The sequence below is a fragment of the Gossypium hirsutum genome, chromosome A09, assembly GCF_007990345.1.
Source record: "Gossypium hirsutum isolate 1008001.06 chromosome A09, Gossypium_hirsutum_v2.1, whole genome shotgun sequence".
Classification (NCBI taxonomy): Eukaryota; Viridiplantae; Streptophyta; class Magnoliopsida; order Malvales; family Malvaceae; genus Gossypium; species Gossypium hirsutum.
The window spans coordinates 51,912,419-51,984,507 of NC_053432.1; positions in this window are offsets into that span (position 1 = coordinate 51,912,419).

A 72,089-nucleotide genomic window follows, 5' to 3' on the forward strand; every position below is an offset into this window, starting at 1 on the left:
TGTTAGTAGGAGGAGAAACAAAAAAAAATGTGTGTGGTTGTCCCCATTGTGCCGTACCTAGAAGGAAAAAAAAAAGAAAAAAAAAGCTCTCATGTTGTTCTTGGCCGAATAGAAGAAAGAAAAGAAGGAAATGGAGCTTTGAGAAAAATCGGCTATGGTGGGTTGCTAGACTAAGGTATGTTTAATGTTGCTTTGAAAGTTCATACATCCCTTGGATGATTAGTCTAAATTCTAACTATCTCATGGATGGATTTGGGGTTATTAGAGAGTTAGTATTCAACTAAGAGGCTTCAAAAGTTTCGGTTGAAGCCTTGATACTATTAGCATGTTAGCTATATGGATGTGTTATGATGCTTGAGGTGTTAGATAAATTTGAACTCATCACCAAGTTCTTTAAGCAACCCAAGTTAAAAGTTTCGATATTGAGGTATCTTGAGCATTCGGCCATGGTAGGAAGTAGAAGAAAAATATGGTTGTTGTTAGATGAAGTAGAGTCTAACAAATGAGCACATATGTGCATTAGTTGCTAGATGGAGAAGAATCGGCTAGCAAGTTGTGTGCCAAGGCCGAATATAATTTTGAACATTATTGAGTAATGTATGTGTTTTGGAATTGATGGAATGGAGAGTATGCTTAAATTGTGTTATGAACAATTATATGTTAAATCAAGGTTTGCTAAGCTAGCTATTAAGGTCAAGTGCAAATGTTAGTATTTGATTTCTAGTGTATATATGTGTATTAGCCGAGTTTTGAACTTGAAACAAGATGATATATAATCAATACAAGTAACCATACTTGTAGGAAGTATTAAGCATATAATCGACCTCAACATAGACATGCATATTCGGCCATAGGAAGAAGATTGGTGTTGCATGTATTCGGTTAGAGGCAAGCATATTGATGCTTTTATCTTGGCTTAGACAATCGGCTAAAAGGGAGTGTGGGTTAATATGTTGAGTTGATTCATGATTTCATATGTATGTGACTTTAATGTCTAATGTATATATATATATGGGCTAAGTACCTTGAGTTCCTCTTTTCGATGCTCAAATGATTAAATCAATTTATTTGTTTAATTAAGCTCAAGAGCAAAGGGGAACTAAATCCGATAAAGGGAAGGAAAAAGTGGTCGAATAGCCATCGAAATCGTTCGACAACATCCGAGGTAAGTTTTCGAGTAACGAGACTTATTTACGATTTGATTAAGTCATGACGTATGAGCATAACAAATATACGGTGATATGATGATTCTACTTGAATTATATGTTGAGTTAATTAGTCTATACGTATGATGGGTAGCCGTATGTGCATAGAGATCGTGTCATAAAGCAAACTAAACCATGCTGTTTGTATGTGGCTAGTGAGCCGAAAATGGGATTGCTTAATACGTGACTTGTGTTTGAACTCTAATTATGAAAATGAAATATGGATGTGTCATGATTTATTGATATGTGCATGAATATTTGGATGATAACCGGGCTAAGTCCCGAAGGCATTTGCGCTAGTGACTAGTTCCGGGCTAAGTTTCGAAAGCATTTGTGCGAGTTACTATATCCGGGCTAATTCCAAAGGCATTTGTGTGAGTTACTATATCCGGGCTAAGTCCCGAAGGCATTTGTGCGAGTTACTATATCCGGGCTAAGTCCCGAAGGCATTGGTGCGAGTTACTATATCCGGGCTATGACCCGAAGGCATTCGAGCAAGTAGCTATATCCGGTTAAATCCCGAAGGTACTTGGCTTGGGAATGAGCGACCTTGCTGTAATAGTTTCAATTAATATGCTCGTAAAATCCTAGCAATGAGGTATGTCTCGTATATGCATTGATTTAGTTGATCCCTTACAATTATTATTCGCTCAGTCGATAAATGAGCTGCCATCCTTTGGCTAAGTTGATCTTTTGTGTATGAATATAAGGGTTGGTAATGTGAAGTAAGTATGATATTGAGAATTTGTGCATATGAAATTATCCGTTTAGCCATATGAATGCTACACTTTAGTTGTGTCTAATTTCATGGCTCAAAACTTACTAAGCATTTAATGCTTACTCCGTTTCTTTGAATCTCTGTTTTATAGATTTTGGTTCGTCAGCTATCGGGCTCGGGATTGTTGAAGTCGAAGTCGTCCACACTATCAAAGCCCCTTTTGGTACACTTTTGGTTGAACTTTGAAATGGCATGTATAGGACTACCCTTTTTGATGTTGGTCATGTACCTTTCGGTATTGTACAAATTTGGATAGCTATGCGAAAATGGCTTATATACATATTTCGAGTATAATGTTATAATCATCTTGTATGTATATGGTTATTGAGAGGTGTGGATATGCTTGGCAATGATTGGCCATTGGAATGGTTAATCATGATCATACTTTTTGCTATATATGCTAAAGGGCTAGTTGAATCATGGAAACTATGAAATAGGTAAAGTCTACCTTAAAGGCAGATGCTGACAGCAGCAGTGGCGTAATTTTGAAAAATCACTAAAAATAGTGGGAATAGAATTAAATGGTGAATAAATTATGTAACCGAACCTTGATGAATCTACTTTCATACGGAAGTAACGAAACGATCATATGAGTTTTATTTTAAGGGATATTTAAGTTTCCGTGGAACAGGGCCAGAGCAATTTCTGGATCACCTGATCTAATTTTGGAAATTCATTATAAATTAACCAGAGATAATTAGAAGTCATGCCCTAAATTTATAGATTACTTTTTGAGTCTAGTTTCAATAGAAACAAACGGCATAAGTATTGAAGCCCTGTACAGGGAGATATATAAGTCGTAATGCAAGAAGGTCAGAGCAGTCGAATCCTGTAACAGGGGAGACTTTAACTAGTAAACTGTACTAATTGGCCTGACCAAAAATTCTAGAAAAAAAATTGTATATGGATATATGAGTCTAGTTTCGGAGAAAATTTATGGAATAAGTTTTCGAGCTTCGAAACTCGAGATATGATTTTTAAAGTGGCTGTGATGCAGTTAGCCAGCATGTCTGGAAATTTAAAATGGACTGTGCAAATAAGTGAATTAAGTCTGTTAACCCCTCGTGTCCGACTTCGGCAACGGTCTCGGGTACGGGGTGTTACAATTTTATTGGTATCAGAGCTACGGTTTAGTTGATTCTAGGACTACCGTAATACGCTCGGGTCTAGCTATACATGCCATTTTGTGATTATTTGATAGTGTGGTGATTTCTGACATTTGCAAATGTGTTTATTTATAGTAATGGATCCCAATCCCGACCGAGCTGTGGCTGATGATCTTGAGAGTGTAGCGCCTGCTCCCGCACAAGGGACAGCGCCGGCGGACTCTCAACCTATTGCTAGTAATCCGAATGATGAGGCTAGACAAACTTTTTATAGCGTGATGAATGATTGGTTCAACCAATACATTCGAACTAATACGGCTGTTCCACAACCTCCATTCCCGACTAATACCACCCCCGCACCTACAATACCTTCGGCAACTAACCAAATAAGGTCAAATAAGCCCCCAGTTGACAGAATCCGAAAACACGGGGCTACCGAATTTAAAGCTACGGACAGCGATGATGCCGAGCAAGCTGAATTTTGGTTGGACAACACTATTTGGGTACTCGATGAGCTATCTTGCACACCCGATGAGTGCCTAAAGTGTACTATCTCCTTGCTACGTGATTCTGCCTACTATTGGTGGAATACGTTGACTTCTGTTGTGCCCAGAGAGCAAGTAACTTGGGAGTTCTTCCAAACCGAGTTTCGGAAAAAGTATATCAGTCAGAGATTCATGGATCAAAAACGGAAGGAATTTCTTGAACTTAAACAAGGTTCCATGTCAGTTACCGACTATGAACGAAAATTTGTAAGGCTTAGCCGGTACGCTCGAGAATGCATTTCCTCAGAAGTCGTAATGTGTAAACGTTTCGAGGATGGACTGAACGATGATATAAAGCTGTATGTTGGCATTTTAGAAATCCGAGAATTTGTGGTACTTGTCGAGCGAGCTTGCAAAGCCGAGGAGCTTAGCAAGGAGAAAAGGAAAGCTGATGTGGGAGCAAAGGAGTTTCGCAAGAGATCTTCGGGAAAGCCCTTTCAACAGTCATCGAAGAAATTTAAAGATGACCTAGGCCGATCAAGAGACACTTCGGGTTTTTCTAGACGAGATCGCGATCGACCCCCTGTGAGTGCACGAGTCACTTCGGTTGCTAGTGTTGGAAATGATCGTCGAGACAGAACGGAGTGTCAATATTGTGGTAAATGGCATTCGGGGAGTTGTAGATTCCATGACCGTTCCTGTTACAAGTGCGGATCAGCTGACCACTTTATTAAAGATTGCCCGAGATTGTCTGAACAGAACGTGAATCAGAGTTGGAAACCTGGTGCTACTACTGCTCGGGGTAGACCATCTAGAAATACGGGCAATGCTAGTGGCGGTCAGAGAGGATCTAGAGATGCTACAACCAGATCTGAGGCTCGTGCTCCTGCTAGAGCTTACGCTATACGCGCGCGCGAGGATGCCTCCTCACCAGATGTTATTACCGGTACTTTTACTCTCTTTGATACTAATGTGATTGCTTTGATTAACCCTGGTTCTACTCATTCTTATATATGTGAAACCTTAGCATCCAGTAAGACTCTACCTGTTGAGTCTACTGAGTTTGTAATTCGGGTGTCAAATCCTTTAGGTCGTTACGTGCTTGTCGACAAAGTGTGCAAGAAATGTCCCTTAGTAATCCGAGGTTCCTGTTTTCCGGCCGATTTGATGCTTTTACCATTTGACGAATTTGATGTTATCCTCGGTATGGATTGGTTGGCCGTACATGATGCAATTGTAAATTGCAAAAGAAAAACCATCGATTTGAGGTGTGTAAATAACGAGATAATCCGAGTCGAGTCTACTGACTTAAATAGGTTGCCAGTTGTAATATCATCGATGCTGGCTCAGGAATGTGTAAGAAAGGGGTGTGAAGCATACCTTGCGTATGTACTTGATGACAAAGAGTTAGAAAAGAAGCCTGAATCTGTGCCAGTGGTTTGTGAATACCCGGATGTTTTTCCCGAAGAATTACCGGGTTTACCACCTGTTCGGGAGGTAGAGTTTGGCATCGAGCTTGTACTCGGGACTACACTGATTTCGATAACTCCGTATCGTATGGCACTAACGGAATTAAAGGAATTGAAAGCTCAGTTGCAAGAGTTGACGGATAGAGGTTTCACTCGACCAAGTTTCTCACCTTGGGGTGCACCAGTATTGTTTGTGAAAAAGAAGGACGGAACCATGAGGTTGTGCATTGACTATCGTCAGCTGAATAAAGTGACGATAAAGAATAAATATCTGTTACCACGTATTGATGATTTGTTTGATCAACTGAAGGGAGCCTCGGTGTTTTCAAAGATAGATTTGAGATCGGGTTATTATCAGTTGTGAATTCGAGATTCAGATGTACCCAAAACTGCTTTCAGAACGAGATACGGCCACTACGAGTTCTTAGTGATGCCGTTTGGGCTCACTAATGCCCCTGCGGTATTTATGGATTTGATGAATCAGATATTCAGACAGTATTTGGACCGGTTCGTAGTTGTGTTCATTGATGACATCTTGGTCTATTCAAGAAATGAGACCGAACATGTTGAGCACCTGAGATTAGTGTTGCGAATTTTACGGGATAAGCAGTTATATGCTAAGTTCAGTAAGTGAGAGTTCTGGTTAAGAGAGGTTAGCTTCTTGGGTCATGTGGTATCCGCATCGGGTATTCGAGTTGATCCGAGCAAAATTTCAGCCATACTTAACTGGAAGCCTCCGAGAAATATTACTGAGGTTCGGAGCTTTTTGGGACTTGCCGGTTACTACCGACGGTTTGTAAAAGGTTTCTCGATGATAGCCACACCAATGACGAAACTACTTCAGAAAGATGTTAAGTTTGAATGGACGGAAAAGTGTCAGAAAAGTTTCGATCAATTGAAAACTCATTTGACGGAAGCTCCAGTACTAGTGCAGCCCGAATCTGGCAATGAGTTCGTCATTTACAGTGATGCATCCTTACTTGGGTTGGGTTGTGTATTGATGCAAGAAGGTCGAGTTGTAGCTTATGCGTCAAGGCAACTGAAGCCACATGAAAAAAATTATCCAACCCATGATCTCGAACTGGCTGCCATCGTATTCGCTTTGAAAATATGGCGACATTACTTATTTGGTGAGAAGTGCCATGTATATTCGGATCAAAAAAGTCTCAAATATTTGATGACTCAAAGAGACTTGAATCTGCGACAAAGACGTTGGCTCGAGTTGTTGAAAGATTATGAGCTTGTCATTGACTATCACCCGGGAAAGGCTAATGTGGTTGCGGACGCCTTAAGCCGAAAATCACTGTTTGCTTTAAGAGCGATGAATGTACACTTGTCTGTTCTACCCGACAATGTGTTAGTAGTTGAGTTAAAGGCCAAACCATTGTTGATTCATCAAATTCGTGAAGCTCAGAAAGTCGATGATGAATTGGTTGCAAAACGGGCTGAATATGTTTCGAATATGGAACCAGAGTTTCAAATTGATGATGACGATTGTTTGAGGTTCAGAAATCGTTTGTGTGTTCCAAGAAGTTCAGAACTTATTTCGATGATTCTGAACGAAGCTCATTGTAGCCGAATGTCAATTCACCCGGGGAGTACGAAAATGTACAATGATCTGAGACGTCAATTTTGGTGGCATGGTATGAAACGAGACATTTTCGATTTTGTTTTGATGTGCTTAGTATGTCAGCAAGTGAAGGCGGAACATCAAGTGCCTACGGGTTTACTTCAGCCGATCATGATACCCGAATGGAAACGGGATCAAAATGGGATCGAGTCACGATGGATTTTGTGTCTGGGTTGCCATTGTCGACAAGTAAGAAAGATGCGATTTGGGTTGTTGTTGATAGACTGACCAAGTCGGCCCATTTTATTCCCGTACGCATGGATTATTCACTGGAAAAACTAGCTGAATTGTATGTTTCTCAGATTGTGAGATTACACGGGGTACCCATTTCTATTATGTCGGATAGAGATCCGAGATTCACCTCGCGATTTTGGAAGAAATTACAAGAAGCTTTGGGTACCAAGTTGCATTTTAGCACCGCTTTTCACCCCTAAACCGATGGTCAATCCGAGCGGATAATTCAGATACTCGAGGATATGTTGAGATGCTGCATCCTTGAGTTTAGTGGTTCATGGGAACGGTATCTACCTTTGATTGAGTTCGCTTACAGCAATAGTTTTCAGTCAAGCATTAAGATGGCGCCTTATAATGCGTTGTACGGCCGAAAATGCCGTACACCATTGTTTTGGACCGAGCTTGGTGAAACTAAAATTTTCAGAGTTGATTTGATTAAAGATTCTGAGCAGAAAGTAAAAATAATTCGTGAAAGTCTGAAGGCAGCATCAGATTGTCAGAAGTCGTATGCGGATTTGAAACGCAAGGACATTGAGTATCTGGTGGGAGACAAAGTGTTTCTTAAAGTTTCACATTGGAAAAAGATACTCAGATTTGGCCGTAAGGGCAAACTGAGTCCGAGATTCATTGGGCCATATGAAATATCCGAACGAGTTGGTCCAGTTGCGTAGAGATTGATTTTACCCCCTGAACTTGAAAAGATTCACGATGTCTTTCATGTTTCGATGCTTCAACGTTATAGATCTGATCCATCGCACATAATTAATCCATCAGAGGTTGAAATTCAATCCGATATGAGCTATGAAGAAGAACCGATTCGTATCCTAGCTCGTGAAGTGAAAGAGTTGCGAAACAAAAGGGTTCCATTAGTAAAAGTGTTATGGCTCAAACATGGGATGGAAGAAGCTACTTGGGAACCCGAGAACTCTATGAAAAAGCGATACCCAAACCTATTTACCGGTAAGATTTTCGGGGACGAAAATTTCTTAAGTGGGGGAGAGTTGTGACAGCCCTAAAGTGACCCTAGTCGGAAAGCGATTTCGGGACCGCTAAACAGAGTCACCAAATTATTTGAATATGATATTTATTGTCTAAAGTATGTGATTATGAATGTGTGAAAGTTTTAAGCTCCGATTTAGTAAATTGCATGTGAATTTAGTCAATAGGACTTAGGTGTGACACTTTTGAAATGTGATAGGTTAATCTATAAGGATCAATTAGTGCATGAAATCAAAGGGTGGACTTGCATGTCAATTTCCCCCCTAATTAGTAGTGGCCGGCCATGAGCATGAGGATGGACAAATTGTTATGGCTAAAACATGTCATAAACATGTTGGGTTTATGCTTTATGTTAGGAATAATAAAATAAAGAACATGGGCAATAAAATATTAGTGTTAGTAGGAGGAGAAACAAAAAAAACTGTGTGTGGTTGTCCCCATTGTGCCGTACCTAGAAGAAAAAAAAAGAAAAAAAAGCTCTCATGTTGTTCTTGGCCGAATAGAAGAAAGAAAAGAAGGAAATGGAGCTTTGAGAAAAATCGGCTATGGTGGGTTGCTAGACTAAGGTATGTTTAATGTTTCTTTGAAAGTTCATACATCCCTTGGATGATTAGTCTAAATTCTAACTATCTCATGGATGGATTTGGGGTTATTAGAGAGTTAGTATTCAAGTAAGAGGCTTCAAAAGTTTCGGTTGAAGCCTTGATACTATTAGCATGTTAGCTATATGGATGTGTTATGATGCTTGAGGTGTTAGATAAATTTGAACTCATCACCAAGTTCTTTAAGCAACCCAAGTTAAAAGTTTCGGTATTGAGGTATCTTGAGCATTCGGCCATGGTAGGAAGTAGAAGAAAAATATGGTTGTTGTTAGATGAAGTAGAGTCTAACAAATGAGCACATATGTGCATTAGTTGCTAGATGGAGAAGAATCGGCTAGCAAGTTGTGTGCCAAGGCCGAATATAATTTTGAACATTATTGAGTAATGTATGTGTTTTGGAATTGATGGAATGGAGAGTATGCTTAAATTGTGTTATGAACAATTATATCTTAAATCAAGGTTTGCTAAGCTAGCTATTAAGGTCAAGTGCAAATGTTAGTATTTGATTTCTAGTGTATATAGTGTATTAGCCGAGTTTTGAACTTGAAACAAGATGATATATAATCAATACAAGTAACCATACTTGTAGGAAGTATTAAGCATATAATCGACCTCAACATAGACATGCATATTCGGCCATAGGAAGAAGATTGGTGTTGCATGTATTCGGTTAGAGGCAAGCATATTGATTCTTTTATCTTGGCTTAGACAATCGGCTAAAAGGGGTGTGGGTTAATATGTTGAGTTGATTCATGATTTCATATGTATGTGACTTTAATGTCTAATGTATATATATATGGGCTAAGTACCTTGAGTTCCTCTTTTCGATGCTCAAATGATTAAATCAATTTATTTGTTTAATTAAGCTTAAGAGCAAAGGGGAACTAAATCCGATAAAGGGAAGGAAAAAGTGGTCGAATAGCCATCGAAATCGTTCGACAACATCCGAGGTAAGTTTTCGAGTAACGAGACTTAGTTTACGATTTGATTAAGTCATGACGTATGAGCATAACAAATATACGGTGATATGATGATTCTACTTGAATTATATGTTGAGTTAATTAGTCTATACGTATGACGGGTAGCCGTATGTGCATAGAGATTGTGTCATAAAGCAAACTAAACCATGCTGTTTGTATGTGGCTAGTGAGCCGAAAATGGGATTGCTTAATACGTGACTTGTGTTTGAACTCTAATTATGAAAATGAAATATGGATGTGTCATGATTTATTGATATGTGCATGAATATTTGGATGATAACCGGGCTAAGTCCCGAAGGCATTTGCGCTAGTGACTAGTTCCGGGCTAAGTCCCGAAGGCATTTGTGCGAGTTACTATATTCGGGCTAAGTCCCGAAGGCATTGGTTCGAGTTACTATATCCGGGCTATGTCCCGAAGGCATTCGAGCAAGTAGCTATATCCGGTTAAATCCCAAAGGTACTTGGCTTGGGAATGAGCGACCTTGCTGTAATAGTTTCAATTACTACGCTCGTAAAATCCCAGCGATGAGGTATGTTTCGTATATGCATTGAATTAGTTGATCCCTTACAAATAGTATTCGCTCAGTCGATAAATGAGCTACCGGCCTTTTGGCTAAGTTGATCTTTTGTGTATGAATATAAGGGTTGGTAATGTGAAGTAAGTATGATATTGAGAATTTGTGCATATGAAATTATCCGTTTAGCCATATGAATGCTACACTTTGGTTGTGTCTAATTTCATGGCTCAAAACTTACTAAGCATTTAATGCTTACTCCGTTTCTTTGAATCTCTGTTTTATAGATTTTGGTTCGTCAGCTATCGGGCTCGGGATTGTTGAAGTCGAAGTCGTCCACACTATCAAAGCCCCTTTTGGTACACTTTTGGTTGAACTTTGAAATGGCATGTATAGGACTACCCTTTTTGATGTTGGTCATGTACCTTTCGGTATTGTACAAATTTGGATAGCCATGCGAAAATGGCTTATATACATATTTCGAGTATAATGTTATAATCATCTAGTATGTATATGGTTATTGAGAGGTGTGGATATGCTTGGCAATGATTGGCCATTGGAATGGTTAATCATGATCATAATTTTTGCTATATATGCTAAAGGGCTAGTTGAATCATGGAAACTATGAAATAGGTAAAGTCTACCTTAAAGGCCGATGCTGACAGCAGCAGTGGCGTAAGTTTGAAAAATCACTAAAAATAGTGAGAATGGAATTAAATGGTGAATAAATTATGTAACCGAACCTTGATGAATCTACTTTTATACGGAAGAAACGAAATGATCATATGAGTTGTATTTTAAGGGATATTTAAGTTTCCGTGGAATAGGGCCAGAGCGATTTCTGGATCCCCTGATCTGACTTTGGAAATTCATTATAAATTAACCAGAGATAATTAGAAGTCATGCCATATATGTATAGATTCCTTTATGAGTATAGTTTCAATATAAACAAACGGCATAAGTATTGAATCCCTGTACAGGGAGATATATAAGTCGAAATGCAAGAAGGTCAGAGCAGTCGAACCCTGTAACAGGGGAGACTTTAACTAATAAAATATACTAATTGGCCCGACCAAAAATTCTAGAAAAAAATTTTTATATGGATATATGAGTCTAGTTTCAGGGAAATTTTACGGAATAAGTTTTCAAGTTTCAGAACTCGAGATATGATTTTTATAGTTGCTGTGATGCAGTTAGCCAGCATGCCTGGAATTTTAAAAAGGACAGTGCAAATAAGTGAATTAAGTCTGTTAACCCCTCGTGTCCGACTCCGGCAACGGTCTCGGGTAAGGGGTGTTAAATTGTTGGTATGATTTTATTTTCGCATATATATATAATGATCTTGCATATTCGGTTACTTAGGTAATATGTGTATATAAATTTTATCTTGATTTAAAAGCTTATTTATACAAAGGTATGTATATTAGGTTTTATATTAATAATTTGGCTTTTGAAAATTGAACAATGATGTGATGACTTAATCTTGAGAACATTCGGCTAAGGTAATGGATATATGTGTTCAGGTATATTATTATTGAAGTTGAAAGTTGAGAATAAGCTTGATATTGATATTGTAATTTGGTTGGTTAAAATAAGTTGTTTATGTTATTGGTTTGTTTGTTTGTTTATGACTTACTAAGTCTAAATAGCTTATTGTGTGTATATTTGTCTTTGTTTTATAGATTTTGGATTCAAGTTACAAGCTCGACGATCGTCAGCAAAGTCTATCACACTATCTACAGCTTCGGTATTTAAATAATCAATCTCGTATTATGGCATGTATAGGCTAGATTTTGTTTTGAAATAATGAACCTTGGTTTTGTATTAAGGTCGTGCGAAAATGGATTAATTTCTAAGATTTACTTTGGTTATGCTTGGTTGTGGTTTGAGTTCGTTTTGGTAATAGTGTTATGTGCTATGAAGAAATGATGTTCATGATAGGTGTATCACGTTATGGAAATGATCAATGATTTTTGGTTGGTTATATGGATGATTCAGCTAAGGTAAACATAGAATAAGGTATATGTGTATGTGAAGGGCGTATTTGTTCATTGTAATATGTGAAATTCAGCAATACATGTTGGCCGAGTCTTAACCTAACATGAGTAGATTTGGTTTGGTTGTTACACGACAGTAAAATTCATGATGGTCAATGCCTTATTCTTGCAAAGTATAAATTGAAATATGAGTTAGTTGAAAATTATATGCTAATGTATTATAAATTCATACAAAAGATAAAGGTATATAGGATGGTTATGACTAACTTGTGATTTTTCATATGTTTATATAAATATTTATGCATATGATATTTTGACTTACTTTGTTTCCACATGAAATGTAACATTTATGTTTGAGTGTGTTTATATGTGATTTGTGCCTTGTAATGATAAACATAATCTCCTTAGTTGACAAGTGTATTCGGTCAAACTTAGTAGAGTGTGGGTCCATGCTTAATTTTAGATATCATGAATGTGTTAAATAAGTTTGGTCTCAAACGCCAATAAATAAACCCAAGTTTGAGTTTTTCGAATGGTAACCATAATTCGGTTATTAAGTGTGTGCTCTTAGACATGTTGGTTGGCATAGGTAATAGGAGTACTTTTAGGTGATGTGTATTTATGAAATGATTAAATTACTAAGACCAAATGTATATGATTTAATGATTTAAAATAAATATGTAAAGTCATTAATGTTTAATATTTTAAATGAAGTATGTGATAACGTGTGGTTTGTGCCGAATGAATATACTAATTTGAACATAAGTGCAAAACATGCAAGTTTCAAAATTGATCTAACTTAAGTTGCATATGATAATAATTTTATTTATATGTATTATGGCTTATTAAATTACATGAATATGCGTATGATAATTAGTGGTGTTTGCATTATTTCATAAGTGATTTAATATTATGTTTGACCATGTTGTCAACGATTATCGCTGTATAAACATATTAATATACGCATTATATGTAGTAAGTGTCAGTTTGGAATTGATATGATATCTATTTTCAATGTCCTAAATAGTATATGTACGGAAATGTAAGTTAACTATATTATCTTTATCTTTTTGTATACATAATGAGTTGGACTTGGGTAAAGTTTTATTAATATTTGTATTTGTACATTTGTTCGGTAATGCCTCAATCCCTATTCTGACAACGAATATGGGTTACGGGTGTTACATTTTATTGGTATCAGAGCTACGGTTTAGTCGATTCTAGGACTAAGTAGCGTGTGCGACTCTCGGTATACATGCCATATTATATACTACGATAGTGTGATGACTTCTGACATCTGAAAATGTGTTTTCATATTGTAAATGGATCCTAACAGAACTGTAGCTGATGATGTCAAGAGTGTAGCGCCTACTCCCACGCAAGGGACAGTGCCGGTTGATTCTCGACCGATTTTTAGTAACTAGGAAGGAGAGGCTAGACAAGCCTTTTACCAAATGATGAACAATTGGTTTACTCAATATATTCAGACTAATCCGGCTGCACAACAACCTCCACCCTCGATTGATCCATCTTCGATGCATGATGTTCCTCAAGTAAGTGCTCCGTTGAGATTGTATAAGCCACCTGTTGAAAAAAGTAGAAAACATGGGGCTGAAGAGCTTAAAGCTACTTATGGTGATGCTGAGCGGGCTGAGTTCGACTTGATAATACTATCCGTGTGTTTGATGAGCTGTACTGTACCCCAGATGAATGTTTGAAGTGTGCCATATCTTTGCTTCAAGACACAGCATATCACTGGTGGAATACCCTAGTATCAGTGGTTCCGAGAGAGCAGGTGACCTGGGAATTCTTTCAGGCAGAGTTCCATAAGAAGTATATCAGCTAGAGATTTATCGATCAGAAGTGAAAGGAATTTCTAGAGCTAAAACAGGGTCGGATGACCATGATAGAGTATGAGCGAAAATTTATGAGACTCAGTCGGTATGCCCGAGAGTGTATTTCCACTGAAGCCATAAATGTATAAAAGATTCGAAGATGGACTGAATGAAGACATTAAACTGTTAGTTGGCATACTTGAGATAAAAGAGTTCATAGTACTGGTTGAGCGAGCTTGCAAAGCTGAAGAGCTTGGAAAAGAGAAGAGAAAAGCTAATTTTGAAGCTAAAAACTCGTGTGAGAGATCATTCAATAAATAAAACTATTCGGCACCAAAGAAGTTCCGAGATGATTTTAGCCGTTTAAAATCCACTTTTGGTTATTCCCAATGAGACCAGACCAGACCACCGGTGAGTTCGAGAGCTACCTCAGTAGCCAGTGTGGGGAATGTCAGATCAAATCAACCTAAGTGTAAACACTATGGTAAACGACATCCTGATAGTTGCAGATTACATGATCGGGCCTATTTTAAATGTGGATCGACAGATCATTATATTCGAGATTGCATAGGATTAGCTGAAGAAAATCCAGTGCAGAACACGATATCGGGTAATACTGCGACTCGAGGTAGACCACCGAGAAATGCGGTTAATGCGAGTGGCAGTCAGAGAGGAAATAAAGATACAACAATCAGATCTGAGGCTCGTGCACCTGCCAGAGCCTATGCTATTCGCGTGCGAGAGGAGGCTTCATCCCCAGATGTTATTACTGGTACATTCACTCTTTATGATACTAATGTAATTGCATTGATTGATCCTAGTTCTACCCATTCTTATGTCTGAGAGACTTTAGTATTCAGCAAGACTCTGCCTGTTGAGTCTATTGAGTTTGTGATTAGAGTGTCAAACCCCTTGGGCCGGTGTGTTATGGTTGATAAACTGTGTAAGAATTGTCCTTTGATGGTTCGAGGTTCGTGTTTTTCGACTGATTTGATGCTGTTGCCATTTGATGAGTTCGACATAATTTTGGGTATGGATTGGTTAACATTACATGATGCTGTTGTGAACTACAAGAAAAAGACCATTGATCTACAGAGTCAGAATAATGAGGTTATTCATATTGAATCTAGTGATTGGAAAGGGTTAGCAGTAATGATTTCTTCGATGTTAGCTAAGAAATATGTAAGAAAGGGATGCGAAGCTTACTTTGCATATGTGCTTGATAGTAAAGTGGCTAAAAGAAACATTGAATCAGTACCTATTGTATCTGAGTATCCAGATGTGTTTCCTAAAGAATTACTAAGTTTTTCACCTATTCGGGAGGTAGAGTTGGGTATTGAGTTAATGCCTAGGACGACTCTGATATCCATAGCTCCGTACAAAATGACACCTACAAAATTAAAAGAATTGAAAGCTCAGTTGTAAGAATTGATAGATAGAGGTTTTGCACGACCGAGTTTCTCTCCGTGGGGTGCACCTATTTTGTTTGTGAAAAAGAAAGACGAAACTATGAGAATGTGCTTCAATTATAGACAACTTAATAAGGTGACTATAAAGAATAAGTATCCGTTGCCACATATTGACAAACTGTTTAACCAACTGAAAGGGGCTACGGTATTTTCAAAGATAGATCTGAGGTTAAGCTACTATCAGTTGCGACTTTAAGACTCCGATGTACCAAAGACAACTTTTCGAATGAGGTACGGACACTACGATTTTTTGGTTATGCCATTCAGACTCACTAATACACCTGTTATTTTCATGGATTTGATGAATCGAATTTTTAGATAGTATCTAGACTGATTCGTGGTTATGTTTATATATGATATTTTGATCTACTCTCGTGATGAAGCTGAACATGCCAAACATTTGAGACTTGTGTTGCAAACTTTGTGAGATAAGCAGTTGTATGCAAAATTCAGTAAATGTGAGTTCTAGTTAAGTGAAGTTAGTTTTCTGGGTCATGTGGTATCAACATCGGGTATTTGAGTTGATCCGAGCAAAATTTCAGCTATACTTGATTGGAAACCTCCGAAGAATGTTTCTGAAGTTCAAAGCTTTCTGAGACTTGCTGATTATTATAAACGGTTCGTGAAAGGTTTCTCTATGATTGCAGCTCCGATGACAAAACTATTGCAGAAAGATGTTAAATTCGAGTGGTCAGAAAAGTGCCAGAAAAGTTTTGATCAGTTGAAAGCCCTTTTGACTGAAGTTCTAGTACTAGTTCAGCCAGAATTAGTAAAGAATTTTTTATTTATAGTGATGCATCTTTAAATAGTTTGGGCTGTGTTTTGATGCAAGAAGGTAGAGTGATAGCTTATGCCTCGAGATAGTTTAAGCCATATGAAAGAAACTATCCAACACACGTGTTTGCATTAAAGATATGGCACCACTATTTATTAGGTGAGAAATGTCATGTTTATTCTGATCATAAAAGTCTAAAATATTAGATGACTCAGAAAGATCTGAATTTGAGGCAACGTCGATGGTTGAAATTGCTAAAAGACTATGAGCTTGTGATTGACTATCACCAAGGAAAGGCTAATGTTGTTGCTGATGCTTTAAGCCGAAAATCACTGTTTGCCTTGCGTGCAATGAATGCGCATATGGCTATGTCTGATGATGGTTCGATAGTAGTTGAATTGAAAGCAAGACCGTTATTTATTCAACATATTTGTGATGCCCAGAAGGTTGATAATGAGTTGATCGCAAAACGAGCTCAGTCTGAGTCGGATACGAATTTAGAATTTAGAGTTGATGCTGATGATTGTTTGAGATTCAGAGACCAAATATGCGTTCCGAGGAATTCAGAGTTGATTCAGATGATTTTGAATAAAGCTCATAACAGTCGGGTATCTATTCATACAGGTAGTACAATAATGTATAATAATCTGAAACAGCTTTATTGGTGGCATGGTATGAAACGAGACATTTCTGATTTTGTTGCAAGATGTTTAGTCTGTCAGCAAGTAAAGGCCGAGAATCAGATACCTTACGGATTCCTACAGTTGATTATGATACTAGAGTGGAAGTGGGACAGAGTTACTATGGATTTCATATCTGGTTTACCGTTGACACCGAGCAAGAAAGATACAATCTGGGTTATTGTGGACAGATTGACTAAATAGGCTCATTTCGTTCCAATACGTACAGACTATTAACTAGATAAACTGGTTGAATTGTATGTTTCCCAGATTTTGAGATTACATGTTGTGCCTATATCTATTGTTTCGAATAGAGATACGAGGTTTACATTGCAGTTTTGGAAGAAACTGCAAGATGCACTAGGTACGAAATTACATTTCAGTACAGCTTTTCATCCACAAACAAATGGCCAGTCTGAGCGAATTATTCAGATACTTGAGGATATGTTGAGATGTTGCATTCTCGAGTTTGATGGTACGTGGGAATGATGCCTACCTCTAATTAAATTTTATGTATAATAATAGCTTTCAATCGAGTATCAAAATGGCACCTTATGAGGCTTTGTATGGTCGTAAATGTCATACACCATTATATTGGATTGAGCTCAGTGAAAATAAGATATACGGAGTCGACTTGATTAGAGAAACTGAACAAAAAGTGAAAGTAATCTGTGAAAGTCTGAAAGCAGCATCGGATTGTCAGAAATCTTATGCGAACTTGAAACGCAAGGACATAGAGTTTCACATCAGAAATAAAGTTTTCTTGAAATCTTATGCAGATCACTTGTCCAGATTGGAGCCGCAAGAAGGGAATTCTACTATTATACCAATTCTGGAAACATTTCCAGCTGAACACATACTGAAGGTAAGTCATGTCCATAATACCCCTTGGTTTGCTGATATCGCTAACTATTTAGCTTGTGGTTGATGCCAATTGATAAGACATATCAACAAAGGAGAAAGTTTCTTCACGATGTGAAGTACTATTTTTGAAAAGAGCCATAATTGTTTAAAAAGTGTGCAGATTAGATGATTAAGAGATGCGTGGCAGAAGATGAAGTACAAAAAATTTTATACCATTGTCACTTAGATTCTAGTGCGGGACATTTCGGAGGTACTCGTATGGTGTCTAAAGTATTGCAAGTCGGATTCTTTTGGCCAACACTATTCAAGGATGAATATGCCTACATGAAGAGCTGTGACCGACGTCAAAGGGTTAGAAATGTCACCAATAGAAATGAGATACCTCGAACAAATATCATTGAGGTAGAATTGTTCGATGTATGGAGTATTGAATTTCTTGGTCCTTTCCCTCCGTCTTTTGGTCACAAGTATATATTGGTAGCAGTAGACAATGTGTTTAGTGGGTCGAGGCTGAAGCTTATCCGATAAACGATGCGAAGGTTGTAATGAAGTTCTTGCAGAAACACGTGTTCACAAGGTTTGGAACCCCAAGAGCTATCATTAGTGATGAAGGGTCTCACTTTATGAACAAGTGGTTAAAATGGTTATTAGACAAGCATGGAGTGAAACACAAGGTTGCAATAGCTTACCATCTGCAGATGAATGGGCAGGCTGAACTAGCAAATAAGGAGATCAAAGGTATACTTGAGAAGGTAGTTTGCCCGAACCAACGAGATTGGTCCAAAAGGCTGGATGATGCTTTGTGGGCTTACAGAACAACATACAAGACACCTTTAGGGATGTCACCTTATAGGTTAGTCTTTGGGAAAGCATGTCATCTACCCTTGGAGTTAGAGCACAAAGCTTACTGGGCTCTTCAACAGCTTAATTTGGGTCCTAAGCTCACAAAAGAGAAACAGATGTTCCAACTTAATGAGTTAAAAAAGTTTCGAATGTTCTCATATGAAAATGCCAAATTACATAAAGAAAGACTTAAGAAATGGCATGACAAACACATTCAAGTTCGAGAATTTGAAGCAAGTCAGCAAGTCTTGTTGTTCAATTCCAGACTAAGGTTCTTTCCAGGTAATTTAAAATCACGTTGGTCCTGTCCATTTACGATTCATCAAGTCTATCCATATGGAGTTGTTGAACTCCAAGGTAAAGGAGGTAATTTTCGAGTTAATGCTCAGCGCCTGAAACATTATTGGGGAGATAAAATTGAACAGGATAAAATCTCGTTCATTTTATCAGATACTTAATTTCTCATTTTTATTTTTGAATAAATGATTTAGAGTATATTTTCGGGTATAGTTTGTTTAAATAAATTTTGTCTAGGAGATTGGAACTTAAGCCAGACCGCTCGTGACCCCTCCAATCTTTATTGGGAATTTATTTTGACATAATTACCTAAGAAATTATTCCCTAAATGAAAAAATAAATTTTTAATTTTTCAAATAAACGGGTCGATTTTGATCCACATTTTAATTTGCAACTACTCAATTTTAAATTTTCATTAAGCCTAGGAACTTAATTGAATTATTTCTAAAATTTGATTTCTCTTTTTGTAAATAATAAAAACTAGGTGATTCTCCTTATAAATATTTTCAAAAAGAATCTAGAGTAAGTATTTTTAATATTATTTATTAATTTGATAAACCTTAATATATAATTATATTTATTATAATTTATATATTATTTTTTTCAACTTCGCTTAGAATTAGGATTAATTGTATTTTAATTATATTTTATGGTTATCATAATAAATTAATGGCAATTAATAATTTAATATACATATCTTTAATTATTAATTGTTGTTAAATTTTGAGTATAATTAGAACTTAGGTTTTTTTTTTCATTCAATTTTCTAAGAATTCTACTACAAATCTTATTTTTCCATCTATAAATACCATCAACCTTTCTCCCTCCGTTCATGCATCTTCAAAACCCCAAAACACCAAATCCCTAAGTGCTGCAAGCTTAGCCCAGCTGGCTGACCAGCATACACCCAGCAGATTGCCACACGTCCAGCTCCATCGCGTGCATATTCCTCCAGCCTCAGCTCGTGCCAAGCGCTTATTCGCGTACGCCTGCTGCTCCTGCCCAACAGCTGTCCAGGCCGAGTCCTACACTAGGCTTCCATCTGCGCATGCCTACTGCTCCAGGCCACAACGTACGAGCGCCCAGCGCCTTAGTACCCACGCCAGGCCTGTTGCCGAAGTCTCCTTACTGCATTTCTGCTCCCACACGCACCATCCGTCTAAGCACCTAGCCACCTTGCACACCAAGCCCTTTAGCCAAGCCTTCCAACCCTTCTTTTAAATTGCCATTTTTTCTTCATAATTATTATTATTATTATTAAGAGTTCTTATATTTTTACAAAAAAGGGGTGTAAGACCTAATTTCCTCTTAATTTTTAATTTCTTTCAATTAGTTAATTTTTCAATTCATTGAATTATTAATAATTTTAATTAAATTTTTGAGAAAATAAATTTTCCATCTTATGATTAGGTTAAACATGCCTCGCTAGAGAACTCGTGCTTCCGCTCAAATTGATAAACACAAAACAAGTTCCACTGTGAAGAAGCCAAAGTGAGATATGAAAGTATCTTCAAAAATAAACAGATGGATCCAGAGAAAGGCTTTACATTAAAGGAAAGCAACTACAGAGACTTTATGGCACGTAATCGTCAAGTTGTTGAAACTCTCAATTGGGAACTATTTTGTGAAAAGAAACCTAGTATGGATGAGGAACTAGTTAGTGAGTTCTATGTGAATTTAACTTCAAGCGAGATGACAGAAGTTCCAGTTCTCGGAATCAAGGTACCAATAAATTCAAATGCTATTAATGAGTTTTTTGAATTAATTGATTTCAAAAATAATGAATATTCCACATTAATGAGCAATATCAAGCCTGAGAATTTTCAAGAAATTCTCGAGGAACTGACAGTTTAGGGTTCTACGTGTACTGTGTCAAAGCAAGGAATCCACACTTGTCGAAGAGAATATTTGACGCCATTTTCAAAGATATGGTTTAACTTTATCCGATTCAGCCTTATGCGTAGCTCACATGGGACTACAATCTCGTTAGAGCGAATAGTCTTATTGTACTCGATCCTAACTGGTAAGACCATTGATGTGGAAAAGATCATCTTGAGGGAAATACGAAATTTTGCTATTAAACGCTTTTGTAACACCCCAAACCTGGCCTAGATGTTACGACCGAATCTGGCGTGTCACATTGAAGCGTTATTAGAGAAGTCATGTTTTGTCTAAAATCTTTCTTAGTGTTTAAAGAATATTTCATTTTGAATTAAAGTGAATGGAAGCTGCGCACTAGGTAGGATTCAAGAAAAGAGGAGGTGAGTCAATTAGACTGCTTAAGTACCTAGCTCTTCCATGATCCAATCCTAGACATGCACACATCCGTTGCCACACTTTAAGCTTATTACTTGTCCACGAACAAAAAATTAAGTTTAAGTCTATTTAAAATATTTATTTCCTTTGAAAACATTTACGTTGCAGAAGCTTTGCTCGGTTATCGTGATATTTTGAAAATAAGTAACTTTTATAAAACATGCCCTAGAGCTAACCAATTTTAAGGAATCAATTTAAGTGATGTGAATCTCAAGTTGAAAACGATTTAAGTAATTTAAAAACCCAAAATAAAAATAATAAAGCGGCCTTATTACAACTTTAACCAAAATAGAAATAATAAAAAATAAATGCGAAATTTAAAAGGAAGCTAATTGAAACTTATTTAAAAACTAGAAATTTAATCTTTGTGACCACTCTGAATCCCGCCCAGCTCCAAGTCCACGAACTAGGGCTCACCTGCAAGGATGGAAGAGAAAGGGGGTGAGTTTGGAAAACTCAGTGTGTATGGAAAACCCATCCAAAGCCCAAGTCAGCTCAAGCCCATTGGGCCTAAGCCCTATTTAGATAACAATGGGTATTGGGCCGAAGCCCTTTTCAGAACACAATAAACTGGGCCTTAGCCCCTTTTCAGATAACAGTATGGCCCATAGGTCCATTCCAGAACAGACATATTCGTGTATGCAAGCCCAACCCAAGCAATAACCAACCGCTACATTCCACCCGTACCAGCCCTACACTCTATGTGGGGAATAGCTCAACCCACCCAGCCCACTCCACAGTTGCAGCATTGCTGCTCAGATATCAGTAAGTTGAGGCAAAGCCTCCAATACGTGGACAAGCCACTTTCAGTACTTCCTCCATCAATAACCCAGTCCCATGCATCAGATAATAATAACATGGCATGCAGGAAATAGTAACAGTCAAACATGCATTCAGGTCAACCTTAACCCTAGGGGTATATTAGTAATTTTGCTCCTAGGGGTAAATCTGTAAATTTTCCACCTATAAAGGTATTTCAGTAATTTTATCAGTTTTAAGGTTTCTCACGAATGATACTGTCCTTACTAGCCCATTTTCATCGCAATAATTTATTTGTCTCAATTTCACAATTTTAGCCATTGGGCCCTAAAACTCCTAATGGGCCCACGATGTCCTCTAGCAATTTAAGCCCATTTAATTCAAGTTTTATGACCAGTTTACCGGTTTAAGAAGTTTCGATTCCATAGTCTAACAGAACATACTTATTGCCTATTTTTTATTATTTTACCTATATGGGCCCGTAAGCCCATTAGGCCTAGTTTTAGCCTATCGAGGCCCAATTACCGAAGTGCATGAAATTTCACACACGACTAACTTACCACTTTTCTATTTCAGATCTAATGATTTCTAAACGTCTTGTGAGCACCGCACACTCACAAGCCCACGAAATGCCGGAATTTCGGCATTTCGGCTTTTGCCGAATTGAACTATGAGAGGGTGTTCGATACACACCTATTTTAGAACGGTATGTTGGTGAGATCCTCACACGAACTGCCTACAATTTGATTACCAACACGTCAATCTAAATATCAAAAACGAACTACGTATTTAACCCCTTACCATATTCGGCCAACGCAGCCTTAGATCCTAGAGTTCTTTACCTTTTGCCGAAATATGGGTTAGATCTGATGAGCCAACCGAATTAGTCTTCAATCCCTTTTCTATACATCCTCTTGTCCACGCTAACGCTTACACAACCAAATAGAAAGAGGCACAAAACCCTTAGTCCAAAACGCTAGCCACCCATAAGGGTTTCGGCTTTTGTCTTAACTCCCGAAATAAAGAAATAGTTTCGAAAACTTACCACCAGTTCCTTCAGCCAACAATTCCAATTTAGTTCTTATTCGATTCTGATGTAGATCTAACCTTTAAACCCTAGCAGAAGTCGGTCCTTTTCTGGTTTAAAGATTCAACTATGCCCCTAAACTATAGGGTTTTCGGCTTTTTGAAATAGTGAAGAAGATGAGATATGAGAGTTTTGTAGTGGCTTTGTCGACAGAACTTTAGGGTTTAGAAGAAATAATCAGCCACAAGATAGAGAAGAATAAGAGGGTTTGGCTAGGAGAAATCGGCACAGAAGAAATATAAGATTTGGCCACATTCAATGTTTGAATTCCATTCAAACTCTTGACCGATCAGCCCACCATTTGCACCGCCTCAGCATGCTGCCAAAAGTCCTGATTAGACCCCAACTCCTTCCCCACGCATGCAGCAAAAATCCCAACCTTGGGTGTGCGAGATGAAGCTCGAACCCTAAACCTCCGTCCACCTTGCGCCCTTGCGCCTTTGCCTAAGCTGCTGGCCACTGTACTACGTTTTCTTCTTTACTAATATATGGTTACAATTAATTATAAACCTTACCTACTGAAGCTTTGGTCAGCTTAAAAATAAAAAGGGAATTTCGCCCTCCACGCAACTCAAACCTGTGCCCTTGTGGAACTCCTAGCACCTTACTGCCACTGCGCCACAAGCGTCCTTATAGCATAACTCGGTCGCAATTATTCTTAAACCTTACTTTAGTGCGACCTGGCTTCTAAAATAAAAACAATCCTTTGCGTACGCCAACCCTCGAAACTAGGCACTATATCACACTCCCAGCGCCTCTGCCCTTGGACCGAGCTTCCCTTTGTGTTACCTTGTGACCCCAACTATATATAACGCTTCCCTGCGTCTTTCCCTGATATAAAGAAAAAATAAAACACTTTTGCACATGCTGGGAGTCGAACCCCAGCTCTCCTTCCTACTACCTAGCATGCTAACCACTGGGCCAGGTACGCTTCTTCATGCCCAATATTGCCCAATTTATTTTATAAGCCTTATGCCCAAATTCCCTCTATGAGGCAAAAATTAAAACAATTTTTTTCGTAGAGTTTAAACACCAAAACAACAATACTTTTATAAATATATATATTTTCCCTATCTAATAATAATTATAATAATAATTTTATAAATATATCTAATCATAAAAATTTCAAATATCAATAATACAGTAAATAATAATAATAATTTTCATAAAAAAATTTTAAACATACATACAGTAATATTTTTCTAATAATAATAATTTTATCTCATAATCCTAATTAAAATTTCATAAAAATTTAAAATATACGTAATAATAAATACAGTAAAAATTTTCTAGTAGTAATTTAATTCAAAATTTTTTTCTTAAACGATAATATTTAAAACTTCTTAATTATTTAGGTTTTCTTCTATCCGAATCCCAGACTCAAAACCCAACTCTTTTAGGCCCTAAATTCAGGGTGTTACAGCTTTGGCCCTGCTCACTTCCCGTTTACAATAACAATTCTATGCTTGAAAGCTAAAATTCTTGCAAATGTAAGGAAGACACGGTATAACCAAGGCACAATCACATATTGGGACCTCCACCGAGTAGCTAGAGACTCATTTCTACATCAATGAGTTGAAGGAAGTGAGGAACCTGAGGACCCTGATGAAGAAGACAATCCCACCATGCAATCATTTGAAGTCCCTAATAAGGTAGAATTAGTGGAGCCAGAAGCTGAAATTGATGCTAAAACTTCAATATTTAGAGCTCAACCGCCTAGCCCAGACCTTTGGGATGAGCTATCAAAATTGATGAACTTAATGCAACATATGCAATAACAGCAACAAGCCTACTGGAGATGCTAAAAAATAAGGGATGACTCGATGAGAAGTGCTTTTAAGAAAATATACAATAACCCATTTATTTTTGTCCCTGAGTTCCTAGATTTCATATTTGAACCATGGAGTCCATTATCAAAGAAGGAGTGAAGCGATTCATGCAAAGGCAATAATGATGGAGCAAAAGATGAGTCCAATTCGGAAGGATCTACAAATAAATAAAAGGGAGGAATCTTGACTTTACTTTATTTTTGTTCTTAGATTATTTCTAGGATTAAGTTTAATTAGGAAATTTTATTTTTACATAATAAAACAAGAGATGGAAATTATGAGTAAATATGAACAAGCCACAAAATATAAAATGTGGCAATAAATATTTACATGTCTAGGATTGGATTCAGAGAGAGCTTGGTACTTAAGTAGTCAAATTGACTCACCTCCTCTTTTCTAGAATCCTACCTGGTATATAGTATTTATTCACTTTAAACAATGAGAACATTGTTCATTTTAAGTTGGGTGGACCGAAATTTCCACTCAGAATAAAAATTTTCTTTTAATTATGATTAGGATATATTTTGTTCAAAAATTTGAATTTTGTTAAGTATGCTAAACTTGAGTATGAACAAAGTTCTATTATTTCAATAAATTATTCTGTTAGCTTAATAATGACATGAATGTATTTTTAATAAAGTATGGAAATTCGTACCATAAAATTTTTAGTTCTTTAGGAAAGTTAGCTATGCATGAAAGTTAAGGTTTTTAGAATTGACTTAGTAGTTTCTTGAGGTGAAATCCTAGGGAGCATGGAACGTTGGAAATGATTTAGGCAACTATTGTTTGGACTGTTTAAGCCATTCAAGCCCACCATGGTAAATTTTATCCTTTGAAACCCAACTTTGAGACTATATGGCCTAATTTTATTTCGACCCTTGCAATATTTAGCCATTACTTTTTGCTTAATGATCTTAAAATTGTCCCAAACACTAGACTCAATACTATTCAAAATGTTCTTTGAAAATAAGTTTGGGGGAGTTGAAAAGAAGTATCAAATGCTTGAGAATTGCAGTACACAAAGTAAGTGCTCGTGTTATTTTTTTTAAAAAAAAGAGCACATGTATTTGAAAGAGATGTACAAAAGAGCATATGAAAGTCAAGTTGGTGTATCGAAGGTAAAAATTATGAAGGTTCGATTGACGCTGAGTCTAGGGTTTTAAGCCAAAATTTATCCATCTTTCACCTACCTCTAGCCTATCAACATTACAACCCTAATAAAGACCTATTGATTCAAAGTCCTAATGCTACCTACATTAGTGGAGGGTAATTGCTGCGATCAACATATGAAGACATAAGTTAAGCTTAATGATTGCAGCTTAGTCTTGAATAAAGGAATAAAAATCAAATTGGTAAGGGTTAACATGTCTTTGTTACAAAAGCATTTAGTCTAAAATTTGCTATTATAATAAGTTGTTGAATCAAATCTGAACTTTATACTTAAGTAGCATAACTATCATATTTCTTGTTTTTGAACATGAGTATATCAAATTCATAATTTTAGGGAGAATGTTGTTCTGAAGGAGTTTTTCAAAAGTGTTTTGGATAAATTCTTTTCAAAATTTGTGCATTGTTCGGGACGAGCAATGAAGTAAGTTGGGGGTGTGGAAACACAAAAATTTATATGCTTTTTCATACCTATTTTTACTTAAATTCGTGCAAATCCGGTTAAATTTTTGTCAAAAAATAATTAAATATTATAAAATAATTAAATTGTCTTAAAAATATGAGCATGGTGAATTTTAGTTAATTTTATACTTAATTTTGATTAATTTTGACTATTTTCGACAGATTCATGCAAAGGGCAAAAATTAGCTCTGCTGACACTACTGAAAGCACAAAATCGAGAAGCAATTTGAAATATCGAGGCACATTAATTTTCAGCCTAAGACGGTCCAGAAATATGTATTAATTCATAATTTAATCAATTTTAATTTATTCCCCATTTAATTTGGGTTAAATAAATTATTTTTAATTAATTATGGAGAAAGGGACTAGTTGAACCACACTGGTTGAACCAAATTGAGTGAACCGAACCAGCCACTAATTGGGTAGCCCAGAAACGTCCATATACTGAAGCAAATCATCATTTTATCTGATTAAATATTCTTGCGAAAAGGCCCTTGAAAGACTTCCAAATTGCATCCAAACCCCACCTTTAATTGTGGCTTTGTAGATCTGCCCCAAGCTATTTTTAGCAAAGTTGAAAGTCTCAACTTTTGCCAAGTAGATGGCCAGCCATAGGGGGGCTCTTTGGCTGTTGGAATTTTCTATTTTTAGCAGCCACAATCAGCTATAAAAGCCATCTCTTGCTGATCGTTCAAACCATCCCTCAATCCCACAACATTCTCTCATTCTCTCTTCTCCTCTCTCACTTTTCTCTCCATTTTTCCATCCCATTTCCCTTTTTGGTCAAGTGCCAATTTCTTCTCTGACTAGGTAAAATAGGATATCATCGAAGAAGCTCATGAGGAAATGACGAAACAGGGAATGTTTATACAATGATTGATAAGGGATAAGAGATCTCAGCCATTTTGGAGCAGCAATTAGGTGTTCATAAGCTACTTTGATAGCCGAGGGCAACAAAGAACGAAGAATGGAGCAACTAGTCAAACCACGGAGAAACACCGGATTTGCTTCTTGTTCCCTATCTCTTTAATTTTTGTTGTTGTTTTGACGAACATGTTTATGAATATTTATGCTATTGGAATGGTTTTTTTAATCAATTTATCTTAAATTAAGTTTGTGTTGGGTTTATTATATTCTGCCTGCTTGAATTGTTAAAATGATGTTTATGCTGTTATAGGCCTCGGTAAATTGCTTGGTTAAGTAAAATCATGCCTAAGTTATTTTTGCAATATAATTGTTAAATAATTAATGAATTAATTATTAAATCGTATTGAAATTATAGTTAATAGACACAATGTTTAATCAGTACATGTTTATTCTTCTAAGGTAGATGAAGTTTAAATTAGTATTGTATTCGGCAATACATATGCCTTGCATAACTTGCACGATTTTTGTGATTAAACTGTTTCAAGGTAGAAATACCTTGTTACCTCACTTAATCTTTTATATGCTTGTGAAGATTAATTAACTGCTTGGATTGACATTGAAAAATGTTCAAGAGACTGATTAATTTAATAAGTATGTATGAGCAGTAGTTAGCAAATTACCGAGTTGCCGTAAATTTATTAGTAGCAATATAAAAATAAGTTTAATAATTCTAAGTTAAAGAAATGTAATTAATCCAACACAAGTATGTTATCTTGATTAAATCTTATTTGAAATCGTGCATTAGAACTCCTTTGTTTTATTTTAATTATTTACTTAATTTTTAAATAGTTTTTGAACAACTTTTAAAACCAAATTATTTTTACCTCGCCAAAGTGTTTTACAATTAATTTCATAAATAATTCTTTTTACAGTCCCTGTGGATATGATAACTCGACATTTACTTGTCACTTTATTATTTGCTGGGATTATGTACACTTGCACATTTTTCGTTGTTCCGAGATGTGAGACATTTCAATTTTGAACCTCAGGCTACATCAGTTGCCAGTATGGGTAGTGTTAGAAATGCTGGACCTGAATGTAAACACTACAAAAGAAGCATTATGGTGAATGTAGATTAGTTAGCAGAGCTTGCTTTAAATGTGGATCACTTGATCATTATCTCCAAGATTGTCCAGAAAAATTTACAGCTGATAGAGATCAACCAATGAAAAAGAGTAACATAGCTTCTAGAGGGAGACCACCCTGAAATACTGTAAATATGAGTGGTAACTGAGGTGATGCAAGAGATTCAATTGTGAGATCTGAGGAACGAGCACCTACCAGAGCTTATGTTATTCGTGCACGGGAGGAGGCATCATCGCCAGACGTTATTACCAGTACTTTTTCTCTTTTTGATACTGATATAGTTGCGTTGATAGATCCTAGATCAACCCATTCTTATATCTGTATGAATTTAGTGTTTAAAAAGAGTTTATATGTAGAGTCTATAAAATTTGTAATTAAAGTATTGAACCGCTTAGGTAAATCTATTTTAGTTGATAAAATTTGTAAGAATTTTCCTCTGATGACTCGAGGTTACTGTTTTTGGGCTGACTTGATGCTTCTACTGTTTGATGAGTTTAATGCGATTCTGGGTATGGATTGGATGACTATGCATGATGTAGTTGTGAATTGTAGACAGAAGATTATCGAATTGAAATGTTAAAATGATGAGATCCTTCGAATTAAGTCTAATGATTCGAATGAATTACCTATTGTGATATCGTCTGTGTTAGCCCAAAAATATTTGAAAAAGGGTTATTATGCATACATTGCATACGTATTGGATACAAAGGTGATTGAATCAAAGATTGAATCTATACCTATTATTTGTGAGTTTTCGAATGTATTTCTAGAAGAATTACAAGGTTTGCCTCCTATCAAAGAATTTGAATTTGGTATTGAATTAGTACCTGGAACAACGTCGATATCGATAGCTCCATATAGAATGGCTCCAACAAAATTAAAAGAGTTGAAAGCTCAGTTGCAAGAATTGACAGATAAAGGTTTTGTACAACTGAGTTATTCTCCTTGGGCTGCATCGGTATTGTAAGTGAAAAAGAAAGATGGTACGATGAGAATGTGTATAGATTATAGACAGTTGAATAAAGTGACTATAAAGAACAAATACCCTTTACCGCAGATTGATGATTTATTTGATCATTTGAAAGGGGCTACAATATTTTCAAAGATTGATCTGAGATCAGGTTACTATTAGTTACAAGTTAAAGAATCAGATGTGCCAAAAACTATATTCAAAATGAGGTATGAACATTATGAATTCCTTGTTATGCCTTTCGATTTAACTAATGCTCTTGCATTTTTATGGACTTGATGAGCCAAGTATTCAGACCGTTTTTGGATAAATTTATTATTGTATTCATTGACGACATTCTGATCTATTCACGGATGAATTTGAGTATACCGAGCACTTGAGAATTGTGTTACAAACTCTACGTGATAAACAATTATTTGAAAAGTTTAGTAAATACGAGTTTTGGCCAAAAAAAGGTTGGATTTCTGGGGCATATTGTTTTAGCTGATGGTATTAGAGTTGATCCAAGCAAGATTTCTGCTATTGTTGATTGGAAACCTCCGAGAAGTGTATATGAAGTCCATAGTTTTCTGGGCTTAGCGGGCTATTACTGAAGATTCTTGAAAGGATTCCCGATGATTGCGACACCAATGACACGACTGTTACAAAAAGACGTGAAGTTCGATTGGTCAGGAAAATTTCAGCAGAGTTTTGAATAGTTGAAAGTACTATTAACTAAAACACCAGTATTGGTTCAACTGGAATTAGGGAAAGAATTTGTAATTTATAATGACGCATCATTAAACGGTCTGGGATACGTTCTAATGTAAGAAGGAAAAGTTATAGCTTATGCTTCTCAACAGTTGAAACCACAAGAAAAGAATTATCCAATGCATGATTTAGAGCTGGCTGCAATTGTATTTGCATTGAAGATTAGGAGACACTACTTATACGATGAAAAACTCCATATTTATACGGGTCACAAGAGCTTTAAATATCTGATAACACAGAAAGATTTGAATTTGTGACAACGAAGATGGCTCGAGTTATTAAAAGATTATGACTTTGTGATTGATTATCACCTAGAAAAGCTAATGTTGTTGCCAATACCCTGAGTTGAAAATCTTTGTTTGCATTATGAGTAATGAACACCCAGTTGATGATTCGTGATGACGAGTCTATTTTAGCTGAATTAAAACCTAAACTAGTATTTCTTCAAAAAACCTGTGAAGCTCAAAAAGTTGACCGCGAATTGCAAGCTAAACAAATTCAATGTGAGTCTATTTCTAGTTCAGAATTTCATATTGGAACTGATGGCTATTTAACGTTTCGAAATAGAATTTGTGTACTGAAAGATACAGAGCTTGTTTAGAAAATTCTACATGAAGCACACAGTAGTCATTTCTCAGTTCATCTGGGTAGTACCAAGATGTATAACAATCTGAAACAAATGTACTGGTGGTCAAGTATGAAACGGGATATCTTAGAGTTTGTATCGAAATGTTTAATATGTCAGCAAGTCAAAGCTGAACATCAAGTACCATTGGGTTTATTATAGCCTGTATTGATTCCTGACTGGCAATGAGATAGAATTACAATGGATTTTGTGTCGGGATTTCTTCTAACTCAGAAAAAGAAGGATGCTATCTGGGTTGTATTTGATCAATTAATGAAATCTGCTCATTTCATACCGGTACGTACAGATTACTCACTTGATAGATTAGCAGAATTGTACATTTTTGAGATTGCTCGATTACAAGGATTGCCACTATCTATTATTCCTGATAGAGATCTAAGATTTATGTCACGATTCTGGAAGAAACTGTAAGAGGCTCTGGGAACAAAGTTGAATTTCAGCACTGCTTTTCATCCTCAGATTGATGGTCAGATCGAGAGAGTTATTCAAACTCTTGAAGATATGTAGAGATGTTGTATTTTAAAGTTTAAAGTCAGTTGGGAAAAATACTTACCGTTGATTGAATTCACATACAACAACAGTTTCCAAACGAGTATAAAGATGGCACCATATTAACCTTTGTATGGTCGCAAATGTCCAACTGCTCTATACTGGACTGAATTGAGTGAGAAAAAGATTTACGGGGTTGAATTAATCAGAGAAACTGAAGAAAAAGTGAAAACGATTTGCAATAGTTTAAAAGCAGCTTCAGATCGATAGAAATCCTATGGAAATTTGAAACGTAGAGAGATTGAATTTCAAGTCAAAGACTAAGTGTTTCTAAAAGTGTCACCGTGGAAAAAGGTTCTTCGATTCGGCCGTAAAGGAAAATTAAGTCCACAATTCATCGGGTCGTATGAGATTATTGAAAGAATAGGGCCTGTAGCATATCGACTTACTTTATCATCATAACTTGAAAAGATCCATAATTTTTTTCATGTTTCTATGCTACGTCATTACAGATCCGATCTGTCACATGTGATCTCTCCGATAGATGTTGAAATTCAACCCGATATGTCATATAATGAAGAACCGATCCGAATTTTAGCTCTTGAAATCAAAGAATTGAGAAATAAGCGCATAGTCTAGGTAAAGGTTCTTTGGCATAAACATGGGATCGAGGAAGCTACGTGGGAACCTAAGGAAGCTATACGAAAATAATACCCTAACCTTTTCACCAGTAAGATTTTCAAGGACGAAAATCACTAAGGGGGAGAGTTGTAACATCCCGTTTTTGAGTCAAATCAGAACAGTAGTTTTGAGACCACAAATTTGAAGTTAAAATATTTATTTTGTTATTTTATTAAGGTTTACAACATGATAGAATTATCGTATAAAAATTTTGTTAAGAAATTTTACCGTTTAAATGCTTAATTCGATAAAAAGGATTAAATCGCGTAAATTGTAAAATTTGTGTGCTATTAGTTTAATATGCCTAATAGCTATGGTTTAATAAATTAGAAGTCCTTATGATGAATTTGACCATGATTAAGGTTAGTGGACATTTATGTCCATGAATTATAAGGTATATTAATGTTTCATAATAAGGTTATTAGTGTAATTTAATTAATTATGTTAAATTAAACAAAACAAAAACCATTTTCATGCTATCATCTTCTTCAATAGCCGAATGTGAGAAAGAAAATAAGGGTTTTAAATCTTTGAAGGTTCGACCATTGTTGTTCAAGCATGTAAGTCCATTTTGACTCAGTTTTTAATGACTTTTATGTTTTTGAGATCGTTGCTTCGTATTCTAGCTAGCCCGTACCTTAATTTTTGAATTTTTTCATGATTTTGTAAAGTTCCATTGTTGAATACTAGAGTTATTTGATGTTTAATGATAGATTATAGAAGTTTGATGATAGTTTTACATGTTTTGTAAAGTGATTTTTGACAAAAATGTCAAATAGGGATTTAATTGAGAAAATGTAAAATTATGTGGTTAAAAGTATGAAATATTGAATGATATAAGCTGCTAGGAGTCCCTATGGAATTCGACTATCATGGGTTATGGCCTAATTGTGCAATTTTGCATTTTTTTGTGTTAAGGACTAAATTGTAAAGTAGTCAAAAGTCTAGGGGTAAAATTCTAAATTAGCCAAAATGAATGTTTTAGGCTAAATAGAATTGAATGAAAGTTTGAATGAGTTAATTTGATATTATGTAGATCAAGATAAGCAAATATCGGAACTAGATCGGGAAAAACAAAAAGTGGACAAATAGCCGATAGTTTTATCTGAGGATACGAGGTAAGTTCATATAATTAGAATCGAACTTTTATATACTTGTAATTATTGAAATGAATGTATATAATGGAAATACTTGAAGTATGAATGCCTTATTGATGTAATTTATTTGTTATTGAGCCCTGTTTGAACTGTATGAATTCATAGGATACGGGTGACATGTTACTGGGGTTACCATTTTGGTTGAGCTCTTACATTTGTTGCGGACTGTAACACCCCAAACCCAGCCCAAACGTTATGGCCAGATCTGACGTGTCACATGGACTTACGACTTAGTATGCATTCGCTGGTTTAAGTGATTGGGGTGGTCTTTGTAAAAACAACGGTTGAATGAAAAGCCGGTTTATCAATCTTTAGGCTATCCATTTGTTGTGCTTGTTGAGTCTTGAAAACGTTCATTAATTTTGAAAACCCGTGTAGCCTAACACTAGTAGTTTCGTCATAGTATAAATATAATCAGAAAATAAAACCATAGCAGAAAAAAGAAATTTAAATAGCGGCCTTACTACAACTTAAAACCCAAAATTAAATCAGAATATAAAAATAATAAAAATAAACTAACTTAGAAAAACCAACTTTGCAGATTATGTGGCCATTCCGAATCCCTCACAACTCCAAGCCCACTATGGTTGGGGATTTCCTGCATAGATGAAAATAAAGGGTGAGTTCGGTAAACTCAGCGTGTAACATAACCCAACCATAGCCCAAAACAGATCAAACCTCAGAGTCAGACTTATCTGGGCCTTGGCCCAGTACAGAAATCAGAATGAAACACATAGGCCCATAGCAGATACAGAACAAATATATCATGAATGCAGAAATCCCAACCCAGAGCCATCCATAACACCGCCGTACCAACCTTACACCATGTGGGGAGACTACTCGACCCACCCAACCGCTACACACCACAGAAATTGCAACGAGGCTGCCACATATTGTGACGAAGTCACCAGAACAGATATATGTGGCGAGGCAACCAGATTGCAGCGAGGCTGCCAGAACGCTTCCTCCATCAATATAAACCCATGTCCCATACAACAGAAATAATATGTCATGGCATACGTATACAGAAACAGATCATCATTCTTTTCAGAAAAAAAATAACCCTAGGGGTAAAATCGTAATTTTGCATGCATAAGGGTATTTCAGTAATTATTACCTATTACTAAGGTTTCATGCTCATTCTAACGTTTACCAAGTAATCAAAAGTACTTACCTCGTCTTTTTACCAAAGTGGGCCCGTTGGCCCGTTTTTAGCCCATTAAGCCCAAAAATACCATTGTGCACGAAAATGCACACTCTGCACTCAAATCATCGAAATGCACCATATTCATTAACAACTGTCTCACGAGCGCTCGCACCCTTGCGAGTTCACAAAATACCAACGTTTCAGTATTTCGGCTTTTACCGATTTAGTCTAAGGGAGGGTGTCGTTTACACACCTGGTTGATGACGATATCTCCCACGCAATAATCCTACAATCGATCACTAACACATTAGACTTACGAATTAACGATAACTAACATAAATCCACGTCAAATAACCTAATCATCACACAAGTTAGTCATTTACGCACGAGGGGCAAAATAGTCATTTTACCCTTCAGGGGTAAATCGGTAGTCCTACCCTACAGGGGTATTTTAGTAATTCTACAACTTATCCACTAGGGCCTACAGACCCATTGGGACCACATGGCCCATTTCAGCCTATCGCGGCCCGAAATAGCCGTCCTAATGCTAGAGTAATGAGAAATACACACCTGTTAGGAGACTGCAGTTAATCCGTGCTCCAAACACTCTTAGCTGACGCCCAACTCAAACGAGCACGTCGCAAAGTGAAAGGGATCAGCCAAGAAGGGCATGCCTACTCTCCTCATGGTTTGCTCTATTTAAAGCTAGCTCTCCATCTACTCTTATGTCAGCTTCCCGATGTGGGATCCCTCCATCACCAGAGTTTAAAATCAACACCAACTCTTGCCGTTCCAACATAGCAAAATAATCAACCTTTGCGTGCCAAGGGATTCGAACCAAAGTCCTCTTACATGCCAACTCACGCCACCACCACTAGGCCATCAACTCATTTGTGTCATAAATCCAACACATTAAACTTTAAAGTGCACCTACTTGCTTCCAGATTTATTGAAAAGAAAAACCAAAATATATTGCAAGAGCCAAGACTTGAACCTTGGACCCCTTGCTTCCGCTACGTCACTTCCTTGTCCCCTAAGTGACGCCACCTTGCCACTACACCACACTCCTTTTTGTGTCATCTTTTACCGCTTTACTCTTAAAAGCCCAAACGCCAATTGCATCACTTGTTCATAAAATTAAAATTCTGAAGACTACCATGGATTTAACTTAAGTTTGGGCCTTCCAAAGGCCCACTAACCTACTAAAATATATATTTTAACCAACCAGAACACACAAAAATTTTAAAAATCACAGAAACACAGAAAACCCAAAAATTGGGGCGTTACACGGACTCACTACAGCTCATATGAGCTTACAGATATATCAGCTCGTAAGAGCTTACTATTTTTAACTCATTGGAGCTTATCGTTTCAGCTAGTATGAGCTTACTGTTCAGCTCGATAGAGCTTACCATTTTAGCTCAATAGAGCTTATTGTTCATCAGCTCGTAAGGAGCTTACCGATCATGTCTCAAAAGAGCATTAATGATAATGAATTGATAGACTACTGATGTTATTCACCTAGTATCCTTTGAATTTCTAATAGGTTCAACGAGCATAAATTCTGTTTATACGAATGAGTAATGCTATTGATTAGATTATTGGTTATATGATTAAGAATGAAATGATGAATGTTAGTTATATTGAGTATTGGATTGTGATAGTGTATGATTTCATGTATTAATAAATCTAACCTATGGATGAATACTTATGATAGGCATTTGGAAATTGTATGGAGTTTACCTTAGTTAGTTGTATTGATTTGGTTTAAATGGTAAGTTTAATTCTAAATTATATGGGCTTACTAAGGTATAAAGCTTACTTTGTTTCTTTTTCTACGTTTTATAGAGGCTCATTAACTGGCTCGTTTCGGACAAGTCGGAGTTGCACATCACACTATCCCATTTCTGGTTGAGACTTTTAAACTTGTGGATATTGTAAATATGACATGTATAGGCTAGTTAAAAAGATGATATGTTAATTGATATCATAATTTTTTTTTTGTGTATAAGTTAAGTCATGTGATTCGACTTATTTTGGAACTATGTTTTGGTTGAATTAAGTGTTCAATTATGATATGTTTTGGCGAGGTAAAGATGGAATGAAATTATATAAGTGAGGACTTGATATGTATTGTTAAATGAATGGATTATGCATGATGTTAAATAGGTATTTGGGTATGTAATTGTTAGGTTTTGATATCGCAAATAATGTGTATTGAAATGGTTATCTTGGTTGCCTATTGAGTTGTAAAAATGTGGTCATTATTGCTTATGAATGGTTGTGTTTTTAGGGTGGAAAGATGGCTTTACAAATGGCCTATTTTTGTCCACACGGGCAGAGACACGGGTTTTTGTCTCAGTCGTGTGTGACACATAGTCATGCTACACCACCTTGTGTCCCCTAGGGTACCCTTTTGAATTAAGTTAGTATACCCTATAGTTTTGGCACGGCCTAATACACGGGCGTGTGGTTCGCTGTGTGACCCAAGTCAGTATCCTCTCCATTTTTCACACGGCCTGGCACATGGGCGTGTCCTCGGTTGTGTGACACAAGTCAGTCTGTATGCCCTTTTTCCACACAGTCTAAGACACGGGCGTGTCTATTAGCCGTGTAATGCACACGGCCTGTTCACACAGGTGTATGAGACACTTGAAATGTTAATTTTTTTTTTTTAGTTTCCAAAATTTTTATATGCTATTGATTTAGTCCCGAATGCATGATTTAAACTTTGTATGCCCAATTTAAGTACATATTGAATTTGAATGAATGATAGTTACTAAAATGAGATGACATTTGATAAATGATTGTTCTGAATTGAGTTACAAGTTCGGCAATGCCTCTTAACCTATTCTGGCAATGGTTACGGGTTAGGGGTGTTACAACACGCAGATTCTCGCATTACCTTTATGTCCAACATTCACTTGTACTACCTTTTTAGTGTTTATGCTTTACCTAGACTGGTTGCCTAGCCATTACAACCCTTGCGATCTAATTATCTGCAGTGTTTAGAAAAGAGTGAGTGAGTTCGTACAAACTCAGTGAATATATAGGAAAGAATAACCACATAGCAAGCACAAAACATAGGTTAAACAAAAGCTTTAGCAAGGTCACTAGAGTGCGAACTGGATTCGCCATACATACGTGAGGTTTGATGGGCAGTTACCTATTGTTAGTTAGCTTAAAACTATAAAACATAATATTTTAGAAACCATAATCTTAGTAACATGTGCTTTACTGTTAGATAGGAGGATATCTTTAAAACTCCTTAGAATGACTCAATGAGTATTAACATATCCCATAAGTGTAGCATTAAGCTAAGCACTCTTCAAACACACCAATATGTCCCATTGTGTAGCGGTTCGGTTTAGACCCTAGTTGGAATAGTGGTTTTGGGACCACATATCCAAGTCAAAAAAATATTTAAATATTACTTTCCGTGTTTATGATATGCAAATGAGCATGTGTGAAAGTTTTGTATGAAAGTTGGATCATTTGTGTGCTTAATTTAATAAAAAGACCTAATCGCGTAAAATATAAAAGTTGCTTGCTATATGTTAAAAGTGCTTATTTGATTTGGCTTTATAATTGTGAGGTCCTTATGTGGTTATTTGACCATTGGAATAATGGATGGACACAAATGCCCATTATTAGTGGAATTTTAATGTTATGAAATAAGGTTAATTTAGTAAATGTGTAAATTAGTTAATAATTTAAGAAACAAAAGACAAAATTTAATGGCCACCAAAATTTATGAATAAAATTAGGTTTTGAAGTATAAAATTGTTCGGCACTTTGAATATCAATTAGGTATGTGAATTTTGATCTACTTTTTATAATTTCTACATTTTTGTAATCGTTGCTTCAAATACTATCAAGCCCATGTCTCAATTTATGATTTTGTTGATGATTTTGAAATGTTCCATTAACGAAGCTATGAGTTTTGTGTAGTTTTTGACAAATGGAAGATATGTGTTGGGTTAACATGTTTTTTCTTTGGATTTTTAATGATTTTGAGTAAAATGGGCCAAATTGTGAAATTTGGAAATTGAGGGACTAAAATGTGAAATAAATGAAATGCGTGGACTAGTATGAGTACTAGGAGAATTCGACTAGGCATGAGTATTTGCAAATTATGTGTATTTTATGATATTGTGAATTAGGGACTAAACTGTCAAAATGTGAAAATGTGAGGGCTAATTTGTAAAATGCCTTAAATGTGTGTATTTGGATTGGTTTGAATGATTTGATGAACAAAAGAGTTAAAATTTAATTTATATAGATCAAGAAAAGAGGAATTCAGAATTAGATCGGGAAAGTAGTAAGTCGTAGAGTAGCTGATTCTATCTATCCGAATCTGAACAAGGTAAGTATGTTATAAGAGCATTATTTCTTTATATATAATGCTTAAGAATGATTAAATTGTATTTGTGGTTATTAGATTGGTGGTTACAAGTATGTTGATTTTGAGAAATGGCACTTAGTGTGCGAGTTACTGAGATGGCACTTAGTGTGCGAAACATCCAGAAATGGCTCTTAATGAGTGAATTATCGAGGATGGCACTTAGTGTGTGAGACATCCAGGATGGCACTTAGTGTGTGATACATCCGTGAAGGCACTAAATGTGTGAAACATTGAGAAGAATACTTTCGTTGAAAGGCATTGTTTGTGCAATAGCGAACTTCGGGTATGTACAAGTTGAGAGAATTAAGTGGGTGAAAGGTTTGTTAGAAATCTCAGAAGATGTGTATGTTATTATAAATTGTTAATGTTTATGTATATAGATGAGTTATTATCATACTAGCTTACTAAGCTTTGAAAGCTTACTTTGTGTGTTTATTATTTGTTTTATAGATATTGAAGTTACCGGGAGATTGGGGATCATCAAGGATCGTCACCACACTATCAAATCATATTTTTGTACCTTTTGAAAGTGTAAATATTGAAGTATGGCATGTATAGGCTAGAAATACTTTGGTTATGTTTTGAAATGTGTATACATCTAGCCATGAGATTTGGCTTGATTATGGATATGTATATGAATGAGTTTGTGGTATGAATTAAGTGTTTGAACTTATGGATGGAAATGCTATATGGTATGTTTGGAATGACCAAAAGAAATGGTCAATGTTGATAAGTTTTCGCAAGTTTTTATCATGAGGTTGAATGATGTATTGAAACATATGCCTTAGTATGTTTTTAGTTTAGATTGGTTATGAATTGGTTGATGAATTGAGATTGGAATGGTTGTTAATATTATGGCATGATTAGTGTATGGTTTGGGTTAGAAATTGGCTGAAATTTGTGTATATCTAATGATGGTTCAGTTTTAGCTGAATTGAAAGTGAGACCTTTGTTCTTATAGCAGATTATCGAAGCTCAGAAAATTGATAATGAGATTTTAAATAAAAGAGATCAGTGTGATTTAGAGTCTAATTCAGAGTTCAAAATTGATAAAGATGATTGTTTGAGATTCTGAGATTGAATTTGTGTTCTGAGAAATCCAGAGTTAATTCAAATGATTTTGAATGAAGCTCATAATAGTCGGTTATCTATGCATCCGAGTAGTACAAAACTGTACAATGATCTAAAATAGCATTACTGGTGGTCTGGAATGAAAAGAGACATCTCTGTCTTTGTTTCTAAATGTTTGATCTGTCAGCAAGTTAAAGTTGAACATCAAGTGCCCTCTGGTTTGTTACAACCAATTATGATTCCGGAGTGGAAATGGGATCGAGTGACAATGGACTTTGTTTCAGGTTTGCCTCTGTCTCTGAGAAAGAAAGATGCTATCTGGATTGTAGTTGATCGATTGACGAAATCAGCTCATTTTATATCGATTCGATCCGATTACTCGCTTGATAAATTAGTCGAGTTATATATTTCTGATATCGTAAGATTGCATGGTGTACCATTGTCTATAGTGTCGATAGAGATCCGAGATTTACATCACGATTCTGGAAGAAATTGCAAGATGCTCTAGGTAATAAATTGCACTTTAATACTGCTTTTCGTCCGCAAATGGACGGTCAATCCGAGTGGATTATTCAAATACTTGAGTATATGTTAAGATGTTGCATTCTTGAGTTTGAAGGTACGTGGGAATCGTATCTGCCTTTGATTGAATTCGTTTATAAGAACAGTTTTTAGTCAAGCATTAAAATGGCACCATACAAAGCTTTATATGGTCGTAAATGTCATACACCATTGTTCTGGACTGAACTAAGTGAAAATAAGATACACGGAGTCGATTTGATAAAAGAAACAAAACAGAAAGTAAAAGTGAACCGAGATAGTTTGAAAATAGCTTCTGATAGTTAGAAATCATACGCGGATTTGAAACAAAAAGACATTGAATTTGAGATTAGGGACAAAGTATTTCTGAAAGTGTCTCCGTGGAAGAAAGTGCTTCGATTTAGCCGTAAAGGCAAGCTGAGTCCGAGGTTCATTAGACCATATGAGATTACTGAGTGTATTAGGTCGGTAGCATATAGATTGTTGTTGCCACCAGAGTTAGAAAATACTTGTAATGTGTTTCACGTATCAATGCTTTGATAATACAAATCAGATCCTTCGCACGTGATTCCTCTGTCTGAGACTGAAATTCAGTCTGATATGACTTACGAAGAAAAGCCGATCTGTATCTTAGCTTGAGAGGTTAAGGAGCTGCAAAATAAGAAAATTTCTTTAGTAAAAGTGATGTGGCATCGACACGGTATTGAAGAGGCCACATGGGAGTCTGAAGATGCTATAAGACAACAATATCCAAATCTGTTCAATGGTAAGATTTTCGGGGACGAAAATTCCTAAGGGGGAGAATTGTAACAGTCCGATTTAGACCCTAGTCAGAATAGTGGTTTTGGGACCACAGATCCATGTCAAAAAAATATTTAAATAATATTTTCCAGGTTCATGATATGTGAATGAGCATGTGTGAAAGTTTTGTATTAAAATTTGATCATTTGTGTGCTTAATTTAATAAAAGGACCTAATCGCTTAAAATATAAAATTTGCCTGCTATATGTTCTTATTTGATTTGGATTTATAATTGGGAGGTCCTTATGTGGTTATTTGACCATTGGAATAATGTATGGACACAAATGCCCATTATTAGTGGAATTTTAATGTTATGAAATAAGGTTAATTTAGTAAATGTGTAAATTAGTTAATAATTTAAGAAGCAAAAGAAAAAATTTGATTCATTCATCTTAATGGCCACCGAAATTGAAGAATAAAATTAGGGTTTGAAGCATAAAAACATTCGGCACTTTGAAGATCAATTAGGTATGTGAATTTTGATCTGTTTTTGATAATTTCTACATTTTTGTAATCGTTGCTTCAAATACTATCAAGCCCATGTCTCAATTTCTAATTTTTTTGATGATTTTAAAATGTGCCATTTATGAAGATATAAGTTTTGTGAAGTTAGTTGTTGATAAATAGAAGATATGTGTTGGGTTAACATGTTTTGTCTTTAGATTTTTAATGATTTTGAGTAAAATGGGTCAAATTGTGAAATTTGTAAATTGAGGGACTAAAATGTGAAATAAATTAAATGTACGGACTAGTATGAGTACTAGGAGAATTCAGCTAGGCATGAGTATTTGCAAATTATGTGTATTTTGTGTTTTTGTGAATTAGGGACTAAATTGTCAAAATGTGAAAATGTGAGGGCTAATTTGTAAAATGCCTTAAATGTGTGTATTTGGATTGATTTGAATGATTTGGCGAAGATGAGAGTTAAAATTTAATTTGTATAGATCAAGAAAAGAGGAATTCGAAATTAGATCAGGGAAAGTCGAAAGTCGTAGAGTAGTCAATTCTGTCTATCCGAATCTATACGAGGTAAGTTAGTATGTTATAAGAGCATTATTTCTTTATATATAATGCTTAAGAATGATTAAATTGTATTTGTGGTTACTAGATTGGTGATTACAAGTATGTCAATTTTGAGAAATGGCACTTAGTGTGCGAGTTATTGAGGATGGCACTTAGTGTGCGAAACATCCAGAAATGGCTCATAGTGAGTGAATTATCGAGGATGACACTTAGTGTGCGATACATCCGTGAAGGTGCTGAGTGTACGTAACTTCAAGAAGAATACTTTGGTTGAAAGGCATTGTTTGTGCAATAGCAAGCTTCGGGTATGTACAAGTTGAGAAAAGTAAGTGGGTGAAAGGTTTGTTTGAAATCTCAGAAGTAAGTGGGCATGTGTCTCAGCCGTGTGGAACACACGGTCATGTTGCACGGTCGTGTGTCCCCAGGGTACCCTACAACTGTAAGTCAGGCTCGAGCACGGCCAAGACACGTGAGCTTGTGGCTAGCCGTGTTGCCCAAGTCAGTTTCGACCACGGCCAAGGCACACGAGTGTGTCTTGTGGCTGTGTGTGCAACTCAGTATGTATGCCTTGTTTTGACACGGCTTAGACACATAGGCGTGTCTAATGCCATGTGAGGCACAGGTCGTGTGACCTGTACTTGTTTGAAAAATGTTTATGTTTTGGAAAAATTTTGTATGTGTTCAGTTTAGTCCCGACCTTTTTCTAATGCATGTTTATGGTCTCGATGACCTATATAAGGGACTCTATATTGATGTTTAATCTCTGATGCTTTGATGCTTATGAAACGTATGTTATTTGTTCCATTTTGTCCAGTAATGCCTCTAACCCTAGTCCAGTGATGTAACACCCCAAACCCGGCCTAGACGTTATGACCGGATCTGATGCGCCACATCGAAGCGTTCAAAACATTCCGTATTACTTAGTTGGAAAACTTAGTTGGAGTTGTAAAAGACACTTTTAAAAGTAGGTTAAAGTGAATGGAAGCTGTGCACCAGGTAGGAAACCAAGAAGAAGAGGAGGTGAGCCCGTCGGACTGCTTAAGTACCAAGCTCCCTTCGGATCCAATCCTAGACATGCACACTGCCATTGCCACACTCTAACATCTCGTATAATTTTGAGAAAAACCGTTTGGTTAGGTCCATCTTAAGAAAACGATTAAGGTTGAAAACGTTTATTTAGCAGAAGTTTTACTCGTATTCGTGTTATTTTGAAATCACTTAATGTTTTTGAAAACGCGTCCTAAAGCTAATCTATTTCGTTAGTTATCATAGATCAGTTTTATCGTAATAGAATTAAATAATAAAGAAACAACCCCAAACCATAAAAATAATTAGCAGCCTTATTACAAAAAAAAACCCAAAACCATAAACGAAAATATGGAAAATCTAATTCACCAGAAGAAAACGAATTTGTAGAAAACGTGTGGCCACTCCGAATCCCGCCCAGCTCCAAGTCAACCAACTAGGGCTCACCTGCAAGGATGGAAGAAAAAGGGGTGAGTTTGGGAAAACTCAGTGATATAGAAACCCATCCAAAGCCCAAATCAGCTCGAGCCTATTGGGCCTAAGCCCCATTCAGATAACAGTACACAGTGGACCAAAGCCCTTTCAAGAATACAGTAGCAAGGCCTTAGCCCCCTTTTTACATAACAGTGTGGCCCATAGGCCCAGTTCAGTAACATAAGTAACAATAGTAGTAATGCATGCAAACCCATCTGCGGAGACTACTCAACCCACCAACCGCTACACTGCCCTGTACTAGCCCTACACTCCATGTGGGGAATATCTCAACCCACCCAGCCCTACACTCCATAGTTGCAGCAACGCTGCTCAAATATCAGTAAGTTAAGGCAAAGCCTCCAGTACGTGGATGAACCACTTTCAATACTTCCTCCATCAATACCCCAATCCCATGCAACAGATATCAATAAAATCATATCATGTACAATATAGTACCAATCAATCATGCAGTTTAGCCAATTTAAAAACCTAGGGGTATATCGGTAATTTTGCTCTTTAGGGGTCATTTTCGTAACTTAGCAACTACACAAATTACTTCAGAAATTTTCAACAGTTTTATGCAATTTGATTCCATCATCTAACTAACAGGCTAATTTGCCCATCTCTTACCCATATTGGTCCATAAGCCCATTGGGCCCAGTTTTGGCCCATCGAGGCCCTCTTTTTTCGAAGTATGCTAAAATGTCACACGAGCTTACTTACCACTTTGCGGTGCTAGATCTAACAATTACTCTACGTCTTGAGAGCATTGGCATACTCACAAGCCTATGAAATGCCGGAATTTTGGCAATTCGGCTTTTGCCGATTTGAACTAAGAAAGGGTGTTCGGTACACACCTAATTAGCGACGACTGCTACCGAGATCCCTTTCGATGTCCTACAATTGATTAGTACAGTTCTTATTTACAAACCGTAATCACTAAACCCAAAACTTGCTCAACCAAAGTCGAACCATGTTCCTAAAAAGCCTTTGAACCCTTACCTTTTTGCCAAAATCGATAGCTAGCTCCGAATTCGATTGTTCCAATGATTCACGCTTTTGATCCAAAGTTTAAGAAGACTCTAATCAACGAAAGAAAACATCAGTTACAAACCCTTAAAGCCTTATGCTCAAATCGACAGCCTCCCTAATTTTTAGGGATTTCGGCATTTCCTAACTTCATAAAATAAGAACAGATCTGAGATGATAAGTACTTACCCCTTACTCCTACTTGTTTTCCACGCAATCCGGCGCAGATTTATCCTTAGAACAATGGTAAAACCCGAATCCAAGGGTTGAAGAAGTTTCGGCTATAAGCCCCTAAACCGATGGTACTTTCGGCTTTTGGGTGGTGAAGGAGATGACGATATGAGGCTATGACCTTGAAGTAGAATTGCTGTCAGGTATTTAGGATTAAGAAAAGATAATCGTAGATTTAATAAAAAAAAAGAACATAGAAGGAGCTGGCTTTGAAGAAATCGGCACAAGCAGTGATCACAGGATTTCGGCTTTTGCGACTTCGGCAAAGGTATTGATGAACAGCAGAATTGATGAATAGTTTTGAAGAAGAAAAATTGAAAAAGAAGAATAGGGGAAGTGGTAGTTTCGGCTAGAGAGGAAAAAGAGAGAAAAGAAAAACCTTGTGATGTCTGAGCAGAAAAGAACGGCACAACTCAATACCCTAGGTGTCGAAATACTAACCTCAAAACCCTCTGCCGATTTTTCCCCCTTCAATTCCCAAAATTCGGCCAACTCCTAACCTCTCTCCTAATCCCTTAAATCTCTCCCCTTACCACTCCTTAATCTAAGCGTTTGGACTGATCCAAACTCTCCTTTAGCAGAATCCACCTGGACTCCAACACTACCCCTCCTGCACTTAAAAATAAATGCATCTATTTGCCAACACAGGGAATCGATCCCATGCCTCCCTCAAAGCTCCACACGCCACCTTTTTAGGAGCCTAGTGGCGTCACCCTTGCCACTTTACTAAGGCTCTTTTCGTGATGCAATTTACCCATCACTCCACTTAAGGGTCACTTAGCCAGAACCCTTAACTCCTAAGTCCAAAAATTCAAAAATTCAACCAGGTTTTGGCCAACACATGGGCCTTCTATAAGCCCATTTACCTACTCAAAATATTAATTTCACATCCAAATACAAAATTTTAAAGTCTTTACAAAATATTGAAAATCGCGAATAAATCCGAAAATCAGGATGTTACAACTCTACCCTCCTTAAAGAAATTTCGACCTCGAAATTTTACCTTATTAGAACAGTTGAGGGTACTGTTGACGCATAGCCTCTTCAATCTCCCAAGTAGCTTCTTCTTTGCCATGGTTCCTCCAAAGTACTTTCACTAGTGGAACTGATTTCCTTCTCAACATCTTGACGTCACGATCAAGTATTTGCACAGGTTCTTCTTCGAAAGTTAAATCTGACTGTACCTCGATTTCTGCAACTGGTATGATATGTGTTGGGTTAGATAAATACCTCCTCAGCATGGATACATGAAAAACGTCATGGATACGTTGCAGTTCTGGTGGTAACTCTAGCTGATAAGCCACTGGTCCAACCCGCTTAACAATTCGGTAAGGCCCAATAAACTATGGGCTCAACTTACCCTTCTTACCAAATCTCAAAATTTTCTTCCAAGGGGAAACCTTCAAGAAAACCATATCCCCAACAGCGAACTCAATCTCTTTGCGCTTCAGATCTGCATACGACTTCTGTCTATCGGATGCCTCCTTTAACCGATCCCTTATCAGCTTAACCTTGCTTTCTGTGTCTGCCACCAATTTCGGTCCAAGCACTCGTCGTTCACCCAACTCTGTCCAACACGTCGGCGTACGACATCTTCGCCCATAAAGCGCTTCATATGGTGCCATCTGAATACTTGCTTGGTAGCTGTTATTGTAAGCAAACTCCGCCAGTGGCAAGTAGTCCTCCCAACTTCCACGAAAATCAATGATACAACCTCTTAACATATCTTCCAGAACCTGAATAACCCTTTCTGACTGTCCATCTGTCTGTGGGTGAAAAGCAGTGCTAAAATCCAATCGTGTACCCAATGCTTCCTGCAACTTCCGCCAAAATCGAGATGTAAACCTAGGGTCTCGATCAGAAATTATCGACACTGGCACCCCATGCAGTCGCACTACCTCCGCCACATATAACTTGGCCAACTTTTGCAGTGAGTAGTCGGTACGAACAGGTATGAAATGAGCAGATTTTGTTAACCTATCCACAACTACCCACACCGAATCTTTCTTGGTGGGTGTCAAAGGTAACCCACTCACAAAGTCCATTGTAACTCTTTCCCACTTCCATAACAGAATTTTCACAGGTTGAAATAATCCTGAAGGCAATTGGTGCTCAGCCTTAACCTGCTGGCACGTCAGACATTTCCCAACAAATTCAGTCACCTCTCGTTTTAATCCGGGCCACCAGTACACCTCTCGCAAGTCTCGATATAACTTATTCCCCCCAGGATGAATGGCACAGAGTCCACCATGAGCCTCTTTTAGAATTAACTGCCTCAATTCGGGGTCCTTTGGAATACAAACCCTTCCACGAAAGCACAGAACTCCTTCAGTGTTCAACCCAAAACCCTCGTGCTCACCATTTTTAACTTGCTGGAACCGAAGAACAAATGAATCATCCTTCAACTATTTTTCCTTAATCTGCTCAGTCCAAGTAGGCCTTACTTGCAGTTCTGCCAACAAGCTTCCATCATCGTACAGACTTAATCGTGCGAACAAGGCTCTCAAATCAGTATCAACCCTTCGACTCAACGCATCCGCCACCACATTAGCCTTTCCTGGGTGGTACTCTATCGAACAGTCGTAGTCTTTAAGCAACTCCACCCATCTGCGTTGCCTAAGGTTCAACTCCTTCTGAGTCAACAAATACTTTAGGCTCTTATGATCTGTGTATATGATGCACTTCTCCCCATATAAGTAGTGTCTCCAAATTTTTAATGCAAAAATCACCGCTGCTAGCTCCAAATCATGCGTAGGGTAATTCACCTCATGAGCCTTAAGCTGTCGCGATGCATAGGCGACCACCTTGTCCTCTTGCATCAGTACGTAACCTAACCCCACATGCGACGCATCGCTGTATACAGTAAAGTCCTTCCCAGACACCGGTTGAATCAATACGGGTGCTTCGGTCAATACCTTTTTCAACCGATCAAAAGCTTTTTGCTGTTTCTCGGTCCAGACAAATGGTACTCCTTTCCTTATGAGTTTTGTCAAGGGTGCCACCATTACTGAGAAACCCTCCACAAACCTTCTGTAGTAACCTGCTAACCTTAGAAAACTTTGAATTTTCGATACTGACCTAGGTGGCTTCCATTCCAGAATTGCTTCAATTTTACGAGAATCCACCTTAATCCCCTCGGTAGAGACCACATGCCCTAAGAAGGTTACCTCCTTCAACCAGAATTCACACTTGCTGAATTTCGCGTAGAGCTCCTTTTCCCTTAACACTTGCAGCACAATACGGAGATGCTCATCATGCTTCACCTCCGTTTCAGAGTATACTAGGATATCGTCGATAAAGACGACTACGAACCGATCCAAGTAAGGTTGGAATACTCGGTTCATTAGATCCATAAAAGCTGCAGGTGCGTTCGTTAGCCCAAATGGCATGACCACAAACTCATAATGTCCATATCAGGTTCGAAATGCTGTCTTATGAATATCCCCTTCTTTTACCCTTAGCTGATGGTATCCAGAACGAAGATTGATTTTGGAGAATACCGAAGCTCCCCTCAGTTGATCGAACAGATCGTCAATCCTTGGTAGTGGATACTTATTCTTAATCGTCAGTTTGTTCAACTGGCGATAATCGATGCACATGCGCATCGTTTCGTCCTTTTTCTTCACAAACAGGATCGGTGCTCCCCAAGGAGACACACTAGGCCTAATGAAGCCTCTATCTAACAACTCTTGGATTTGAGCCTTCAGTTCCACCAACTCCTTCGGTGCCATCCTATAGGGTGCAATAGATACTGGAGCTGTTCCCGGTAACAAATCGATTCCAAACTCAACTTCCCGCTTCGGAGGTAATCTAGGAAGCTCTTCCGGAAAAACATCCCGGAATTCCCTAACAGTTCTGATGGTCTCCACAGTCAGATCCTCAGTTTCAGCTTGGCTTACCAAAGCCAGATATGCCTCGCATCCCTTGCGCATCAGTTTCTCGGCCCTCAATGCCGATACTACATTGGATAAGTAATCCCTCCGTTCTCTAATAATCATTACCTCTTCATCATTGACAGTCCTTAACACCATCCTCTTAGCTGCACAATCCAAAGTTGCCTTATGCTTGGTCAACCAATCCATCCCTAGCATCAAATCGAATTTTTTCAAGCGGTAACTCCATCAAATCCCCACAGAAAACCCCGCCTTGAATCTCCAAAGGCACCTCCTTGAAGAGTTTCTCTACCTTAACCGAATGACCTAAAGGACTTATCACAGACACCCCACACACAGTCTCCTCGAAGTGCACACCCAGTGCCCCAGAAATGTTATATGCCACATATGAATGGGTTGATCCCACATCAATCAGAGTAGTATAAGGTACACCATAGATAAAAAACGTACCAGTTATGACATCAGGTGCGTCACCCTCCTCACGGCGACGAGCAGCATACATCAACGCTAGCTGACGAGCATCCGCGTTACCAATACCCCTGCCAGGTGCCCCACGTCCACGACCATTACCACCGCGACCTTGTCCACAACCTCTTAGCAGCGGCGGTCCATCCCTCACAGGTTGAGCCGGTCGCACAGCCCCTTGTTTGGCCACCTGAGCCTGAGTGGCCCTCCTAGGACAATCCTTAATCCTATGCTCCTTAGACCCACAACGAAGACAAGCCCCAGAACGCTTCCAGCACTCTCCTTGATGCATTCTGCCACAATCCCCACAAGCTTGCTGTCTACCTGTGTTCATCGAAACTGCTCGAACCGGTTCCTCCATCCTAGCTTTCTTAGCATTTCGATTTGCAACACCCGCTGGTCCAGCATCCCTCCTGAACCGATTCTGATCCCTATCACGATTCTTCCATTCAGTTTGTTTCACATCCTCGGCTATCTTAGCCTTCTCTACTAGTGCAGCGAAATCTCGCTCTCTCTGCGAAGCTATGAGCACCCTTAACTCATCTCTGAGGCCATCCTCAAAACGAACGCTGCGCTCGTATTCGATGGAAACGATGCCATTAGCATACCGACTCAATCGTAGAAACTCTGCCTCATATTCAGCAATGGTCTTATTTCCCTAAGTCAGATTCAAGAACTCCTTTCTGCGTGCGTCCACAAAACTAGCTCCAACATATTTTGCCTTAAAGGTCTGTTTAAACAGCTCCCATGTTACCCTCTCAGCTGGGGTACCCTCTCTCACAGTAATCCACCACTGATACTCTTCCTCCCGTACCAACGACACCACCCCTTTCAACTTCTGTTCTACTGAGCAGTCCAGGTCATCCATGATCCGCTCTGTGGCTTCCAACCAATAATCAGCCACATTTGTGGCCACTCCAGATACGCCCCTAAAAATCTCAGCTCTGTTGGCCCGAAGTCGTTCAGAAATGGACCCCCTATTCATGGGCCCGACGTTAGCTCCGGCCACCCTTTCCAAAACCCTCAACATGGCCTGAGACAAAGCGTCATCCCCTGCGGCCTGGTCATACGACCCATTTTCATTAACCGGTGGTGGACGTACCTCGCCAGCTGGCATGTGTTCAGATGACGCAGATCTAGCTTGAGTGCTACCTCGGCCTCGACCACGGCCTTTTCCTCGAGTAGCCCTTGTACTCATAACGATTTATCTGATTACGAATTTTATGACATTAGTTTACTGGTTCCACTGTTTATTACAGAATGTCTTATGAACAGATAGAGTTTCAGAGTTATTTTCGCGCAATCACAATTTAGCTACGGTCCCAGTTTTGTAGCCCTAATACTACATTATCAATAGCACTATCTCTAAGGCTCAGCACTATCTACAGTATTATTTCCAGTCCAGTTCCAAATAAATATTTAAAGCAGAAAAAGAACACTTACAGACTTGGTGCTGGGGATTCAGTGTGCCACCTCCTTATGTAAAAATTAAAAACCATGTTTTTGTTTACCGAAAATAAAAGGATTTGATTTGAAAACACCTTTATTTTAAAAATATTGATTTAACCCTGTTTAATAATAGAAAAACTTGAACATTCTTTGAAAAACTTACCATTTCCAAAAATACCCTTCTTAGGCCTAAGTTTTTTTTAAAAGATTTTCAGACCCGATCCATAGTCGAGTTGTTGCAACCAGGCTCTAATACCACTAAATGTAACACCCAAAAACCCGGTCTAGATGTTATGACCGGATCTGATGCGCCACATCGAAGTGTTCAAAACATTCTGTATTACTTAGTTGGAAAACTTAGTTGGTGTTGTAAAAGACACTTTTAAAAGTAGGTTAAAGTGAATGGAAGCTGTGCACTAGGTAGGAAACCAGGAAGAAGAGGAGGTGAGTCCGTCGAACTGCTTAAGTACCAAGCTCCCTTCGAATCCAATCCTAGACATGCACACTGCCATTGCCACACTCTAACATCTCGTATAATTTTGAGAAAAACCGTTTGGTTAGGTCCATCTTAAGAAAATGATTAAGGTTGAAAACGTTTTCTTAGCGGAAGTCTTACTCGTATTCGTGTTATTTTAAATCACTTAATGTTTTTGAAAACGCGTCCTAAAGCTAATCTATTTCGTTAGTTATCATAGATCAGTTTTATCGTAATAGAATTAAATAATAAAGAAACACCCCAAACCATAAACGAAAATATGGAAAATCTAATTCACCAGAAGAAAACGAATTTGCAGAAAACGTGTGGCCACTCCAAATCCCGCCCAGCTCCAAGTCCACCAACTAGGGCTCACCTACAAGGATGGAAGAAAAAGGGGTGAGTTTGGGAAAACTCAGTGCATATAGAAACCCATCCAAAGCCCAAATCAGCTCGAGCCCATTGGGCCTAAGCCCCATTCAGATAACAGTACACAGTGGACCGAAGCCCTTTTCAAAATACAGTAGCAAGGCCTTAGCCCCCTTTTTACATAACAGTGTGGCCCATAGGCCCAGTTCAGTAACATAGGTAACAATAGTAGTAATGCATGCAAACCCATCTGGGGAGACTATTTAACCCACCAACCGCTACACTGCCCCGTACCAGCCCTACACTCCATGTGGGGAATATCTCAACCCACCAGCCCTACACTCCACAGTTGCAGCAACGCTGCTCAAATATCAGTAAGTTAAGGCAAAGCGTCCAGTACGTGGATGAACCACTTTTAATACTTCCTCCATCAATACCCCAATCTCATGCAACAGATATCAATAAAAGCATATCATGTACAATACAGTACCAATCAATCATGCAGTTTAGCCAATTTAAAAACCTAGGGGTATATCGGTAATTTTGCTCTTTAGGGGTCATTTTCGTAACTTAGCAACTACACAAATTACTTCAGAAATTTTCAACAGTTTTATGCAATTTGATTCCATCATCTAACTAACAGGCTAATTTGCCCATCTCTTACCCATATTGGTCTGTATGCCCATTGGGCCCAGTTTTGGCCCATCGAGGCCCTCTTTTTTTGAAGTACGCTAAAATGTCACACGAGCTTACTTACCACTTTGCAGTGCTAGATCTAACAATTACTCTACGTCTTGAGAGCATTCGCATACTCACAAGCCTATGAAATGCCAAAATTTTGGCATTTCAGCTTTTGCCAATTTGAACTAAGGAAGGGTGTTCAGTACACACCTGATTAGCGACGACTGCTACCGAGATCCCTTTCGATGTCCTACAATTGATTAGTACAGTTCTTATTTACAAACTGTAATCACTAAACCCAAAACTTGCTCAACCAAAGTCGAACCATGTTCCTAAAAAGCCTTTGAACCCTTACCTTTTTGCCAAAATCGATAGCTAGCTCCAAATCCGATTGTTCCAATGATTCACGCTTTTGATCCAACGCTTAAGAAGACTCTAATCACCGAAAGAAAACATCAGTTACAAACCCTTAAAGCCTTATGCTCAAATCGACAGCCTCCCTAACTTTTAGGGATTTCGGCTTTTCCTAACATCGTAAAATAAGAACAGATCTGAGATGATAAGTACATACCCCTTACTCCTTGTAACACCCCGAACCCGAGACCGTCGCCAGAGTCGAACACGAGGTGTTAACAGACTTCAAACCACTTATTAAAAATTTCCCAGACAAGCTGCCAATCTGCATACAAGTCACTTTAAATATCATATCTTGAGTTCTGAAACTCGAAATCCAGTTCCGTAAATTTTTCCCAGAACTAGACTCATATATATATATGGTACAATTTTTGTAGAATTTTTGGTCGGGCCAATTGGTACAGTTTATTAGTTAAAGTCGTCCCTGTTCCTGGGTTAGACTACTCTGACCTTTGTGCATTAAGACTTAGATACCTCCCTTTACAGAGCTTCAATACTTATGCCGTTTATTTCAACTGATACTAGACTCAAAATGGAATCTATACATATAAGGCATGACTTCTAATTGTCTCTGATTAATTTATGGTGAATTTCTAAAGTCGGGACAGGGAATCCAGAAATCACTCTGGCCCTATTTTACAAGAGTTCAATTATCTCCTAACATATAGCTCATATGGTTGTTTTGTTTCTTCCATATGAAAATAGACTCATCGATCTTCGATTACATAATTTATTCATTATTTAATTCCATTCCTACTATTTTTAGTGATTTTTCAATCTCACATCACTGCTGCTGCCAGCATCTGTTACTAAAGCAACTATGCCTATTTCGTGATTTCTCCTTGATCTAACTAATAATTCATCATACATATCACAAATTATGATCCTGACTAGCCATGCCAAAGGCTAATCATTGTCAAACATCTCCCTACTACACTATTGCCATATCATGAATTTTAACACCAAAAATAATCAACCATGACATATGGCATAAAAATCGAATAGGCCTCAACTATTATTCAACCAAAACCGAATTGGCCCAATATCAGTCATGACCACATTATAAAACCCATTTACTAAGATTTATAACTAAATATCATAGGACCCAAAGTCCAATTTAACATTTATGCCATTTTCGCATGGCTGAAAGTTTACATACCAAAGTTCAAACACAACATAATAGCCTATACATGCCGAAATGTTCTCCTAGGCCAACTAGGAAGAAGATACCCCAAAAAGTTGCAATCCGGTGTGTTGACTTTGACGACGGTCACGAGCACACAAAATGGATCAAGAACCTAAATAAACAACAAATAAGCACACCAAATGAGTACATAACTCAGTAAGTCATAAGCGTCACATAATCATCCATTAATAAATTATCACATGAGAAAACAAAGGAAAAGGAGTTAATTCTCTCCACCCATACCGAACTATGCTATAGTTCCTTAGACCTTTCGGTTCAATATCATACCAAGTACTACATCAACATTTCATATGCTACTCAACATGATATTTGAGGCATTTTCCATGGATGATTTCATTCTCGTTATATTCATGCAACTAAATGACATTCCCTCTATTCCACGATGAATCTTATGTACGTGACTTCAAGTATATTTATCACATAGGTTCAAGACTTACCAAGCAAAATTCCAAATATAAACATAACGTCTATTAGCCACAAACTCAAGACACTTACTCGTTCCGCTGTCCGTGATCAACTCAATAAGGTCGCACCCTTAGTGTCAATAGTGATTCAAAAACATATAGTAAGTCCGCACACTTAGTGTTATATAATTGAACTCGCACACTTAGTGCTATACAACTTGAACCCGCACACTTAGTGCTATACAATTTGAACCCGCACACTTAGTGCCAATTTCATGATCATAAATGTTTACACCCGCACACTTAGTGCCGAAGTCAACAACTCAATACATCTCACCTCCTTTCTTTTTCATTCAATACTTTCATCACCCCATGCATACATGTATATATATATTTATCATTCCATTCAGCATAATTACATAGACGTTATGACCATTTAAATCAATACAAAATATATGCTTAATGACTTACCTTGTGTTGGGTAAGACGGTTCAAACTCGGCTACTCGATGATCTTTTCTTTGCCTTTGCTTGATTCTCCTCCTTTAACTCCTTGAGCTTAATCAATAAATCAACTAGTTTAACCATCTTGCTAAACATTCATAATTCAATTACACATGCATATGTATGTTTGTATATTCGGCAACCATCCTCACTAATTACCCATTTAGTCGATTATACACATAATTAAAGGTAACATCACGAATGGGCATACTTATGTATATATATATGTATATATATACTTCCGAATGGGCATCACAATTAGATTAACACCACCTTCATACTCAATTAGATGGCCGAATGTATGTATATATGTACAATGTCAACTATAACATCATTTAAACACCTAATTTCATCTCATGAACACTTGATCGAATTTTCCTAATCTAGCATATTTTCACATCTATTTGTAACATCATGTAAATCCACATATAACTACATTTCTTAAGTTCCACATCTTAATGCCCATTATAGCCACTCCCATAGTCTAAATCTAACAATCGGCAACACCCACCTTTCCACTATGTTATCCGAATACTCATTCTCTTCTTAGTCCTAAATTCGGCACCTCCAACAAAATAGCTTAACAATTTCAACTTTCATGCTAACATAACAAGCAACTTAACACATCCATATAACTAGAATGCTAATAGCATCAAGGTATCAACTAAAATTTTTAAGCTCCTTAGCCGAATCCTAACTCTCCAACAACCCCAAATCCAACCATGAGATAGATAGAATTTAGACTCATCACCCAAAGGTTGTATATACTTCCAAAAATAACCTTGAACATACCTTAATCTAGAGGACCACCTTGGCCGAATCTTCCTTCTTCCTCTTCCTCTAGTTACGGCAATTGCAAAAGAAAGAAAACATGAACACTCCTTCTTCCCTCCTCATTTTGTTCATCTTTTCCTTTTTAATTCCTTTCTTTTATTTATTTTAATTGTTAACTAATAAATAATTGCATTGAAATTCAACCTAAGGGATGGGCATCATGGCATGGCCGGCCACTACTTGGGTTTTTTTGGCAATTTGACATGCAAACCCAAGATCTCTCACTTTGTTATTATTTGGTCCTTACACATTCCCCTATCATATTTTCTTAAGTTCTCAACTAAGTCAATCACACGAAATTCACATTCATAAGTCTAAATTAAATCATCAAATTTTCACACATGCACTAATACACATAGAGGACATGCAACTAAATTTTAAATAAATCCTTGGGACTCGGTCTTATGGCCCCGAAACTACATTCCAACTAGGGTCTAATTTAGACTGTCACAACTCTCCCCCACATAAGAAATTTTCGTCCCCGAAAATCTTACCAGTGAACAATTTAGGATATCGATCCTTCATAGAGTCCTCAATTTCCCAAGTGGCTTCTTCGACTCCGTGTTTATGCCACAGTACCTTCACCAATGAGATTTTCCTGTTTCGTAGTTCTTTTACTTCACGTGCTAAAGTACGAACTGGTTCTTCTTCGTAACTCAAATTAGATTGAATCTCGATCTCCGATGGAGTAATTACGTGCGATGGATCGGACCTATATCGTCGAAGCATCGAGACATGAAAAACGTTGTGAATCTTTTCGAGCTCAGGGGGCAAAATTAATCGGTATGCAACTGGTCCAACTCGTTCGGATACTTCGTACGGACCGATGAACCTCGGACTCAATTTGCCCTTACGACCAAATCTAAGCACCTTCTTCCAGGGTGAAACTTTGAGAAATACTTTGTCTCCAAACTGATATTCAATGTCTTTTCTTTTCAAATCCGCATACGACTTTTGACGATCCGAAGCGGCTTTCAAACTTTCGCGAATTACTCGGACTTTCTGCTCGGCATCTTTAATCAAATCAACCCCAAGGATCTTACTTTCACTAAGTTCAGTCCAAAATAATGGGGTACGGCATTTACGACCGTATAAAGCCTCGTAAGGTGCCATCTTAATGCTTGACTGAAAACTATTGTTGTAAGTGAATTCGATCAAAGGCAGATATCTTTCCCATGAACCACAAAACTCTAAAACACAACATCTCAACATATCCTTGAGTATCTGAATTATCCGCTCAGATTGGCCATTGGTCTGAGGATGGAATGTGGTGCTAAAGTGCATCTTGGTACCCAATGCTTCTTGTAATTTCTTCCAAAATCGCGAGGTAAATCTTGGGTCTCTATCCGACACGATGGAAATAGGTACCCCATGCAACCGAACTATTTGGGAGACATATAATTCTGCCAATTTATCGAGCGAAAAATCCGTATGGACAGGGATAAAATGAGCAGACTTGGTCAATCTATCAACAATAACCCAGACCGAGTCTTTCTTACTCTGAGTCAAAGGCAATCCAGATACAAAGTCCATTGTCACTCGATCTGTAACCCCCCACGCCCGAGACCATCGCCGGAGTCGAGTATGAGGTGTTACTAAGCTTAATTTAACATTTTTAGAACTTTGGATTATTTGTTTCTACATTCACAGCTTTTAAGCTACTTGCGTCACAGTCACAAGAAAAATCATATCTCGAGTTACGAAACTCGAAACTAAGATCCGTAAATTTTCCCTGAATCTAGACTCATATACCTATCTACTAATTATTTTATAAAATTTTTGGTTGGGCCAATTAGTACAGTTTATTAGTTAAAGCTACCCCTATTTCAGGACTTGACTGGTCTGACCTCTGTTTACTACGAACCAAATTTCTCTCTATAAAAAATTCATATGACTATGAGGTTTGTTTCTCCTAAAACTAGACTCAATAAGAATTCTTAGGATATAAAATACACCACAAAATTATATCTTTACAATTTATGGTGAATTTATAAATTAGGAACAGGGGATTCAGAAACTGCTATGAACCTGTTTCACTAAAATTCAAATATCTTCTAACATATAATTCCTTTACCTGTTTCATTTGTTTCATGTGACGCTAGACATAATAAGCTTCAATTTGATATGTAGTCCATCACCAAATTCAATTGCATCAGTGTTGTTGCAGTATTCTGTTTATGGCAAATTTCATCCCTCTTATGAGTTTTTATGCACTAAGTATCTTAATAATTTTCCTTAACATCAAACATAATCTAAACTTACTATTTTCATAATTTATCATTATCAAATATTTTCTCAACCATTCTGTCACCATATCATAAGATCATTTACACAAAATAAGTATATTGCTATACATGCCATACTTAAATTTACAAGCCATTTACCAAAAATCTTCGTGATAGTGTGACTGAGCCTTCAACCTATCCCGACTCCTGAACTGGCTTGTCCAAAACTACAATGAGTAAGAAGGAGGGAGTAAGCATAAATGCTTAGTAAGTTCATATGTAAATAATAAATAACATAACAAACAATCAAACTAATCAACATTAGCATATATCATCAACACACTTATCACATTTTTTAATCATTTTCCATCATCTTATTACCTTATCGTGGTTGTAATCAACACTCAACCCGAGGGTTAAATACATACCTGTCCAAAATATCCATTTCTCATCACTTACCAATACGTCTCTTTTCATCTCGAGTATTCCTCCATTTGAGTAAAACTTTACCCGTTGAACACATCGGAATATAATTCAGATACATGGATAATTTGCATATAAGAGCCTCATATGTAATCAAGCTACCATGTAACCCGCCCATAAGTGAACTCGGACTCAACTCAATGAGCTCGGGCGTTCGCATCCATAAGTGAACTCGGACTCAACTCAACGAGTTGGGATGCCTAGTTACATTTCACGAACTCGGACTCAACTCAACGAGTTCGGACATTCGCATCCATAAGTGAACTCGGACTCAACTCAACGAGTTCGGATGCTCAACCATCCTAGTGACATGTCACTTGTATCCTAATCTATTCCTAAGGTTCGAACGGGCGTTTTCCTCGATCACACATCTTTGCCGTCTTCCACGGAATATCGAAATCGGTACTTCGGTGATAGTTCTTACTCATCAAGTAATTCACATAATTACATATTATTCAACAATAACCACAAAGCATAATATTTCATGATAATAATCAGCATCATATCATATAAACAACATTAAATTGGTTAAAATGACAATTATGTTACTACATTTACACATGAACTTACCTTGGTACCAAAATATAAGATTTTGCAATTTAGTCCACAATCTTTTCTTTTCCTCGATTGAGGTCGATTCCACGTCTTTCTTGATTATGGAGCTTGGAAGCTTGAAACAAACCCTAGCTATGGAGAACCCTTGAAATTTTGGCCTAATGAAGAAGATGGACAAAAATTGGCTTTTAATTTTGTTTTTAATTCATTTTAATAACTAAATGACCAAAATACCCTTACTACTAAACTTTCCAAAAATTCCTTCCATGTCCTAATTTTGTCCATGAACTTAAAATTGGTCAAATTATTATTTAAGACCTCCTCATTAATATTCCAAAACAACTTCATACAAAAAACTTCTAGAATGCAAGTTTTGCAACTTTTTCGATTTAGTCCTTACTTTCAATTTAAGCACTTTAGGCATAGAATTTCATCACGAAATTTCCACACAATCATGCAATAATATCATAATCATCAAAATAATTATAAAATAATTATTTCTATCTCGGATTTGTGGTCACAAAACCACTATTCTGATTAGGCCCTAATTCGGGATATTACAACTCTCCCCCCTTTAAGGATTTTCGTCCTCGAAAATCTTACCTGTAAACAGATGTGGGTATTGATTTCTCATAGTTTCTTCGGATTCCCATGTAGCTTCTTCTACTCCATGCCTTTCCCACAACACCTTCACAAGTGCAACATTTTTATTCCTTAGTTGTTTGACCTCTCGAGCTAAAATCTTAATCGGTTCTTCTTCGTAGGTCATATCTGGTTGTAGTTCAATTTCTGTCGGTGAAACTACATTTGAAGGATCCGAACGATACCGACGTAACATAGATACGTGGAACACATCATGAATCTTCTCTAATTCAGGTGGTAATGCTAGTCGATATGCTACCGGTCCAACTTTTTCAATTACTTCATACGGCCCAATAAAACGCGGACTTAATTTGCCCTTCCGTCCAAATCTAAGGACTTTCTTCTACGGAGACACCTTTAAAAATACTTTATCACCAACTTGAAATTCAATGTCCTTTCGTTTTTGATATGCATAAGATTTCTGTCTATCTGAAGCAGCTTTGAAACAATCTCGAATTACTTTCACTTTTTCTTTAGTTTCTTTTATTAGATCAACTCCATAAATCTGATTTTCCTTGAGTTCAGTCCAATACGATGGTGTTCGACACTTACGACCATATAATGCTTCATAAGGTGCCATTTTCAAGCTCGTCTGATAACTATTGTTGTAAGTAAATTCTACCAGCGGCAAATATCTTTCCCAACTTCCTTGAAATTCCAATACACAACATCTAAGCATATCTTCAAGAATCTGAATTACTCTCTCTAATTGTCCATCAGTTTGTGGATGAAAAGCAATACTGAAATTTAACTTTGTACCTAACGCGTCTTGCAACTTTTGCCAAAACCGCGAGGTAAACCTTGGATCTCTATCTGAAATAATCGACAATGGTATTCCGTGTAATCTAACAATTTCTCTAATATACAGTTCAACCAACTGTTAAGAGAATAATCCGTATGTACCGGGATAAAATGAGCCGACTTAGTTAATTTGTCAACTATTACCCAGATGGCATCTTTCTTTCCTGGAGTCAATGGCAATCCTGAAACAAAATCCATAGTAATCCGATCCCATTTCCATTCAGGAACCATAATAGGCTGAAGTAATCCCGAAGGCACTTGGTGTTCAGCTTTCACTTGTTGACAAACTAAGCACTTTGATACAAACTCGGAAATATCTCTTTTCATTCCATTCCACTATCATTATACATCTTCGCACTGCCCGGATGAACCGCTAAACAACTATTATGTGCTTCATGCAAAATCTTTTGAATCAACTCATCATTTTTCGATACACAAATCCGATTTTTAAACATCAAACAACCATCAGAACCGATTCTGAAATCTGATCCCGTATCAACTTCACACTGTTTTCTCTTGGCTAGCAAATCTTAATCATTTTTCTGAGCTTCAAAAATCTCTTGTAAAAACATCGGTATTGCTCTTAACTCTGCTAGAATCGAACCATCATCTGACACTTTCAACTGAGTGATCATAACTCTCAAAGCAAACAACAACTTTTTGCTCAAAGCATCAGCAACCACATTCGCTTTTCCCGGATGATAATCAATAACAAGCTCGTAATCTTTCAATAATTCCAACCATCTTCGCTGTCTTAAATTCAAGTCTTTTTGTGACATCAAGTACTTAAGACTTTTATTGTCGGTATATACCCGGCACTTTTCACCATACAAATAATGTCGCCAAATTTTCAAAGCAAACACCACCGCAGCCAATTCCAAATCGTGAGTAGGATAATTCCTCTCATGAGGTTTTAACAGCCTCGAAGCATATGCCACCACTTTTCCTTCTTGCATGAGCACACACCCCAAACCATTTAGAGAAGCATCACTATACACCACAAATTCTTTACTTGATTCGGGCTGTACTAACACTGGTGCCTCTGTTAATAACTTTTTCAATTCTTCAAAACTCTGTTGACATTCTTCCATCCATTCAAATTTAACATCCTTTCGGAGTAATCTAGTTATAGGAGAAGCAATTATAGAAAATCCATTTACAAATCACCGATAATACCCAGCTAGCCCCAAGAAACTTCTAACTTCGGTTACATTTTTCGGTGGTTTCCAATCAACAATGGCTGAAATTTTACTAGGATCAACCCGTATACCATCACCTGAAACAATATGACCCAAAAATCCAACTTCTCGAAGCCAAAATTCACTTTTACTAAACTTAGCATACAACTGCTTATTTCTCAAAGTTTGTAAAACTATCCTCAAATGCTTAGCATGCTCTGTATCATCTTTTGAATAAATTAAAATATCATCTATAAACACCACAACAAATTTGTCCAAGTCTGGCCGAAATATGCGATTCATTAAATCTATAAACACAATAGGAGCATTTGTCAATCCGAATGGCATAACTAAAAATTCATAATGACCATACCTTGTTCTAAAAACAGTTTTAGGCACATCCGACTCTTTTACCCGCAGTTGGTAATACCCAGATCTCAAGTCAATCTTTGAAAACCATGTTGCTCCTTTTAGCTGATCAAACAAATCATCAATTATTGGCAACGGATACTTGTTTCTGATTGTCACCTTGTTTAACTACCGATAATCAATACACAACCTCATAGAACCATCCTTCTTTTTCACAAATAACACGGGAACACCCCAAGGTGAAAAACTCGGTCTCACAAAACCTTTATCAGTCAACTCTTGCAACTGCGACTTTAATTCCTTCAACTCTGCTGGTGCCATTTTATACGGAGTAATCGAAATCGGAGCTGTTCCTGGTATCAAATCAATACCAAATTCTACTTCCCTGACTGGAGGCAAACCCGGCAATTCTTCTGGAAATACGTCCGCAAATTCACACACAACCGGTACTGATTCAACTTTCTTTTCAACTTTTTTTGTATTAATTACATACGCCAAATAAGCTTCATAACCCTTTCTCAGATATCTTTGAGCCGACATTGAAGAAATCACACTAGGCAATGCCTCTGATTTATCTGATTCAACCCGCAGAGTTTCACCATTTCCACACTTTAATTCTATAATCTTTTCTTTGCAATTTATTTTAGCATCATGCAATGTCAACCAATCCATACCCAAAATAACATCAAACTCATCAAACGGCAACAACATCAAGTCGGTCGGAAAGTAATGATCCCGAATCATTAAAGGACATTTCTTACATACTTTATCGACAGTCACACATTTGCCTAACGGATTTGACACTCTAATCATAAATTCTGTGTTCTCAACAGGTATATTCATACTAGACACCAATTTCATGCACACATATGAATGAGTAGAACCGGGATCAATCAAAGTAATAACATTAACATTATAGAGGGAAAATGTACCGGTAATCACATCAGGTGAGGAAGCATCTTCACGCGCTTTAATAGCATAAGTTCTAGCCGGAGCCCTTTCTTCAGGTCTAACTGGTGCATCCCTGGCTTCATTCTTACTGCTTGCTTCGCTCCCAGCTTTTCTTGGATATCTTCCTCTCGAATCTGCCCCACTTGTTTTTGTATTCTGAAATTTTCTTTTTCAGCTCTCTCTGGGCAGTCTCTAATAAAATGATCCGAAGAACCACATCGAAAACATTCATTTGCTCTACACGGACCAAAATGATTTCTACCACACCGCTGGTACTCAGGTTTAACAAATCTCGAGTTCCCTACACTGGCTGCCGAAGTAGTCTAGGATTTAGGACCCACATTTTGCTTCTTATAATTCCCATATTATTGCCCAGCTGAAGCTTGGGAACGAGGATTCATATTCTTTGACTTTCTAGGTTGCTGTGAAAATGAACCACTCATCGGTCTTTTCTTCCAATTTCTAGTCTCAGCCTCTACCTTTTTCTTTTCTTTAAGTAATTCTTCGGCCTTACAAGCTCGATCAACCAATACTACCATTTCTTTTAATTCAAGAATTCCAACAAATACCTTGATGTCTTCGTTGAGCCCGTCTTCAAATCGTCGGCACATCTTGGCCTCTGTAGGAACATACTCTCTGGCATACTTACTTAATCGAACAAACTCTCTTTCATATTCTGTAACCGTCATATTACCTTGCTTCAGCTCAAGAAATTCTTTACGCTTCTGATCAATAAATCTTTCACTAATATATTTCTTCTGAAACTCTTCTTGAAAGAATTCCCAAGTTATTTTCTCTTTCGGTACCACCGAAATCAAAGTCTTCCACCAATTATAAGCTGAATCCCTCAACAAAGATATAGCGCATTTCAAACATTCTTCAGGTGTACAAGATATTTCGTCAAATACCCAGATTGAATTTTCAAGCCAGAGCTCTGCTCTCTCAGCATCATCATCAATATTTTCTTTAAATTCTTCGGCCCCTTGCTTGCGAATTCTATCAACTGGAGTTCTGTGAAATTTCATCAGATCCATACCTTGAGGCATCGGGGGTACAGGTTGAGGAATTGGGGGAGGTGGGGGAGGTTGTACATTTGGGTTCGTACGAACGAACTCAGTGTACCATGCACTCATCATTTGGAGAAAGGCTTCCCGACCCCTTTCTCCTCCTCCCTGACCAACAGTAGGAGGTGGGTTTTCAGTCGGTGCTACCCCTTCAGCCGGGGCTGGCGCATTACTCTCTACTTCATCTGCCACAGCTGGATCAGGATCCATTTACTATAAAAAAATCATTTAAAAAGGTCAGAAGTCGTCACACTCTCACAATTTATACATATGGCATGTATAGCAAAATCCGTACATACAACACGTAGTCCGAGAACTGACTAAACCTGCTTTGGTACCACTAAATGTAACCCCCCACGCCCGAGACCGTCGCCGGAGTCGAGTATGAGGTGTTACTAAGCTTAATTTAACATTTTTAGAACTTTGGATTATTTATTTCTACATTCACAGCTTTTAAGCTACTTGCGTCACAGTCACAAGAAAAATCATATCTCGAGTTACAAAACTTGAAACCAAGATCCGTAAATTTTCCCTGAATCTAGACTCATATACCTATCTACTAATTATTTTATAAAATTTTTGGTTAGGCCAATTAGTATAGTTTATTAGTTAAAGTTACCCCTATTTCAGGACTTGACTGGTCTGACCTCTATTTACTACGAACCAAATTTCTCTCTGTAAAAAATTCATATGACTATGAGGTTTGTTTCTCCTAAAACTAGACTCAATAAGGATTCTTAGGATATAAAATACACCACATAATTATATCTTTACAGTTTATCGTGAATTTATAAAGTAGGAACAGGGGATTCAGAAACTGCTATGAACCTATTTCACTAAAATTCAAATATCTTCTAACATATAATTCCTTTACCTGTTTCATTTGTTTCATGTGATGCTAGACATAATAAGCTTCAATTTGATATGTAGTCCATCACGAAATTCAATTGCTATGATTTTTAGTAAATTTTAAAACTCGCATCAGTGTTGCTGCAGTATTCTGTTTATGGCAAATTTCATCCCTCTTATGAGTTTTTATGCGCTAAGTATCTTAATAATTTTCCTTAACATCAAACATAATCTAAACTTACTATTTTCATAATTTATCATTATCAAATATTTTCTCAACCATTCTGTCACCATATCATAAGATCATTTACACAAAATAAGTATATTGCTATACATGCCATACTTAAATTTACAAGCCATTTACCAAAAATCTTCCTGATAGTGTGACTGAGCCTTCAACCTATCCCGACTCCTGAACTGGCTTGTCCAAAACTACAATGAGTAAGAAGGAGGGAGTAAGCATAAATGCTTAGTAAGTTCATATGTAAATAATAAATAACATAACAAACAATCAAACTAATCAACATTAGCATATATCATCAACACACTTATCACATTTTTTAATCATTTTCCATCATCTTATTACCTTATCGTGGTTGTAATCAACACTCAACCCGAGGGTTAAATACATACCTGTTCAAAATATCCATTTCTCATCACTTACCAATACGTCTCTTTTCATCTCGAGTATTCCTCCATTTGAGTAAAACTTTACCCGTTGAACACATCAGAATATAATTCGGATACATGGATAATTTGCATATAAGAGCCTCATATGTAATCAAGCTACCATGTAACCCGCCCATAAGTGAACTCGGACTCAACTCAACGAGCTCGGGCGTTCGCATCCATAAGTGAACTCGGACTCAACTCAACGAGTTCGGATGCCTAGTTACATTTCACGAACTCGGACTCAACTCAACGAGTTCGGACATTCGAATCCATAAGTGAACTCGGACTCAACTCAACGAGTTCGGATGCTCAACCATCCTAGTGACATGTCACTTGTATCCTAATCTATTCCTAAGGTTCGAACGGGCGTTTTCCTCGATCACACATCTTTGCCGTCTTCCACGGAATATCGAAATCGGTACTTCGATGATAGTTCATACTCATCAAGTAATTCACATAATTAAATATTATTCAACAATAACCACAAAGCATAATATCTCATGATAATAATCAGCATCATATCATATAAACAACATTAAATTGGTTAAAATGACAATTATGTTACTACATTTAGACATGAACTTACCTTGGTACCAAAATATAAAGATTTTGCAATTTAGTCCACAATCTTTTCTTTTCCTCGATTGAGGTCGATTCCACGTCTTTCTTGATTATGGAGCTTGGAAGCTTGAAACAAACCCTAGCTATGGAGAACGCTTGAAATTTCGGCCTAATGAAGAAGATGGACAAAAATTGGCTTTTAATTTTGTTTTTAATTCATTTTAATAACTAAATGACCAAAATACCCTTACTACTAAACTTTCCAAAAATTCCTTCCATGTCCTAATTTTGTCCATGAACTTAAAATTGGTCAAATTGCTATTTAAGACCTCCTCATTAATATTCCAAAACAATTTCATACAAAAAACTTCTAGAATGCAAGTTTTGCAACTTTTTCGATTTAGTCCCTATTTTCAATTTAAGCATTTTAGGCATAGAATTTCATCACGAAATTTTCACACAATCATGCAATAATATCATAATCATCAAAATAATTATAAAATAATTATTTCTATCTCAGATTTGTGGTCACAAAACCACTATTCCGATTAGGCCCTAATTCGGGATATTACACGACCCATTTCCATTCGGGTATCATGATTGGCAGAAGTAATCCAGATGGCACTTGATGTTCCGCTTTTACTTGTTGACATATCAAACACCATGAAACAAATTCAAAAATGTCTCGTTTCATACCGAGCCACCAAAATTGGCGTTTCAGGTCATTGTACATTTTAGTACTACCCGGGTGGACTGACATTCGACCACTATAAGCCTCGTTCAAAATCATCGAAATAAGTTCCGAATTTCTTGGAACACATAATCGACCTCTGAACGTCAAGCAATCATTGTCGTCAATCCGGAACTCCGATTCCTTATTCGAAGCACATTCAGCTCGTTTAGTGACCAATTCAGCATCGACTTTCTGGGATTCAAGTATTTGACGAATTAATAATGGTTTGGCCTCTAATTCAGCTACTAGCACCCCATCGGGTGAGACGGATAAGTGAGCATTCACCGCTCTCAAAGCAAACAGTGCTTTCTGACTTAAAGCATCGGCAACCAGGTTAGCCTTTCCCGAGTTATAATCAATAACAAGTTCGTAGTCCTTCAACAACTCAAGCCAACGTCTTTGTCGTAGATTTAGATCTCTTTGAGTCATCAGATATTTTAGACTCTTGTGGTCCGAATAAATATGACACCTTTCTCCAAACAAGTAATGTCGCCATATTTTCAAGGCGAACACTATGGCTGCTAATTCAAGATCGTGGGTCGGATAGTTTCTCTCATGCGGCTTTAATTGTCTCGACGCGTAAGCCACAACTCGACCTTCTTGCATCAACACACAACCTAGCCCAAGTAGGGATGCATCACTATAAATGACAAACTCTTTGCCGGACTCCGATTGTACTAGCACTGGAGCTTCGGTTAAACAGGTCTTTAGTCGATCGAAACTCTTCCGACAGTTTTCTGTCCATTCAAACTCAACATCTTTTTGGAGTAGTTTCGTCAACGGTGCAGCTATCATCGAGAAACCCCTTACAAACCGTCGGTAGTATCCGGCAAGTCCCAAAAAGCTCCTAACTTCAGTAATATTCCTTGGAGGTTTCCAATCGAGTATGGCCAAAATTTTGTTCGGATCCACTCTAACACCCGATGCGGACACCACGTGCCCCAAAAAGCTAACCTCTCTCAACCAAAATTCACATTTACTGAATTTTGTGTATAACTGCTTGTCTCGTAAAATCTGTAATACTAACCTCAAATTCTCGGCGTGTTTGGCTTCACCTTGTGAATAAACTAAAATATCATCAATAAACACAACCACAAATCGATCCAAGTATGGCCTGAATACTCGATTCATTAAATCCATAAATACCGCAGGGGATTAGTGAGCCCAAACGGCATCACTAAGAATTCGTAGTGACCGTACCTCGTTCTAAAAGCGGTTTTGGGTATGTCCGAGTCTCGAACCCTCAACTGATAATAACCAGATCTCAAATCTATCTTGGAAAATACTGAGGCTCCCTTTAATTGATCAAACAAATCATCAATACGTGGCAACGGGTATTTATTCTTTATGGTCACTTTATTCAACTGACGATAGTCGATGCACAATCTCATGGTTCCATCCTTCTTTTTCACAAATAATACGGGTGCGACCCATGGAGAAAAACTTGGTCGAGCGAAACCTCTATCCATCAATTCTTGCAATTGGACTTTCAATTCCTTTAATTCTGTTAATGCCATACGATACGGGGCTATTGAGATTGGCGTGGTACCAGGTACAATCTCGATGCCAAATTCCACCTCTCGAACCGGTGGCAACCCCGGTAACTCCTCAGGAAAAACATCTGAATACTCACAAACCACTAGTACTGATTCAAGTTTCCTTTCCGTCTCTTTGCTATCAAATACATACGCAAGGTATGTTTCACAACCCTTTTTCACATATCTCTGAGCGGTCATTGAAGATATTATCGCTGGCACCCCCTTCAAATTGGTAGACTCAACTCGGACTACCTCATCATTTGCACTCCTCAAATCGATGGTTTTTCTTTTGCAGTTCACCACTGCATCATGTACGGTCAACCAATCCATACCAAGAATAACATCAAATTCGTCAAACGGCAAAAGCATCAAATCGGCCAGAAAACAGGATTCTCGGATTATTAGAGGGCATCTCTTACACACTTTATCAACAAGTACGTATTGACCCAAAGGGTTTGACACTCGAATTACAAACTCAGTAGACTCAACAGGTAGAGTCTTACTGGATGCTAAGGTTTCACATACATATGAATTAGTAGAGCCAGGGTCAATCAATGCAATCACATTAGTATCAAAGAGAGTGAAAGTACCAGTGATAACATCAGGGGAGGATGCCTCCTCTCGTGCGCGAATGGCATATGCTCTAGTAGGAGTACGGGTCTCGGTTCGAACAGCCGTATCAGAGGCCCCTCTCTGACTACCACCCCTAACTCCTGAAATTCTCGGTGGTTTACCTCTAGCTGTCATTCCACTAGGTCTTGCACCTTGCATCTTATTCTTCTCATCAAGCTCCGTGCAATCTCTAATGAAGTGGTCCTTCGAACCGCATCCGTAACAAGCCCTGTTAGTAGACTTACCCCAACATTCACCTAGGTGTCGTCTTCTGCATTGGGGACATTCAGGTTTCTCTTGACGATTATTGCCCACACTAGCTACCGAAGTAGCTCGGGAGTCCGTCGATGGTCGTGCTCTGATGGAAATTCCCGCAGTCGTCCTTGACTTATTAGTGTCCTCCCTGAACTTCTTTACAGCTGAGAACGGAGCTTTACCCGTCGATCTTTTACGATAGTCTCTAGCTTCAAATTCAGCCTTCTTCTTCTCCTTTCCAAGTTCTTCCGCCTTGCAGGCTCGTTCGACTAGTGTTACGAATTCTTTTATCTCCAAAATACCCACTAGTAGCTTTAAATCTTCATTCAATCCTTCTTCGAATCTTTTGCACATAGCAACCTCATCAGCTACACACTCCCGGGCATACCTACTGAGTCTTACGAATTCATGTTCGTATTCAGATACTGTCATACGGCCTTGCTTGAGTTCCAAGAATTTCTTACGCTTTTGGTCAATGAACCGTTGACTAATATATTTCTTTCGAAATTCCGTTTGAAAGAAGTCCCAAGTAACTCGTTCGTTTGGGACTATGGAAATCAGGGTCCTCCACCAATAGTAGGCTGAGTCCCGCAACAAGGATATAGCACACTTTAGACATTCATCGGGCGTGCATGACAGTTCATCAAACACCCGAATGGTGTTATCAAGCCAGAACTCGGCCCTTTCGGCATCATCAGTAACTATGGCCCTGAACTCCTCGGCCCCGCGCTTCCTAATCAAGTCTACAGGTGGCTTACTCAGCCTCACAGGATCAGTAACTGATGGCATTACGGGTTCTTGGGGTGGATTATTCAAATTCGGGAATTGTTGGACAGCCGGATTGGTTCGAGCATATTGCGCGACCCACTCATTCATCATGGTAAAGAAGGCTTGTTTAGCCTCCTCATTTTGATTATTTGCAGATGACTGAGGATCAACAGGCGGCATCCCTTTTGCAGGAGCAGCCGCTACACTTTCAACATCATCCACTAAGGTTCTCTCTACACCGGGATCCATTTACTAATCAAAACAAAAATTTTAACCGTTAGAAGTCATCACACATTTAAACATTAACATTAAGGCATGTATAGCTAGACTCATACGCGCTATGGTAGTCCTAGAACTGACTAAACCATAGCTCTGATACCAATTGAATTGTAACACTCCGAACCCGAGACCGTCGCCGGAGTCGAACACGAGGTGTTAACAGACTTCAAACCACTTATTAAAAATTTCCCAGACAAGCTGCCAATCTGCATACAAGTAACTTTAAAAATCATATCTTGAGTTCTGAAACTCGAAATCCAGTTCCGTAAATTTTCCCCGGAACTAGACTCATATATCTATATGGTAGAATTTTTGTAGAATTTTTGGTCGGGCCAATTAGTACAGTTTATTAGTTAAAGTAGTCCCTGTTCCTGGGTTCGACTACTCTGACCTTTGTGCATTACGACTTAGATACCTCCCTTTACAGAGCTTCAATACTTATGCCGTTTGTTTAAAATGATACTAGACTCAAAAGGGAATCTATGCATATAAGGCATGACTTCTAATTGTCTCTGATTAATTTATGGTGAATTTCTAAAGTCGGGATAGGGAATCCAGAAATCGCTCTGGCCCTGTTTCACAAGAGTTTAATTATCTCCTAACATACAACTCATATGGTTGTTTCGTTTCTTCCATATGAAAATAGACTCATCGAGCTTTGATTAAAAAATTTATTCATTATTTAATTCCATTCCTACTATTTTTAGTGATTTTTCAATCTCACATCACTGCTGCTGCCAGCATCTGTTACTAAAGCAACTATGCCTATTTTGTGATTTCTCCTTGATCTAACTAATAATTCATCATACATATCACAAATTATGATCCTGACTAGCCATGCCAAAGGCTAATCATTGTCAAACATCTCCCTACTACACTATTGCCATATCATGAATTTTAACACCAAAAATAATCAACCATGACATATGGCATAAAAATCGAATAGGCCTCAACTATTATTCAACCAAAACCGAATTGGCCCAATATCAGTCATGACCACATTATAAAACCCATTTACTAAGATTTATAACTAAATATCATAGGACCCAAAGTCCAATTTAACATTTATGCCATTTTCGCATGGCTGAAAGTTTACATACCAAAGTTCAAACACAACATAATAGCCTATACATGCCGAAATGTTCTCCTAGGCCAACTAGGAAGAAGATACCCCAAAAAGTTGCAATCCGGTGTGATGACTTTGACGACGGTCACGAGCACACAAAATGGATCAAGAACCTAAATAAGCAACAAATAAGCACACCAAATGAGTACATAACTCAGTAAGTCATAAGCGTCACATAATCATCCATTAATAAATTATCACATGAGAAAACAAAGGAAAAGGAGTTAATTCTCTCCACCCATACCGAACTATGCTATAGTTCCTTAGACCTTTCGGTTCAATATCATACCAAGTACTACATCAACATTTCATATGCTACTCAACATGATATTTGAGGCATTTTCCATGGATGATTTCATTCTCGTTACATTCATGCAACTAAATGACATTCCCTCTATTCCACGATGAATCTTATGTACGTGACTTCAAGTATATTTATCACATAGGTTCAAGACTTACCAAGCAAAATTCCAAAAATAAACATAACGTCTATTAGCCACAAACTCAAGACACTTACTCGTTCCGCTGTCCGTGATCAACTCAATAAGGTCGCACCCTTAGTGTCAATAGTGATTCAAAAACATATAGTAAGTCCGCACACTTAGTGTTATATAATCGAACTCGCACACTTAGTGCTATACAACTTGAACCCGCACACTTAGTGCTATACAATTTGAACCCGCACACTTAGTGCCAATTTCATGATCATAAATGTTTACACCCGCACACTTAGTGCCGAAGTCAACAACTCAATACATCTCACCTCCTTTCTTTTTCATTCAATACTTTCATCACCCCATGCATACATGTATATATATATTTATCATTCCATTCAGCATAATTACATAGACGTTATGACCATTTAAATCAATACAAAATATATGCTTAATGACTTACC